The 54,696-nt window shown below is 39.9% G+C and overlaps 1 protein-coding gene across 2 annotated transcripts; it reads left to right on the plus strand.

Moving 5' to 3' along the window:
- Positions 1-3,087: 3,087 nt before the first annotated feature.
- Positions 3,088-54,325, plus strand: tll1 (tolloid-like 1). 2 transcript variants are annotated; one of them, XM_062429134.1, is made up of 21 exons: positions 3,088-3,268; positions 22,984-23,106; positions 23,286-23,395; positions 24,597-24,702; positions 24,802-24,919; positions 26,912-27,090; positions 28,874-28,979; positions 30,163-30,287; positions 31,927-32,042; positions 32,312-32,414; positions 33,433-33,549; positions 34,211-34,356; positions 35,672-35,867; positions 35,993-36,118; positions 37,378-37,538; positions 37,644-37,824; positions 43,047-43,172; positions 47,220-47,347; positions 51,719-51,932; positions 52,353-52,603; positions 53,926-54,325. In XM_062429134.1, exons 1-21 carry the CDS (start codon positions 3,088-3,090, stop codon positions 54,058-54,060), a joined length of 3,048 nt encoding a protein of 1,015 aa, XP_062285118.1. In that variant the 3' UTR covers positions 54,061-54,325. The 2 variants fall into 2 exon arrangements, with proteins under 2 accessions (XP_062285118.1, XP_062285110.1); XM_062429126.1 differs by having other exon boundaries at positions 23,286-23,366; positions 24,526-24,702.
- The last annotated feature ends 371 nt before the right edge of the window (positions 54,326-54,696 follow it).

Consider the following 54,696-nt stretch of genomic DNA (forward strand, 5'->3'; position numbering starts at 1 on the left):
GAAGTTGTGATAGGTTACACATGTGAGGCTCTTTGTATAGGAATGCAGTCCTGCTGTGGCATTAAACAAGGAACAACTCTCCTGAGAGTGAAAATTAGTTGTTGGAGCTGTTTCCAAACAAACGACTGTAACCAAATTTGCCTTCAGTGTGAAGGAACATGTCACCCAGTGCAACTCTGTGGCTCATCGACATGTTTTAGTATTTTTTGGATAACAACGGTGCTCTATGGCACAGAGGAATAAATGAGGTTTTAGTACACACACACACACACACACACACACACACACACACACACACACACACACACACACACACACACACACACACACACACACACACACACTATACTTGTAAGTGGGGTGAGATTTATGATAATAGGAAAAAATATAACTTGTCAGAAATATCCTTTAAAACATGTGTAGAGGGGATCCTTAAGGTTCAGGCCGTCACCTGTTTTCAGGACAAAAATCAGGAGTGAGTTGTTCGAAACTAAATGAATTCCGTGTGTGTGTGTGCTGCCTCCAGGGGATTGTGTCCATGCCTCGGGGCGTGTATAGTGGACAGCTTGTGGCTGGATTGATAGAGTGACGTCAGCGCGGCGCTACCTCTCCCCGAGGGCAGGATTAGTCGGGAGCAGTAGAGACAGCGCTCCGGTAATCTCCCGGTAATAAATGGGGGGAGACGGGCACGTTCGGAACTGCCGGGACCGAGTGATACCGGAGGCCCCCTGAGACTCCTGAGAGGATCCCTGCATTTGAAGCATCATGGGTCGCTTTGTGACGCCGCAGCAAACCGACGTGCACCGGACAGGTAAACGGAGCAGGTAAGCTGTGGAGACGCAGGGTGAACTTGTCTCAGGAGGATTTACCTTGGCAAGGTGTTCACAGGCTGCACCGCTCGTCTGTCAACAACTGCTGCAGTTTTATTTTTACTGCTGGTGTCTGTCGTGTGTGTTTGTGTGCATGTGCGCGCATGTGCATGCGCGCGTGTGTGTGCTGCACTTGAGAGATTATAGGTGGTTGTTGACAACTTTACAGTTCGTGCAAAATTAGGGACAAGACTGATTTACAGACTGTAAATGTTGTGTTCTTTGAAATAAAACCTTCTGTGGTTTCGCACACATACACACAGAGGTTCATTCACTGTAGTTCTGGGTGCCAGGGATGCAGTGGAGGATAAACCTACATGAACTCAGTTCACTCATCTGTTGTTGACCGACCTTTATGACAGATTAGAGAAGACATCATAGGTGAAAGACTGGTGCAGCACCACATTAAGCTCTGTCTGTCTGTCTGTCTGTCTGTCTGTCTGTCTGTCTCTCTCTCTCTCTCTCTCTCTCTCTCTCTCTCTCTCTCTCTCTCTCTGTCTCTCTCTCTCTCTCTCTCTCTCTCTCTCTCTCTCTCTCTCTCTCTCTCTCTCTCTGTCTGTCTGTATCTATCTGTCTGTCTATCTGTGTGTCTGCCTGTGCATCTTAGAAAAGAAAACAAAGGGTTCAATTTTCAAACTTATTTCCAAACTGCTTAATTTACAATCAAATAAATAAACAAATACTGATAAATAACTTGCTGGCTTTAAATAATTGTTTACATTTTCTGTGATTTATGATCATTTTAACCAGATTCTCAAACATTTGTGTTATTATAAATGTGATCATATTTTGCCTTGCGTTGATCATCTTATTTTAGACATTATTTCTGTACCACCTTATGCTGCATGTTAGGTTACTGCCTATATCCAGATCGATACTGCCAGGTCGATGGTGTCCTGCATGCTGGAGCCTAGAAGGCGCTTCTCTTTTTACGCACAAAGCCCAATTAAGTTTCTTAAGTATTTTAATAACATTTAATGCACTGTAGGTCTTTAACTTAGACATTCCTCCATTTTCTCCTTCTGACGCAGCGAGTGAGGAGAGGAGATGCAATAGGCAGTAAGAACTGACTTGTCATGAATATAAAAGCATCCTCTATACAGCTACCTCTGTGCGTTTTATGGTTTGGTTGTCACCTAATTAGCACCTGCCTCTTAATAACCAGATAACAATCATTATGCAGCACGTCTAAAAGGTGATGGATACTGAAACCCACAGGCCAATTTGTAGCCTCTGTGTTACTTTTACCGCTACCGGTTTTTACTATAAGTTCAGGAAAGGTCCAATAAGCTGAAATGATCAGTGCGCGCTTCCTCTACTGTCACCGCACTGAGATCAGAGTGGAGCCTCTGATGTTTTCTTGTTATCCGACCGTGTGTGTGTGTGTGTGTGTGTGTGTGTGTGTGTGTGTGTGTGTGTGTGTGTGTGTGTGTGTGTGTGTGTGTGTGTGTGTGTGTGTGTGTAAAAGAAGGGATCTGCACATGAAAACGGCTGCAAAGGCTGAGTGATTAGAGACAATAGAAGACAAAAAAAAGTTTCGGTTTTGCACCACTTGGGTCGAACAGTGCAGGTATGTGGCGGTGTGTGTGTGTGTGTGTGTGTGTGTGTGTGTGTGTGTGTGTGTGTGTGTGTGTGTGTGTGTGTGTGTGTGTGTGTGTGTGTGTGTGTGTGTGTGTAGGCGGTGCGCTGACTCTCGGGTTGAGAGACAGAGAGACAGAGAGAGAGAGAGAGAGAGAGAGAGAGAGAGAGAGAGAGAGAGAGAGAGAGAGAGAGAGAGAGAGAGAGAGAGACAACAGTGCTGGCTGGTTACATGCGAGGCGGATGTTTCTTATGTGAGCAGCAGACACACCATCGCGCGTCTTTGCGCTCAGAGACCATCCAGTCCTGATCCCCACACTGCTTCTCTCTCTTGTTTGTCCCACAGCAGCCTCACCTGCGAAGCCACCACCGAAGACAGCAGAGCTCCTCAGTTTGCTGACTGACAGACACCGGGACGCACCGACAGATTCTTCCGTGCACTTTTACCATGGAGGAGAACCGGGCAGAGTAACTCCCAGCAAGCTATAGTGTCCACAACCAGACTGTCAGAGAGGAGACGGTTCTTCACAATGACCCGTTAAATTCCTGCTGCCGATGCTTTCTTTGGAGAGTGGATTGACCATCTCCTAACAGCAGAGGAGACGAGTAGAGGCCTTTATTCGTTTATTTCATTTTTCAGATGGACCGAGTGCCCTCGGCACTGGCCGCTAAGATGCGCTGGATCACGCTGGTGCTCGCCGGCTTGACTTTCTGGGGCAAAGTGACTATTTGTAACTGTTTCGACTACGAGGAGCCAGACTATGATTATTATGAAGAGGAGAGAGCGGAGACCATTGACTACAAAGACCCCTGCAAAGCTGGTGAGTCCTGAATACACTCTATTTGAGTTTTTTTTCATTATGAAATTAGATTTTTTTTTTTTGCGCGCGTCTGCTCACAGTGATTCTACCCTCTTACCGAGCGCGCGGGCTCTGATGTGGCACGTGTATGTGTGTATGAGAGATGGCAGCTTGTGTGTGTGTGTTTGTGTGTGTGTGTGTGTGTGTGTGTGTACACTGGTCCAGATGCCGCTCTTTCCTCCCCACCCTTCATAGCGGATAAATCGGCTCCGTATCCTTTGGATGGATGCACGTGCAGCCCGTCTCTTCCTCGAGCTCCACTTTTCCCCTCAGCGCGTGCATCACCTGTGGGCAGATTTCTGGTCTCGACAGTGGCCGAAATGTTGGTGCATGTGAGAACAAACTGTGCGCGTGTGTGTACGCACGCGCGTGTCAGTCTGTGTATGTGCGCGTGTGTTGCAGATGTTAAATCAACCATCAACGAAGATGAGAAACAGCTGGACTCAACTGTACCAAAACATGCGCAGAATGCACGCTTGCTCCCTTGCGCTCACACACACACACACACACACACACACACACACACACACACACACACACACACACACACACAAACATACACACACACACACACACACACACACACACACACACACACACACACACACACACAAACTGTGATAAAAAATTTCGTTAGACATTTAATGACAGTCTGGGAGCTGCTGTGGAACAACAGTTTAACCACGTTTGGTCTCATAAGATGTACTGTGTGTGTGTGTGTGTGTGTGTGTGTGTGTGTGTGTGCGTGCGTGCGTGCGTGCGTGTGTATGTGAGAGGCAACATATCCATTTGTGTGTCATTGATTTGAATTGCTGTTTAAACATACAAATGTAGTTTTTTTCTTGAGTACATTATATTATACTGTAAGTTTTCTTTATAGGTGTGTGTGTGTGTTTGTGTGTGTGTGTGTGTGTGTGTGTGTCATGTCTTTGTGCGCTCCACCCAAATGAACTCATGTTTTCATCACAAAGTCTGGAGATTCACTTAAGATTTTACACAATCCTCGTATTAGTTACGTTTTTTGTCATTCTTGCGTTTAGTGCATCTTTTATGTCGTGTATGTGTTGGCATCTTCATCTACTGTACTTCTGCTTAGTGCTGGGTTTATTTCAATGTTTTCAGTACATGGTGCCAGTGCATGAGTTTCAATATCTTAGATTTCTTTCCCTAGTTTGAGGAGTATATTCATGTTTTCTAAAAAAAAAAAACAAAACACTATTTTTTATTTAACTCAACATGCCAATATTGTGATTTAGATAAGAAAATATCTGATTAAGAAACAAGTAAAAAAGAGGAAGAATACTGGACAGTTTTCACATGTAAAGTTTCGAACACAGTTTGATTGGTGCTAAAAGGTCTGCCTTTGTCACTTGGGGCAATTTATGAGTTTTTGTGTGTTCAGGTGAACAAACATGTTTCAGTGTTCGTTTGATGTCCAAAATGCTAATTTTATTGTTGCAATCACCACTTTTTGTTCATATGTCCACACAATTGAACTATTACAGTGCCAGCATCGTTGCTCAAGAGCAGGTGGAGGAATCTGAACCTCTCCTCTGCTCTCCTCTCCTTTCCTCTCCTGTCCTCTCCTCTGCTCTCTTCTCCTCTCTTCTCTCCACCACATCATATCCTGCTGTTTTTTGCAAAGTTGCAAGAAATGTATTATTGTGCTGTAAGACGAGTAAGCATCTTCTTAAGTCAGTATTTTAGTTTTGATGACACCCTGCCTGTGTGCATATGTGCTTACGGACACGTATGTGCATGTCCATGTGTGTTTACAGTAATGGCACTTTGCAGACTTCATGTTGTCTGTGATGACACGTTGGACTGATAAGAGCTCCACCCAGAACACTGAGTGTCCACAAGCTGGCCGACACACATTCCTCACATACCAAATACACAAACCTGACAACCTTGGACACTGGCCAGCGTGTGTGTGTGTGCGTGTGTTTGTTCATGTGCGTGTTACACTGATCTCTGTGTGGGTGATTTTATGTTGATACAGCAATCCCATGACTCTGTGGTTTTTAGTAATGCTAAGAACTTACTGTGTGTGTGTGTGTGTGTGTGTGTGTGTGTGTGTGTGTGTGTGTTTGGATGGAAGCCCGGCAGGTTACAGGGAGACAGTCAGTCTACATATGTTTGAGTAACTGAGCGACTCTTGTAGGTTAAAATAACTGAGTGTGAAAACATTGGTAATGTATTCATTTGGTGGAAATATCAGTGAACATAAAGCATGTATTTATACTCACACACTTACATTCCTCGCAGCAAATGCATGCACACATGCGCACACACGTTTTTCAGCGCTCTACACAATTATTACCTGTTTCTGTTTTTTCCACGTTTGTTTCATAAATTTTCTTGTGTGTACACGTCTCTCAGTATTTTTCTTAAACTTAAAACATTCTTTTGCCCCTTATCTGATAGGTGAAAGTTTGGAGCAGTATGGTTAGGTTGGGTCTGATGGAGGTGAGGGTGTGGGTAAAGGTCCTTGTCAAATTGCTGCTTCGGTTAATTTGTGCTAGCTTGACAGCTGGATTTCAGCCCATCTATCTACAGATAACTAAGGGACATGTATACTTACTCAATGCAAAGACATTTTCTGCAGCTAACGAAAAAAATGCACGTGTGTGAGACAGATTTCAGGACTTACAGACTCGCGACCTCCAGTTGTTTTTATTGTGGCCACCTGTTTGTGTCCTTCCACAGTTTTGCTTTGATGTCCATCGTAAATGAAAAGTTTGACGTTTTTGGAAATACGCTTATTTGCTTTGTTGCTGATGAAAAGATTGATACCACTCTCGTATCTGTCCAATATATCTGTCCAAAATATGAAGGTAGAAGTCAGGAAATGGATAGCTTAGCCGACTCCGGGAAGCCTTTGAACCTGGCCAAGAAATAGTTGGACACAAATCCCCTTCAAACCGCAACTTGTTATTTTTACAATTTGGTTTTGATACGGATTGAACAAACAAAGCCATAATGTGCTAATTAGAGACCTTTAGAGGTGCTGGTGGATATTTTCTCACCTAGGCACTGTACTGTTATGTAGCTTAATATTTAACAGACAGAGACTGATATTGTTTGTCTCATCTTACTCTTGGCAAGAAAGTGAATAAATGTATTTCCCAAAATGTCAATCCTTCCTTGTAGACCACTTGGCCCTCACAATGCATATATGTATAACTAATATACTTAAAACAAATACAAAACGACTATAAACATTTTACCACATAATAAAACTTCATTCATATAGCACATAATATACAAGATGAAATTAAATGTGCCGTTCATTCTTTTCTTTACACCCTCTCATACCACGCCAGCTCCTGAATGAGGTCTACATGTGGAACTGTTTCTGAACAAACCGCCATTGCCTTCAGGGCGAAGGAACAGTGCAGTGGTGTGGCTCACTGACCTGTTTTTAATACTTTTTGGACAACATTGGAGCTCTGCGGCAGAGAGGAATAAGATAAATCAGGCTTTAGATACACACACAATACTTGTAAGCTGGCTTGCTTCATTGTTGGTTTGGCTCTGCACATGAGATTTGATGACAGTAAGAATTATATATAAAACCACCACCTTATCTGTTCAAGAAGTAATAGCTGGACAATTACATGACTAATATCCAACACGTTTAGCTAAAGAATTTCCTTTTAGAAATAAACATATTGAATGTTTCAGCACCTTTGATTTCTTCACTTCATCTTCTAATGTGTAAAGCTGATGAAAGGACCATCTACAATTAGGGTTGGCTATCGTTAAAATATGATACCAAATATGATACAAAAACCAAAACCAGTATCTTTTAAAGTGATACTGATACCATTAGTGTATAGTTCCTACTTCATTTGATACCCATCATGTGAATAGAAGCCTTCAGTTGTGTAAAATGCCACCAGTCCTCCCGATCCAAATGATTTTTACACAAATACATTAAAATAATTCAGATAATAAATAATAAATATTTATGAATTAACTGTACAGAACGGTACAATGAAGTATTATCACCACAGACATTTACTGGTTTGTAGCTGCTGCAGAAGTGGGCCTATCAAACATTACATTAAAATGAAGAAAGCTTGATTAGCTGCGCGCAAAACCATACAAATAGTCATTTTTTTCTTGATCTGTGTATGAAAAAAGATTGAATGCTTGTATCGTTTGACTGTAAATTTCAATACTACTTGGTTAATTTGGTCAATACCTTAAATGTATTTAGTACTTATACCCAGCCCTATCCACAATCCTCATAACATAGAGACATTAAAGTATTCTCTGTCATACATTTACCTGATGTGCTGTATCTTATATACTTTCTGTTAAAACTTGCATCCATAATTCCTTTAAATGTATAAATGTTAACTTTTACTTAATCTTCACACTGCTGGACTCCTGGGTGCAAACTGAGGACACCCTGATGATAAATAGACTCATTCCCATCACAATGTCTGGCCAAACTCATGACCTCCTGGAGAGGAATCACAGTGTTACAGTAATGTGATTATGTGAATGTGTGCAAAGTTAATAGTGTTTTTTAATCAATTAGCCAATTAATCATTTGGGTTTTAGGTAACTGTTGGCAGGACAATAGCAAATTAAATTAACCTGTGGGAACTTGTGACTGGAAGTTTCTTTTTTTAGATTTATTTTCCACCAATATAGTAACAGAGTTCACATGTAGATACACAGTTCAGTATATACATATTGAAAAACTGTATACATGATACTATAAATACAAATCAAATCATTCCTTTGCCATCTTATGCTTCATTCCCCATTTACACAACCACAAAACATCCCACTTAACCCCACTCCCAACAGGCAATGATAATAATACTAAACATGCATCTTACCAGCATCTACATGTACACCACAGACACAAACCTTTAATACCTAAATTATCCTCTGACATGCATGATTGCAACACACATGCACACGACACACGACTGGCGTTTTGACTATTTTCCGAGATAGAGTAATTAGAAAAATAATCAACAGGTGAATCAATAATGAAAATAGTCATTAGTTGCAACCCTAGCAACTCCTTTTCATTGTGTAAAGAGTCGATGTGTGTGCCTTTCTGTGTGTAACTCTCGTAAGAAGTGGAAGCCCGGCTCATTCCAGGTTTGACCCTGTGGCATCGGTCTGAGTGGTTGGTATTCCGCCTCCTGTTTTTGCTGGGAAAACACGAGGGGAATATTTGGCTGTCTGCTTATCTCCTCCGAGTCCCGCACTGGTAGACAGGAGAACACACACTTCCAGGCCTTTGTGAAGTGATTTCCCTACGCGAACACACACATGCACACACACGCACACACTTGATACACACACATGCAGAGCTCCCTCCATTCACCCGCGCTTATCTCTTCCTGGTTGTCTGCATCCTGCTACTCAGCTGGAGATGACACACACACGTGCACGCACGCACACACACATGAATGCATGCACACGCTCCTACGCTCACTCAAGAGTCATTCATGCTTCCTTCCAAATCACTGTTCTCATAAAATGCTCACACACACAGAGTGAAAGCTAAACAAACCACGGTGTCCGCATGAAGCTGCGGGTCATTACTTCAGGAGTGACCCAAGAGACCCACTGCCTGCTCTCTTCTTCAAATACAATAGTTGTGCAGAGTAACACTATAGAACAATACATTCTGTACATTTTCTCATCCACACACGTCTATAAGCTCACGTTTTACAACACAAGATTCACAATAAGGGTTTATTATGCAGCAAAGGTGCGCAAAGATGTTTTTTTGCACAGTTGGCAACAATTGGTTAAAAAAAAATATCTCTGATGATTTTAAAGACAAGAGTAGTGGTTTATTCTGTTCATCATGTAGAACCTGAGCTCTTCTTTTAAGAAGCAATAATTAATTTGTAACATGACTGCAATAAATTATCCCCAAATACTAAAGCAAGAAATTCTTGTTTTCCCATCTTTACTCAGGGATCGGAGGACAGAGTCAGGATTTATACCAAGATTTATTTGCATGAATGTGACTGCTTGGGTGTTTTTGCAATCCAAGTTTGCTCACCACAGAGCCGAGCTGTCATTGAAAGCTCAGACTTTGACTGATCTCAAATTGGAAAGTTCCGTTTTTTGTTCCGTTCCTCTGAGCCTCTTTCTGCTTTTACTACTTCTTTTTTTTATTTCCATGAAGTGGACTCATGAGCTTTAATTTTTCTCTCAAGTTCAGAGCTGCAACCATTAGTCAAATAAATCAATTAGATATTTAGCAGAAAATGAATCAGCAACTAGACTGATGATAAAATAATCATTTTTGTCAATGTTTTTTAAACGAAAATGATGAAAACTTTGCTGGTCGCAGCTTCTCAGATATGAGAAATTTCTCAGTCATACATACAGACAGATTTTGAAATATTGATCAGATAAAACAAGAACAATACAAGAAATTATAACTTTTTTCACAATTTTCTGTAGACAAAGTGATTAATCGAGAAAATAATAAGCAGATTAATCTACTGAAGAGCCAGATCTACGAAGAATTGACCAGCTGTGATCACAGCCCAATGCATGCTGGTTCGATTTGTGTCCAACTTGATCCTGACTTGCTCTGACGACATGCACATGTGGGCAACGATAACATCACAAGATCAAAGCAGCCATAGTTTTTAGAGCCAGATTCCGCAGCTGATGCCACCGACTACCAGACCCAGGGCATGATGGGAAACGCCTGGCTCTTGCCTGATCAAAGAGCTGATTGGTTCAGGTGTTGGATCAACAACATGATGTTTTATCTCCATGTTTTGTTTAAATGTAAACATTCAGATTTTAGTAGTCTGATCCTGTATTCACAAAACATTCACCAACCAAATATTAAAGATAGATAGAATATGAACATTACTTAATTATTTAATAATAGCATTATGAACTGAAATAACACAAAACTTTTAGAAATGAGTGTGATGTGAAGATTATTCTCCTCTGTCCAGATGTGAAACCTTGATAGTCCAAATTCATCAAGGGATATTAAGTCTTTTTCTGCTTTTCCTCTCCTCTTGCATTTTAAGTAGATTTGTGTTTAAAAAAAAAAAATCTATTTACTTGTTTGTGCATTATAAAATAAGTTTTTTAATACAATATTTAAAAATGTGACATGTACACAGTTCACATATAGATAAAAAAACAAACAACTATACATTCATTTAAAGTAAAGAAACATTTGTGTCGGAGAGGTAGGAAGTTAAAAGTTCATACAAAGACCTTGAGATAAATTACATAGAAAAAAAGAATAATTTTGTTTTATTGCAGGAATGAGATGTGAATGAGTTTGACAAGTCAACTGATTTATGGTTGGCATGTTAGCCTGCAGGTAGGTTGGTCCGCTTGCTACAGTGGTTAAATTTCTATGTAACACGATGTAATAGCCTAATATTTGAGATAACAGAATACATGCTGTTTTGGATACAGCAAGCTACCAGGTCATTTTTTAAAAGGCTGCAGTGTATAACATACTTAAAACAATAGTAGTGGTTTAGCAGCTACAAGCTTGAATAGATTGATCTGATAACATTTTATTAAACTGGGATTATCTAACAGGATGTTACTATTTCTGTGATTTCCTGTATATATTCTTAGAAGGCCACCGGTAACTGTCCGAAACTGTCCTTTTGCTGCTGCTGTTGCAGCCTGATCCCACCCAGTTTTCCAGGCGAGGTGCAGTTAATCTTGAATGAGCCTATTATCACTTCACATGCCAATTGCCACAGTTTGATGCCTCAAGAGCAAATATGTGTTTTTTGTGTTTACGTATTCATTTACTTTGCTGTTGCAACACATTTTCACTACGAGTTACTTTGCGTCCTGTCTGAACACACATTAATAAGTTAAAAGGAAAGTAAAAAATACATCCTCAAAAAAAAAATAAAAAAATTGGAGTGCCCTGGCAGCCAAATGGTTACAGTGCCTGCCATATATTCGCATTGTCCTTGGTTCGAATCCATCAAAGGACCTTTGTGGCATGTTGTACCCTCTTCTCTCTCCCCTTGTTTCCTGTCAACCTCTTTGCCACTAACTTAATAATAAAGGCAAAAATACCCCCCATCGGTCTAAAATTCAGGCTGGCAAAGAAGACCTATAGTTACATTTCTGCCGTCTAGCAACTCTCGTAATGCACTGCAGCTTTTCCAAAACCGTTATATAATATATCTGTTAACTAATAATTGTGCTTCATGGTGTGACAACTCTGTGGTTGAGATCTGGTTAGATTAAGATAATGGTTCAGGTTAAAATGATCACTTGAAACATGGTTTATACTTACTTTAAGTTACACACCGTTTATTGTCTTGGCAACAGTAATCACCATGAGAAGTGAACATTTGAAGACATCTCCTGCAGCAAAGACCACTATCCATCCAGCAGGCCATCCACCTAATTAGCCTCCTCATAATAAGACAAATTCACCTTATCAAGTCATCTCATATCGCCGTCATTTGAACTGCGTCACTTTCCCGGGTTATAATTACTGCTAAATGGCAAAAAGTAACTATAGGTCGCTTTTGCCAGCCTGAATCTTAGACGCATACTATAATTTTTCTTGTGAGGACGGGCTGAATTAAAAGTACATTCAGAATCTGAACTATATGCTTAAAGAATTACTGATACTAAGATGATTACTAAGATATTGTGTTATAACACGATATGGGGGTGACATTTGCTGGTCGTCCATTCAATTTTGAACTCACTGTGGTGTTTGAAGCAGAAGAGGAAGTGAAGGAAAGCTCCAGAAAAACAACACATATTCAGTAATTTTGTATTTTCTGGATTTGTGGGTCATTTCAGTGACTCTCAATTGATCATGTAGCTATTTTGATACGTTTAACTCACACTTTGGTATTTTGTCAGTGGACAAAGTATCTTTAACATGTGTATGTGCGTGTATGCCCATGCCCACATATACATTATGTGGGCTTTCAGCTTTTCAGTCAGAGAGTGAAGCCCACCATGTCGTGACAGTGAGCTGCAGCTACTGTTCACCCCTTCCCCCAATCCTCAGTAGGAAGGAAACTAGAGCAATGTGTGTATGTGTGTGTGTTTGACACCATGGCTGCGTTGTGTGTGTATGTGTGTGAGTGAGAGAACGAGCGGTCTCACTCATATTATATTAAACAGGATTTTCCCGAGCAGAGTGCTCCTGCCACTGAGCTTCCGAAGTCTTCCTCAGGATTCCCGCCTCAGCACAAACTCTCCAGCCGTGCTGAGAGCCGACTGTTTGTTTTGGAGTGTCATTGTTCCGGAGCCGGAGAAGCCATGAGTCAGCACCGCTGTCACTCCGCCCACCTGCCACGCATTGCTCAATTATTAAATGTCTGGGTGCTTTTATATCACCTAGCTTTTCCTGGCGGTATTTATAGCTGCAAAAATCATTCTTATAGACCTATTATTGGCTGAGGAAAAGCCTCCTTCTCCTTAAAGTCTTCTTTTTTTTTTAGCTATATCATTGTAGGAACCCAACTGTCGTCCCAGATACAGCCTCACCACACTCCAGGACAGATAGCTACACACCCCAAGCAGGTGCTAATATTTTTGCTCCTACACAGAACCAAACCAACATTGAATCGTTCCTGCTAAAGAGTATTGGGTGTGTATTCAAAGCCTGATAGATCTTATTCCTCTCTGCCGTAGATCTCCATTGTTGTCCAAAAATGATTAAAACACGTCACTGAGCCACTCCGTTGCATGGGTGACACACTCACCACGAAGGGTGAGCTTCATTTACTTGTTGTGCTCTTGACCTTGTGTGACATCATACATTTCTCAAAGAGCGTCAGTAAAAAGTCAAAATGTTGTGACATGTTGCACAACAAGCTAGCAAAGCTCTGTAATCAGAACCACGTTCCTTCATGTGTGCAGTGGTGTCTGCTTTACAAGGAACTACTCTCCGGAGACTGAAAATGTGATTGCAGTTATTGCTCTAAGGAGCCGTTTCTCAAAAAACTCATTTGATGATTAGTAGTAGAGAGGATTAAGATATATCAGGATTTGGATACACAAACAGTACTTTTACATAGGATCAGTTAATTGTTGGTTTGGTTTTCCACAAGATATTTGTTGACAATAAGAAAAATGTAGATAATCACTACTGAGTAATTATGTGAATTATATCTTACATGTTTAGCGAAAGAATCCCCTTTTAGAAGCAAACTTAAAGCAAGTTATCAGTTAGTCACAGCATCCAGACTGTTCAAAGCTGATATTTTACAGTAATGTTGTGTGGGTGCCAATGTAGTCGGGTGTAAGTTACAATATGGCTGTGGAAATGAGTCTTCTAATAAGTAAAGCTGTGTAGTCACACCTGATGAAAGGACTGTCCACAATCGCCATAACTTAAAGCCCCCCTACATTAAAACATTAGTTTTTCTCTTGTTCCTACAATCGAGCCTCACTGTTCAGAATGATGTATGTGTAGAGTTAGACACTAGAAAACGGTTTCCATATCCATCTGCTGAACTTGGAAATTTTCTCTGTGCTCATCCGAAATTCCGATTTTAAGGGGTGGGCGTACGTGCACTCTAACTTACACAAGTGTGATGTGGAAACTTGAAGCCTCCAGTGAACAAACACTGACAAAGACCCAATTACACACCTCTGCACTGACACATCACAGTGTTTTGCTCCAGCACAGTGTGTTTGTCTACAGACTAGCGAAGTAGGAGACATCTTTTACCCAGCAGTTAAACTTCTGAAATAACATCTGTTTGTATATTCATAGATTCAGGGATTTTCAAAAAGGGAGAAGGAGGAGATGTCAGTTTAAGGAGGAAAAAACACATTATTGCTCCAAGCATAGAGTAAGAGCAAGAGTATTTTATATGTCTTAATACCTGCCTGAATGGGATATTTAATTATGTACTATATGTTATGTATCTTTTGCCAAAACTTGCAACCATAATCTTTTTAAATGTACAAATGTTAATTTTTACTTGATCTTCACACTGCTGGGCCCCTTGGGGCACTACCAGGACACCCTGATGGTAAATCGAGCCACGGTCGTGTCCCGTCATAATGTCTGGCCAAACCCATGACCTGCTGGAGAGGAATCTCAGTGTCACAGTTATGTGATTAGGAGGTTACACCAGCTCTGCGTGTGTGTCATATGATATTATGTTATTCTGTCTCATACCGAACATTTCTTTGCCTGTTATCCTCTTCGGTTTATGTGGCGGAGTGCTCTTCAAGTGTGCAGTCATTTAAAGTCACTGATCTGTCACTGTTCCTTCTACTTTGCCTTAAATATTATAATTATCTATATTTTAAATTCAGATACAGTCTAAAAAAAACAGGAACTGTGTTTGCAAAGTAACTGAATAACTTTAGAAAGATATTTTGGTACGTTCTTCATCCCTGGCAAAACATGTTTCTCTTTTGTTTTTGGTCTGAAGTGCTGTTGTCAAGACGCAGAGATCTAACTAGAGCATGCACAGTTGAGTTCACGCTGATTTATGTTTCAAAAATAAAAGTTCAACTCGGGAAGTGATGACAACCTGACAGTATTTTCCTGTTAATTGGATTTGTTGGTCTGGGCTTTATCTCAGATGTCCAGTTGGAAGGAATTTTGCCCGTCCAAGTCTGTAGACAAACACTGCGATGTGTCAGTGCAGAGGTGTGTAATTGGGTCTTTGTCAGTGTCTGGGGCTGTGTTTAAGCCAGCAGAAATCTATAATTATGTGTGTGTTTCAGGGTTTGTGGAACCAAGACATTGCCTTAACTCTGCAGATCCACACTAAACATCTGTTAATGATAAATTGTGGTAAAAAAAAAGTTTGCCTGTGCTGATGCTGATATGGCTTCAATTCAGTTGTTTTTCTTCAATCCTTCATGATCACTCACATAAACACTGTTGTTCATGATATTTCACCTTATGTCACTGAAGTTGAGATGATCATCTTTCTCTGATACACACATACTTGCAGGAGGGTGGGGTGTGGATTTTTTGAGTTTAGACTATGCATTACTACATTTTTCATTTTTTTCCTCTGAAAGCACATTTTTGACTCATGACATTAACAAATGCAGCCTCTCCTCACATTCCAACACCTACCAAAGACATGTGGTGCATCATAATCCCATATTAAATACTGACATAGAAAACCATAAACAGTAATCTTGTTTGAAGTGCTACTTAAAGTGATACTTTTCTCCACAATGGACAATGGAGGCTGTGGTCAGCTTGGTTTCAATTTTCAATTTTTTTATCAATTCAATTTTATTTATGTAACCCCAAATCATAACAGAAGTTATCTCAAGGCACTTGTTACATAGAGCAGGTCTAGACTGTACTCTTTAATTTACAAACACCCAACATTCCTCCATGAGCAAGTACTTGGCGACAGCAGCAAGAAAAAAAACTAACAGAAAAAAACCTCAAGCAGAATCGGTCTAAAGTAGAGAGACGCACAGAGAAGCAGAGCAACAACAACAATAATAATAACAATGATAATAATGATGTAAGTATGATTGATAATTGGATTGCTGGTGTGAGTGTTAAGCAGTACCATGGTGCCATGGTCCATGGAAGCCCGCGATCCATTACCAAGGAGTCCATGATCCTGATTCAGAGGAACCTGTGAGACGAGAAAGCACAAAAACTCTGGGGAAGAAGCCAGGAGAGTGGGAGGAAGAGAGAGGAGTTCAGTACATCATGGGCTGTCAAGGCCGATATCAGCATAACTAGGGGCTGGTCCAAGGCAAGACTGGGCCAGCCATAACTATAATGTTAATCAAAAAGGAACGTTTTAAGACTACTCTTAAACTTAAACAGAGAGTCTGCCTCTGGGACCGAAACTGGAAGTAAGCCTGCATTCTGGGAGCGCTCTGTTCCAGTTATGTGGTGATGGATTATGATAGGGATGAGTATCAAACATTTATAAAAACTACTCATGTAATATAATCCATCCTAGTATGCCTAGAAATTACACCCATATTTGACAATTCAGCAAAATTAATGTCCACTGCCAACATTCATCACCAATGCAGAGAGTAGTACAGAGTGAAAGTGAAACCAGAACGTCCAAAGAACTTAATTGAAAATCCTCATGCATGACTCCGTCGACCCTGCACCTGTTTGTTTGGACCAGCAACCTGCTATTCCTGCTCTGATTGACTCTTTACTGTGAGGCTGTTACTACTACTATTACTATAGACAAAACAAAGTATGGCGGAGTAGAAGTTTAATGCAAGTTTACTGTCATACACATAGTGAAGATAAACAGGTGAATGAAGGTGAATATTTTGTCTTTAGAGAAAGAAACTGTAGCTGAGTGCAGTATAATGATAATTGAGCTAAGGGCAGGTTCATCAGGCCAGTGAGTGATCTAGGAAATAGCAGTTCTGACCAATGGCAAAACAAACCAATGGACAAGACTACTCAAGAGCTGGACCAGGTCACGTAGGTGTATGTTTAAACATATTCTAGTGAAAATAACCCTGTTTGGAACATATATGCATTAGAGGAGATTTGGAAAGTTTCTGGGGGAATTGTAAAACATGATTTCCAAAGTTATTGGAAACTATTGGAATCAGTTATAAAACTGTGATATAAAGGCTTTTTCACACCTGGACTTTTTAGTCCAGTCGAATGTTCATACTGCTTGGTAGTATTCGTTTGGGCAGGTCTGAACCGAATAATTTCACTCAGGGGCGGACCAAAACAGCGACACCAAGACCCTTTAGAGGAGGTGGTCACGGTCCAGTCTGACCTGGCTCTTACCCAACTACTAAGATTCTCTGCAAGTTTGAGCAAAATTGCTCCCATAGCCTGGTGTGCACACCGGGATTCAGATGAGCCAATTTTACAGTTGCTAACAGGTGGAGAATGAATTGAGTTTGGACCTAGACATGTTGTATTTGGCCAGTGGACCTTCTTCGAGACCTTCTTCCTGCGTTTATGTCCTCACTCCCGCTCCAGACCCATCTGACCAGTGAGTGGAGTGAACGTGCTCATGTTACTTGCAGTGATGCATTTTGGTTCACTCAGATTTTTCTCACCAAGTTTACCAACTCATCCTCTGATTTGTAACAAACAAAATATAGGTTTGAAAAGTGCCGTAGCTGACTAAAATCTTCAATGCAAGCTACAGAGTTTTAAGAGCCAACTCTCCAGTTTACAGGATTGACTGAATCATTGATATTTTGGGTGGAAGAGCTTTTGGGTTGGCATTTTTGTAACCTTGCCTCATCATGTGAGACATTCATCACTGTCAGCAACTGCAAGTGTATTTGAACTGCAGCACCTGCTGTTGCTCACAAAGGGTTAATATGAATCAAGCAGCTTGCACAGTGATTACTTTTGGAGAAAATCCTCAAACAGGGCCGAGATAATCTCTTTTTAATATTACAGTACGTTCACAGTCACAGTTATATACAATATAACAATAATAATAACAACGCACAAGTGGAACGGCTAATACACATGCACATGTTCACACACACACACACACGCACGCACGCACACACGCACACACGCACACGCACACACACACACACACACACACACACACACACACACACACACACACACACACACACACACACACACAAACACACACATCTTAGCCCACCTACAGTGTGACCTTATATTTGCTTAATGAGGAGCTTAGTGAGATGTGTGTGTGTGTGTGTGTGTTTGTGTTAGATACACCCCAGTGAGTACAGCATGGTGCATAACTCAGCAGTGCATAATCATCTACTGCATTGTACCGTAGTGTCTGTAAAATGTCAAAAGAAACAGAAAAAAAGGTTTATAGTAACAAATAAATATATCCTGAAAAGATTACAGAACAAAAGTATTAACATGAAAGAGGAAGACAAATTAATTGTGTCATTGAATGTGTGAAATAACAAGATGTAATATCATTAATAATGCATTGAAAAAAATGTTTTCGCTGATTTATTAATCAAACCAAACAATAATGAAAGTGAATTATTATTTAGCACATTTAAGCTTATTTTTGCATTATTTAACTTTTTCCACATCTTTTAATTGATTTAAGTAACCAACTTAGAAATTATTATATTAACTAAAACTAAAAAAATTGAACACTGAAAAAGTTTATAATCAGGCTCTTTTGTACTCAATCTATGATGAGGTGCTACTACAAATTTTAGCAATACTAATACACTTTTCTGTGAAGTAAAGCATTGTATGTGTCAGTGGACATTATTGCAGGATGACAAATGTGATCACATGTCCGAAATATTCAGAAAGTCGACGTTATACTCGTCTGCCTGAAAACCTGATCAGTACATCACAAACCGGTCTGCTTGTTCTCCAAAGTTCCAACATTACAGGAGGTGCTGGATGCATGTAAGGGAGTTCCGCCTCTCGGTTTGTGTTTGGTGCATTACTCCTGTCTGTGTGTGTGTGTGTGTGCGTGTGTGTGTTTGTGTGTGTGTGTGTGTGTGTGTGTGTGTGTGTGTGTGTGTGTGTGTGTGTGTGTGTCTGCTGCAGTGCCCCTGCTGAAGGGCGAACAGTAAGGCCATGGTCAGCATGATGTAGGTCTCCCGGGACATCCTAGGGTTTTTGGATCAATACCTTCCCTCTTGCATCTCCCTGCCTCACTGTCCTCACCCCTCCTCACCTACTGCCTTGACTTTGGGCTATTTATGGTATCTCTGTGGATTAACAAGACCCCAACAATCAATGGGCCAAACTTACTATCACTGTACTTTCCCTGCTCCTTTCGCTTTGTATCTCTGCTTGTGTCAGCTCCTTTTCTCTGGAAAACTTTTAGTCCTTGTAGTTTCCCTTGTTGTCCTGAAATATCTGAAGCTACCGGGAGTGTAATGTCACAAAAACACTGCCCCAAAAATAGAAACAAAAGCCATGGGGAATATCATTTCTAATGCAGGTGCAACGTGATACAGGCTACCTTTACAACGGTTGTACACGGATAATGACCTTTCGCTGATGAAGTGGCTTTGTCTTTAGGTGTAAGAGGACTTTTTTTGCACCCATTTGGTAGTTTTTGTGGCTCACTGTGATGCCACTTGGGAAGAGGGGAGTGTCAGTACAAATTGTGTGGCACAGAGCAACTTGGTGTCAAAAATAACAATTGTAGTGGCACCTGCTCAGACCACATCTGAGTATAAGTGCTGCAGTAATTTTGTTGTTTTTGAGGTATTATATGGAAAAGTCACCCACATCAACTCCTCCAGAATTAAATAAAACTCTTTAATGCAGCAAATTATGTTGGATTGTTCTACTTTATGTAAAATAAGAGCAGCTGGTTTCATTGGTTGTTATTGATACCAGCTACAACATCACCAAATGATAGCTGGTTCTCTCTAAATCTCCACCACTGGTGCTTCAGCTGTGTGGTGATGTACCTGCCCAGGAAATGACCAAAGACCTTTTCATCATGGCTGAGTATTCCTGCAGCATCAAACTGTGCCAGCACTTATACTTACTGCATATACTTCTTATCCCATGGTTCAGAAAAAAGGGGCTCTGAACAAACAGTACAGTGTAATTAACTAAGAATCATGAACTGATGAAATTAGATCAGCTGATTGATTGAAACTATAAACTTTACATCTGTGACCTTTATATGATGTCTTTTTTAGAACTGGCGTTTACAAAGGATGAACTATTTAAAACAAAGACATTAAGTAAAACAGGTAAAAAAAACGATCAACATATCAGTACAATAAGTATGAATATGGAGGAAACAACAAGCCTACCAACATCATAAATGTTTTCATTTTGGCACATATTTCTCAGTTGTAATAAAGTTTTACATTTTAAATTACACACACATAATTTCTTCAAGCTTTTAGAGTAAACCCTTAAGTGTTATATTTAAGTATCTTATCTACATAAGTGTTGTATATTATCTACATAATATATAATGATATATACAGTATGATGAGGATAATAATAACTACTTTAAAGCAGCCCTACGCCCTAGATCAGACACTATTCTCATATCTAAGAAATACATCATAGGCCACCATTCAACAGCACACACTCCCAGTCTGTATCTGATATCATGATTTGTAAACCATCTGTGGTCATTGTGGTTTTCTCCTCACTGCAACAATAGCATGGAGCCGAGCACAATGGCACCCTGACCCTCTGTTTCCTTTAGTGGCAATCCTGATTAGCTAAATGACAAGCTTCTACCATACCATTGTTAATGTATTGGTGTCTTGAGTCCCTGTGGAGGCCAATAGCTCTGCTAATCATTTAGTGATGGTTATCATTTAGTTGTTCATTGTCGGAGGGTCGGAGATTTACTGTAGATATGAAGGGACAGGGGAATATTAAGAGCATGGGTGAACAAGGGATCCAAGATGTGCTTTGTCTGATGCTGAGAGGTGTGTAATCGAAACACAGCCACACACACACGCTACAGTTTGTTGTGCTGTAATGTATATGACACAGAAAAAGGATGCGGATGGGGATTGAAACAGGATAAAAGTTTTTATTTCAGTAAATGATGGATAGAGGCAGCCAGATGAAGCATGCTTTAAGACTGTGGGAACAAGAGTGATTGCAAGGTTGAAAGAAAGGGTTCATGTCCAGTGCATGCTTTTTGCACTCATCTATGTGCTCTTGTGCAAGCTATCTCAATCTTTAAATTGAAATGTGTTTTATTTGATAGGGAAGTTACAATTTCACATATTTCCAATACAGAGCATGGAACTGATGTGCTGCACGAAGAGTTTAAAGTTATTAGTAATTTTCAACTCTTGTCCCTACTTTGGCTTTACTTGAACAGCATAATTAATGTTCAGCTTTCATTATCATAAAACCACAATACACTAAAGATATAAAATATACACATACTGAAATACAATGATTATGATGAACAGTTTGTTTCTGAAACATTTTTTTACATCCTGCCTGTAGACCTGAAACCTTCCTCTCAAAAACTACTTTTGTGGTCACTGTTGTGCCGACTGCAGTAGTTTCTTGTTGATGATTGGTGACCAACATTTCTAATCAGCCTGCGATCACAGAACACACTGTTGACAGATCCATACACTGTAGTCACCAAAACATCTATGTATCATAAAACAAGATGGTTTACACTCCTCTTAATTCATCAAAAGACTTATTTTCTTCAGCATGAGAGAAAGGTTAACAGATAAGAAGCACACCGCCTCAATTTTCTGACCTAACTGGCATACAACAGGAGGAAATATGAAATGAACTAAATATTCATTTAACTTCTCACCTCCTGGCACGCCTACAATAGATGTAGCAAAGAACCTCTGCTACCACAATCATGCCATCATAGGTCGATAAAACCTTCCTCAAGTGTGTAGATATACAGTAGATGTGATATGAGCTCTGCACAAAATGGACCTGATCATCAAATTACTGTATCTGCTTCTCAATGCATGACAGTGCAGATATCCACTACAGAAAACTTGCAAAACAAACGTCCAGGTTAAACTGTGATAATAATGTCTCATTACTCTTTTTCTAAAAATACCATGCTGTCGAAATAAAGACAATTGGTCATGAACATTGCAATTTGTTTAACCAGCAACAAATGCATACAAAGCCTGGTTTTACATCACGGCTTTCCAGTGTTCTAGTTATGGATTTATCCCAAGCTCAGTTTTGGAGTGCAGTGGCAACTCTCATAAGGATAAGAGCGCAGCAGCCAGCCTGAATGTAAAAAGGAAGGATGTGAGGAAGGGGAACGGTACAAGTAGGCAGAGAGAGAGGAGCAGTAGAGGGGACAGTGGTGAAAAGCTTGTACATGACCTGATATCAAACCACTGGAGGATAGTGACTCTCAGTGTGTGTGCGCGTGCGTGTGTGTGTGTGTGTGTGTGTGTGTGCTAGAGAGAGTGAAAGGTGTTCTCTCTGATATCAAACACAAGTTTCTACTTCATCGGGTGGAGTTTCAGATGCGTGATTAGAGTGAGTGAAACTATAATGACTCTGTTATGTGGTATGACGGTGTTGCTACAACACAGACAATCCATAAACAGAGTACAAAAAAACACTTGAGCAACTTCCTGGTGAGTGAAACGTGCCGTTACACCATGACTGTACTGGTGTGACATCTAACCTACTGCCCGCACAACAAGTGCACATTGTATTTCCTTAATGAGATGCTCTTACAGCTTTGCACCGGAGGTCTTAGCAAGTCGCACAGTTTGTACCTGAACTGAAGTTGGAAACAACTGAATCTAAGCCTGAACAGCCTTAAAAACAGGACATCATTATGAAAAAGACCTGGTTGCCTTGATTTGGTTTTGTTAAGGTCCAGTGGTCCAGAGGCGAAACAATCAACCATGAGAGAACATTGACTCAAAAGAGAACTAGACACAAGTTTTTTAAATTTTTAATTAAAGAAACTGTACGTGTGTGTGTGTGTGTGTGTGTGTGTTTGTGTGTGTGTGTGTGTGTGTGTGTGTGTGTGTGTGTGTGTGTGTGTGTTTATATTCAATATATATGTGAGTTTATATGTCTGTGCCACTCTATGTAATGCCACTCACCCACTGATTGGTGAGGGACTGGGGGAAGGTGTGAAGATGTTTCACCTTTTTGATAAACTTTTGGATAAACACATTTCGGTTTGGTCAAAAACTCCAGCCTAAGTGAGTAAGTGAACTTTGAGTTGAGATTGTTTTATCAGCTCACAATGATGATAACTGAGAATCGTTTTTCTTACTTGCAGCTGTTTTCTGGGGCGACATCGCTTTAGACGAAGAAGACCTGCGCATGTTCCAGATTGACAGGACGATAGACCTGACGCAGCACACACACATGCACACACATTCCCGACAGGGGCACACATCTGGTGAGTGAACTCAGCATCTCACTCCATAACCACCATGTAATGCTCTCTCACGTTTCATCTCTTCTCAGCTGCAGAGTGAAGCTGCTTGAGTAGTAAGGAACTAGACAGAGGCCACCTGAGGATATCAGGATTTACGGTGCATTGTTTGTGTGTTGATTCTTGGCTTTCATGTATGTCAGGTGGCCTGGAGGAACACGAAGTCGCAAAAAAGAGAGGATCGCTATATCTACTGCTGGAAAGAATACGTAGATTTGGTTTCGGTAAGGACCTCACCACCACTCTGATATTTGTTAATAAATACATTGTTTAAAGGACCATACTGGTGGTTTTGCATATTGTAGCCACTTATATTAAAATATGCATTATGCCATAATATATAGTATATTTTTATGGTTCTTTCAGGAAGTCATTGGTTTCCATTCATTTCAGCAATGTATAAAAATGTACTTTTCTGCAAAGATTTGATGCTTTGATTAGATTCCACTGATCTGTCTGAGCAACTTGGAAACATCATAGTAGTAGTCTACTGAGCTTCCATAGGAATTCAAACCCAACTCTTTGCACACTTGATTGGTTAGTGAGTATGTATTGGTAACAGTGGCAGACACTATGGCCTTTGGAGTTGAAGGTAATTGTTTGAAGGCATGTTCAAAGTATTGTGGAAAAACAGAAGCAAAGTATCAGCTTTTAAATTCAGCTAAAACACTTATCCAGCAGTTATCCAGCTGCTGCCAGTGTAAAAACGTTCATATCATAGCGTCCTCATGTAGTTCCAACTTGTTATAAAAATGGTAAAACTAAAAATAAAGCTAGTATTTGCAAATTGCTATTTATAATAAACCACATACCACATACCACTGGTCCTGTCAGGCATCATTTTATCACAAAGTGAGACATCTCCAAAGCACCCTGTTTCAAATGTGTCAGTATTGTAATGAAGTTGTTTTCAGTACCACAAGTGATGTTAGTTACAGCTGGTGAAGTTGTGCTACTGAAGCCGAATCAGATCCAGAGCTGCAGAATGTTTGAGTTGCCACTTCTTAATGCAATTCAACTTATCAAGTATACGTAATGAACTTTTCAATCAAATATTTAATAAAAGCGTATATTGCTCTGCCAGAGCTATTTATGTGTGAGTTTTATTACTGTCTAATCTGAGAAGAAACTCTGGAATGTCAAGTATAATAAGTAGAGTAATCCAATAGTCTCTGAGCACATTTATGAACTGATATTTATAATAACAGCCCAGTAATTTACTCTGTTCAAACACACACACACACACACACACACACACACACACACACACACACACACACACACACACACACACACACACACACACACACACACACACACACACACACACACAGCCTGATCAAGATAGATTAGACTGTGGTTTCTCTCTCCTCACTTTGATAGATTATCTCCCTAAGAACTTCAGTAAGGGAGCTGACATTCCCAAGCCGAGCCAAACTGGTAAAGGTGGGAAGACTGGGAACGTAGCAAAGATCCGTATTCCCCGAGCGGCCACATCCCGAGCTGAGAGGATATGGCCTGGAGGAGTCATTCCCTACGTCATAGGAGGAAACTTCACTGGTAAGCAACTCCACTGGACCGCTGCCCGTACTGCTTACAATAAAGTACACACCGACGTGTGATTGTGTAAAAGTAGGATGTAAAATGTGTGTGTTTCAGGTAGTCAGAGGGCCATGTTTAAGCAGGCAATGCGTCACTGGGAGAAACAGACATGCGTAACTTTCATTGAGAAGACAGACGAGGAAAGCTACATTGTGTTCACCTACCGACCCTGCGGGTGAGTTTGGAAGATCTCTTTGTGTGTGTGTGTGTGTTCGTATGTGTATGTGTGTGTGTGTGTATACCTAGAGTTCAGTAGTGACCTTGTCACAGCGAGAGACGATACGGTCACTCAACAATGGCTCTACTTTCCTTCCTGTCCTGCTCCTGTTTCCCCATCCCACCAATCACACTGCTCCGTCTAAGTGTTTGTATGTTCGTGCAGTTTTTTTGTTCATACTCTGCAGAAGTGCATTGTTCTGCAGAGTGGCAGCACGGTGGGGTCAGAGTGTGTTTGTACAGTGGTGGCACTTCACCGACTGGTAGTGAGTTCGAAGGTTTTAGAGTGGCTGAGATAAGGACGTTTGGGTTTAGCTCTCCAAGCCATTGTTGTGCACATGGTTGAAAGAGTAGGAAATCTAGCTGTATCTGTGGAATTGTAGCATATATCAGCACAACATTAACTAACTGATCAATCGTTTAACTCGTTTATCATGCCAAAGTTGCCAGATAATCACTATTTTCAGCTTCCAAAATCAGAACTTTTGCTACTTTTTTGAGCAAATGTGAAAGGATTGTCAGAACTGTTGGATGTTAACCAAACAACAAATTAAAAGAAGAAGAAGAAGTCACCTTGGGCTCTGGGAACTTATATTTTGCCAGAAGAAATAACTTTTTACTGTCCACTGTCCTGCTAATAGGACACAAACACTATGATATTAAGAGTCACATGAAAACAAACATGTAATTAATTTATTGATAGATTGTTAATAGGCTTTTTGGTTATTGTAGTGCACTAAAAACACCTTTTTGTAAAAATAATCCAGGTACAATGCAAGGCACAACATACATTTGAAACCTTTACCTTTCTGCTTTCAAAGGATTTCTAACAGTACACCAATATAAAAGTGTCTAATGATCAGAAATAGCTGATTTGCTCTATCAATCAATCAATCTATCTATCTATCTATCTATCTATCTATCTATCTATCTATCTATCTATCTATCTATCTATCTATCTATCTATCTATCTATCTATCTATCTATCTATCTATCTATCTATCTATCTATCTATCTATCTATCTATCTATCTATCTATCTATCTATCTATCTATCATATATTATGTGAATTGAGCAGTGATACTCACACTACAGTTCACAACGATGGGATTAATGATGTTAATACTTGCGGGCATTTGGAAGAGCTGAAGATCTGTGTGTTAACTGATGATGCCAGTTGTCTCGTGTTCTGTGATAGGTTGGCTGCATCAGAGATTAGAGACACTTTAATCTGATGTATAAATACCCCGTTGCTTGGATGTGTGTGACAGAAAGAGAGACAGAGAAAGAAGAAAACCAAGAAAGGACTGATGGCTTATAACAAAAACCAAAGAACATTTTTTGGCACCTGTTGTATGTGTGAAATAGTTTCTCTGATCAAGCTGCATTTGCCACAAGAAAAGACTCTATCTACTCCAGTGACTCCTGATCCTTCTCCTGCAATCAGCTCGCTGGATAACTTTAATCAGATTTGTTAGCCTGGCACGGATGTCTCAGCTACCCAGAAAAAGAGAATGAGTGTGTGTGTGTGTGTGTGTGTGTGTGTGTGTGTGTGTGTGTGTGTGTGTGTGTGTGTGTGTGTGTGTGTGTGTGTGTGTGTGTGTGTGTGTGTGTGTGTGTGTGTTCTATGAGCGGCAATATGTGAATTCTCACAGCTTATTCACTTTGGATTATGAAACTTCAGCCTTATCGGAGTGTTGTATGTAAATAAATCCTGGCTCTTTTCCTCTGCTGGATGTAGTACAGGGCAGGAAATCCTGAAAGGACTAAGTGTATTTGTATGTGTGCATATTGTGTGTGTTTGTATGTATATGTGTGTGTGTGTGTGTGTGTGTGTGTGTGTGTGTATTTGTGTTCATAAAGCACTACTTATGCTCTTTCCACTACCAAATGTGTAGTAAATATCGTCCGCCTATCTCCCTGCTATCAACTTCCTACTAATCCTTATTAGGTGTTGTTCCTATGTGGGTCGTCGTGGCAACGGTCCCCAGGCTATCTCCATAGGCAAGAACTGTGACAAGTTTGGCATCGTGGTGCATGAACTGGGCCACGTCATTGGCTTCTGGCATGAACACACGCGGCCTGATCGTGATGATCATGTGACCATCATCCGGGATAACATCCAACCAGGTGAGGATCATTACCAAGGATGCACCTGGGTCTCTGTTTAGGATCATTCAGGGGGGGGTTTTCTAGCTGGAGGCAAGTGAGGACGTTTACTGACAACTTGTGTACCCGTTTTCATATTCACACTCATGCACTGCTATGTGTGAGTGTGAATGCTGCTTGTAGTGACTGTGAAGTCACCTAGACCCTCAGACTGTCAGTGTGTTTCCTCCCACACGCTCCTCTGCACCGCGAGGCATTCACAGTCTGACGGATGTTAAATCAAATGACTTACCAGTGTATCAGAACTGACCCATGTTTTTATTTAGAAATACATCAGAGCTCTTTACTACACCACTCCGCCAGGCTTCAGAGTGGTGTGTGAATAAATCAAATCCCTAACCTATTAAAGCTTATAATACGTTTATGTATGTATTTTAAATGTGCTGAGGGCCAGATTTACTATGAAAATGGCATTGCACAAATTAGATTTTAAATACAAATCATTTAATGTTTAAAACATTTAATGAGAAAAACTCTCAATGTTGGTCAAAATATGCTATTACTCATCAAACTGCAGTATATTATAATTATTAATACATTAGAAAGGAAATAAATAAAGATAAAGTGATATCATAAGACAAATCAAATATATAAATATTCATAAACCACCACAGCTGGTGGAGAGAGAGATGGAGCAGCAGAGGCTCAGAATGGAGCAGGTGGAGGCAGAGACGGTGTTGATATGGATGTTAATCATGAGTTAAATGCATCCAAACACACACTGAAATACCTCAACAAAAAGAAAAGAAAATATATTATAGTTCCCTGATGGTCAGGTTTGATGAAAGTCCATCAAAATGAAAACACGTTGCACAACTCAGTACACAGTAAAGTGTTTTATTCACCAAATTTTCTTCATCAGGGCGGTGTCTGAGGCTGCTTTTGTTTTCCCTCAAGTATATATTTCACAGATTCATCATGTGAGCAATAAATCACTACGAATAAGAAAAACTTCACAATCAATCACTTTTTAAATACACAAAAGTACAATAATTTTAATGTTGGTAGCCATACAACCAGTACACATCTTTTCACAATATCATCCAGAAAATGTACTCATGTCATCTCAATCCATCAATCAGTAAAAAAGTTAATTATTCGGATGAGTTTTTCGAAACACAGCGCATTTACATAATTTCCATTATTTAATGTCTATGAATAATCCTTACCAATTCATTTTTCATTTATGCACAAATATGACCCAGTAAAAAATTGCTTTGACAAACATTTGATGAACACATGAAAAACAAAAGTTTGCATTAGAGGGAATACTGCTCATTACTAACTTTCATATAATCAGGTTTTAGTTATATATAAGCCCATATTTAATGGCCGTTTCTCTACCCCACTACTACCTTCCTTGCAGTTCGTGTACAGCTAATCTGTGTTATGTTTACACCTGGTTTTCAGAGTCTGAGTATCGTACCCACAACTCCTGTTAACATCTTATTATTTGTGCAATCCTCCCCTAAATGCACATGTAATGAGGAGAGGGGAGCACCACCAGCCTTTTGTGTCCATTTGACAAATAAACAGCATGTGTTTGGTGTAGAATACATCACATCTGTGCCTAAAAAACAGGCGCAAAAGCTGTAGTAAAACTGGTAATATTACATTAATTTTGTTGCTGTGTGATAAAACTGAACCTTCTAATGCTGCTGTCTCTGCATGTGTGCAAATGTGTGTGTGTGTGTGTGTGTGTGTGTTTTTGTGCGCGCGCATTTGTTCATTGCATGGTTCCCAGGCCAGGAGTATAACTTTCTGAAGATGGAGCCAGGGGAGGTCAACTCTCTTGGGGAGCCATATGATTTTGATAGCATCATGCACTATGCCAGGAACACCTTCTCACGGTAAACAGCGGCCAACATCATATCTGTGGGACTTTGCTTTTGAATTTACAAAACAGATCAGATCCTTGATCGGCTGAAACTGGTCTTTCTCAACCTTGAAGTGTGCCGAAGTGTGCTCTGTAATTGTGTGAAACAGTGACCTACTTTGATCGTTTTTTGAATGATTCTGTATGTTGTGATTTATTCATGTGGGGTGGAGCAGATACCCAGTGCAAGTAAAGGCTTGGTGCAAAATGACAAAGTGAATATAGAAAGAACACAACTCATGTTGGATTTTCTAGATCTTGGGTGTTTACAGTATACTCAACATTTTTAGTGCATACAGAATGTGTTGCAGTTCAGAGGTGTATAAACCGCATAATATTATAATTCGTAACTGGAATACAGCAAAAAAAAAATCGGACTAACTGGTTTTCACTGTAGGTCACCGTTTAAAACAAACCATTGTCTAATTGTGACACCAGTCACCAGTTGGATATGTTTTTCCCGTTGTCACCAGTTCAACGAAATGTTATTTAAATACTTTTTTTGTCATCCGCAGAAGTAACATGATGCAATAAATAATAAAAAGGCTAACATTTGAGGAAAATCTGAATATATATATATATTTTTAAATTTTCAATCATCTCATGACCCACCAGATGTATCCTTCAACCCCCTTGTGGAAGTCTTGACCCCCAGGTTGGAAACCACTGGCTTAGATGATCTATTTAAATTAGATTATGTTAGCATTTATAGCAGTCCAAGACTGCACACAGAAATTGAAAATGGGCACTTACCAGTACAGATGAAAAGTTTTCCTTCTTATTTTATGATATCCCCAACGTCTGAAATCAGCCAGTTTTTGTTTGGCAGTGAGAGCGGTCAGGGGTTAACCTAATATGCTTTCCGTGAGTGAGGATGCTTTTAAATCTTTGCCATATCCACTCCTATAACCTCTCCTATTCCCCATTCAGCTCTAATTTACTGATAAGAGGAAACTTTTTAAAAATACAACAATTTGTGGGGAAATCTATTTGCATGGAGGTCATTGTTTTTGGAAAATACTGATTGTTCTTTGAACTTAGGAAGTTATATTATACTGTTTTGGAAATGAATGCATGCGTGTTGTAATTTTTGAATTGAATATCTCTGGAATCAAACAGGATGTGTTCGGTAACTCTCTCTTTTGTTCACTCTAAAGGGGGATGTTCCTTGACACCATCCTTCCATCCAGAGATGAAAACGGGGTCCGGCCTGCTATTGGCCAGCGGACCAGACTCAGTAAAGGAGACATTGCACAGGCAAGGAAGCTGTATAGATGTCCAGGTACTGATATATTTACTATGAGACCACAATGTGTACATGTGCATGTGTGTAGCTAAGGAAGAATAAAAAGATGATGCCTGTGTATCACTGGCGTAAAATTGGCCCGCCTCTTTAGTCTCAAAGGCACAAGAGGTCAGGTTAAGTAATCTGTTTTTCCATGTGACGCTTCCCTCTGTTTTTTTTTCGGGGCTAAACACATACACATCATACACAGTTTTTCTGTCATTTCTTGCACACACCCCTGCTGCTCTGGCGTCCCTCTGGTCCCTGGTGAGCTGCTCTGACGTGATCTGGATCTGCTCTCAGACTGAGCTCTGCAGTCATGTTGCAAAGGTTTACAATCTCAAATGTTGCCATCTCTGTTTGGCCCACCCACACTCACTCACACCCCATGAGGAGTTCACACTTTAGGTCATCATGTGCGTATGATGAAATGAATGAAACAAACATGTTCAACAAAAATATTTACAAGTTGTGTCACAATCCTCTCACAATAAATCTTTTGAATATTGTTATTCATTGTTTGGTTTTTGTTTTCTATCATTCATCTTAAACTTAAAAAAAATACTGTATATGTAGAATATTTTTATTTTACGTTTTTACTTCTCTGTGTTTAGACAAATGATTCACATAAATAAGTTAAATTATATATGTAATTTATAAAAAGCCTTTTTTGATACTGGGATGAGAGAGTGAGTGTGTGTTAGCATGTCCCAGCTGGAAATAGATACAACATCAACCTTATAAGGTCACATTTGAGTGATACCATATTCACTGACAGATGAACAGAGCCCCAGGGCATTGTGGGGGGAAAACAGCATGCATGATGGGATAGGAGGGGCACATTTGGCTAACCTCCTTTTGAGGGGGAGTGACAGCATTAAACTCAGAATGAGGGATATAGAGAGCAATATAGTCTGATATTTTCTTTGTTTTTTTATATGAATATCCATCCAGATGTAATGGTTAGGGTTATTTTTGTATTATTTGTCTTTATTATGAATTAAACATCTGTCACTCCAGTTCACTTACAGTAAATGACTCTTCTACAGGGCAATGTTTTAATTCTGCTAAATGGTGATGGGGCTTAATGACTGTGGTCAGACCTCACATGCACATTCATACACAAAGGAATACAAATGCGCACACTGTAGCCTCCCACAAGCAAAACTGAAACAGGCCAAAAGCAACATGAAACATGAGTTTGTTTGGGAGAGTAATTTTAATTCCTTTACTGTTTTCCGAATCAGAAACGCAGTTCTAACAGTTTCCATATGGACAGATAAGATATAATGGACATAAACTCAGGCACAAAAACACAGTGCGTGAGGCAGTTTTGACAAAATGTCTGTAGTATATTTATTTTGGTAAATTGGCAGTAAAAAGATGAATTTTGTACAGATTGAGAATAATAATAGATATGAGAGCCATGTTTATTTTAGTAATGTACCAATCATAAGTATCAGCACTCATCTGAAAGGATTAAGCACAACAGCATGACTTACCACAAATATGTAACTCCATCTGTGTGTGTGTGTGTGTGTGTGTGTGTGTGTGTGTGCGTGTGTGTGTGTGCGTGTGCGTGTGTGTGTGTGTGTGTGTGTGTGTGTGCGTGTGCGTGTGCGTGTGTGTGTTGCAGCATGTGGAGAGACACTCCAAGAGTCAACGGGCAACTTCTCGTCTCCTGGTTACCCCAACGGATACCCTTCATACACACATTGTGTCTGGAGAATATCTGTTACACCTGGAGAAAAGGTGCGCACACAGTCACACACACACACCTACACACACACACACACACACACACACACACACACACACATACACGCACCTACACACACACACACACACACACACACACACAGTAGCATCAATAAGAGACTGCTGACAGAATGACTATATTGATTAAGTCCTAACACTACAGGTACCACCCTATTCCTCTGTTCTGCCTCCTCTTGTCCGGCCTCTGAAGTGCAAATATCAGTATTAAATATCTTTCTTTCTTGTTTTTTTCATTTCTCCAGATTGTTCTCAACTTCACCACCATGGATCTATATAAAAGCAGTCTGTGTTGGTATGACTACATTGAGGTTCGGGATGGATACTGGAGGAAAGCTCCACTGCTTGGTAAGAGCCAGAGACAGACGGCCAAGGGCTTAGGTGATGGGCGAGCTACTGTTTTTCATCATCAACTATTTTATTCGGCTTCACATACTGTAATCACCTTAATGATGAAGACTGGCCTGAATGTAAGGCAGCATTCATACTGACAGTAGTGCTATCTAAAAAAGAAACACAAGGGGCTGCACTGATATTAAGTGTGTTGGTACAGATACAGGTGAGACAATTAAATGCAACCCAGAAAAATTACTTTTTGGGTTGGTGAGTGAGAATTTTTTGCCCATGGTCAGCATTCTTAACTCCTAGGTCACTTCCAGGAGGCCAGTAAGTCCAGTTTGATGGATAATAAGAGGCTACGATGCTGCACAGCTGTTTACGCTTCTTTGAGGCAGGACATACAACTCTGAACAGTTATGATGACCGTAATCATTTCTTCACCTATCTTGAACAAACCCCAGGATCAGGACTATGAGGTGATTTTGATGTAGTGACCACAGTCAGTATTACAGGGCAGGTGATGCACAAACTGCCCAAAGATACAGCTGTGAAATGATTTTCTGAGCATTGCAAACACCCTGAAATATCTCTTTGTGTTATAAGAATTTAGGGGAATTCTGAACACATTTCCAGCATTCTTTATGTATCTGGTGATCCGTTCTATTTGGAATGAGGGGGGTGCCATCTTGAAACATGATATCTAGTTGCTTACATGTGTTTACATGTCATTGCATTGCACTGCAGCAAAACATCAACCACAATCAACTTTTTTGCCAATAACCCTGCATATTTTAGTCAGTCTTCTGTGGTCTTCAGCACTGCAGCTTTGCCAAGACTGTAGTCTTATTGAACTGAATGAGGAGGCTGTATTTTCTAATGCAGGGCGGTTATCATCCTGAATTCAGACTCTCCACAGGACGAACGCTCAAGTGTTGTCATGTTTCAATTTTTTGAAATACTTCACATTACAGTGCATAGTTTACTTTTCACACTTTCTTAACAAGGTCTGTGTGTTTGTGTTCTACAGGCAGGTTTTGTGGAGATAAAGTTCCTGATGTCTTGATCTCTACTGACAGCAGAATGTGGATTGAGTTTCGTAGCAGCAGCAACTGGGTGGGAAAAGGGTTTGCTGCCATTTATGAAGGTAACTTTTCTACATCAAAAGCAAACAAATATTCAAACAAATAAATAAATACACAAATATATAAAAATACACAGATCGTAAACCCTCTTTACATGAGGGCTGGATTCAAATTTGATGTCTGATAGTATCTTTTGTGAGAAGATGTTACAAATTAGGGTTGAAGGGTTTCCCATGATTTAAAAATCATAACTTAAAGAACGAACAATTGCATGAAATGTATTTAATATGATGTTCATTTAAATTTTGGGATGTTTTTCTTCTATATTTAATAGTTTATGTGGTTGTATACAAAAAAGCAGACAATAGGTAGATTGCAGAGAAAAAAACGCATCAATCATCAGATTTTTTGCTTGAAACAACAAAGTTGTTGAAGATGCCCTCAATCCTGAGGGCATCTTCTTTGTTACAACAGTTACTTGGTAGTGTTAATGAAGTTTTGAGGAGGCGTCTTTGTTTTCAATAGACAGGCAAACACGTGCCAAACATCCTGCAGGTATTTTTCCCAGGAAAGGGGAGCAGATTTTGGCAAGAAATACTGAGAAATCATGGGATCTCAATTCCCGGCATTCAGCCTTAATACACAAGTTTCAGGTGGTGTTGGTTAGTGCAATCGATGCTAATCCATCCTGTTTTTCACCCACTTTCTCTCTCTCATGTGCAGCGATCTGTGGAGGGGAGATCACGAAGGACTCTGGGCAGATTCAGTCTCCCAACTATCCCGATGACTACAGACCCTCCAAAGAGTGTGTGTGGAGGATCACTGTATCTGAGGGATACAACGTCGGGCTCAGCTTCCAGGCCTTTGAGGTGATTCCTTCTCTGTGTTTGTTTGTGTGGTGTGTGTGTGAGAGAGTTGTTTTTCCATCTCCTTGTCCGTGTGTGTGCACACTTAAGAATGTCTGGGTCAAATTTCACGCATTTATAGCAGCAAGGAAGTTAAGAAAGGTGGTGAATGTGTGTGGGTGAGTGTACAGAGACACAGAGCAGGCAGCTGAGGACTGGTGTTGTAGTTTTTACGCAATAAAAATGTCAGTGTGCTAAATGACTCAATCTGTTCCCACACTGACTTTACACGCGCTAGGTCAAAAGTTGCCTTTTCACACAGAGCCTGTTGCATTGGTCTCAGACACTTTCTATTCTATTCTATTCTATTCTATTCCGTTCTGTTGTGTTGTGTTGTGTTGTGTTGTGTTGTGTTGTGTTGTGTTGTGTTGTGTTGTGTTGTGTTGTGTTGTGTTGTGTTCTATTCTATTCTATTCTATTCTATTCTATCAAGCTGTGCCAGAGGGTACAGTTAAATGTCTGTAACCACACTGTGTGCTTAGTCTTAGTCAACAACATAATTGTTTGTGGAAATTGGCTTAATGCTGTGCCTGCTGTTTGTGTCTGAGCCTGTCTTGTCTATTTCCCTTTTCATTTTATGTGTTTGAGACTTCTTCTGTTTAACAAAAAAAAAAGCAAAAAAAAAAAAGCAAAATGTGAGCAAATTACTTGATGGAATTTGGTTCATAGTTGGTTCATCAGTTTATCACTGATGAATGCACCACGGTAAAAGTCACAGCTGTGACAGTAACACCAATGAGTTGAATTAGAAAATAAATAAATAAACTATAGAACTCACAGAAATGTCTACAGTAGCTGAATTTTTCTCAATCTGTAGCAGTTCAGTCTGTGAGATCCTGTCAGTGTCGGATGCTGCAGGCTCACTGATTGTGTTAAAGAAAGATTGTTTACAACCTGGGCCTTCACTTAGTAATTTTGGCCAATCAAGAGCTCAAACAATGTGTCAGTACTTCAATTAGTTGACTGAAATATAATCTGCAACTATTTTGATAATTTATTATTCAGATAGAACAAGTAGAAGATTTTCTAGTTTTAGCATCTCAAATGAGAATATTTGCTGGTTTTCTTCTGTGTCTGTGTCTCCTGTGATAATAAGTTGAATGTCTCTGGATTTTAGACTGTTGACGAAGCAAAAAATCTCCAAAGAAAGAAGAAATTTAAAGCTGTATTTAACATTTTACCAGTGACTAACAACTAACCTGTGACAGCAATGTGAAGTGAAGATGTTGAGTTTTGAATCTAACTGTGTTTCTGCTTACACACCTCAATTTTTGTGTAGATTGAGAGACATGACAGCTGTGCGTATGACTACCTGGAAGTTCGAGATGGCCCTCTGGAGACAAGCCCCCTGATTGGCCGATTCTGTGGCTACGACAAACCCGAGGATGTGCGCTCTACCTCACACACACTCTGGATGAAGTTTGTCTCCGACGGGACTGTTAACAAGGCCGGCTTTGCTGCTAACTTTTTCAAAGGTGTGTGTATGACTGAGAAAAACTATGTGTGTGTGTGTTCAACTAAGTGTATTTTCTCACTTGACTTTTAAGCCATAGCATTCTTTAAATGTCTGAAAACGGGCTCTGACGTTTGTGTTTTTCAGAGGAGGATGAGTGTGCCAAGCCAGACAATGGTGGATGTGAACAGAGGTGTGTAAACACTCTCGGCAGCTTCAAGTGTGCCTGTGATCCAGGCTATGAACTAGCCCCTGACAAGAAGAGCTGTGAAGGTAACTGTGTGTGTGTGTGTGTGTGTGTGTGTGTGTGTGTGTGTGTGTGTGTGTGTGTGTGTCATGAATGCTGAATTTGTGTTTGTATGTGCATTCTTTTGTATGACGCTGTGTGTTTCTGTAGGATATGAGTCTCAACTCAGAAAAAAACATCCTAACAGCCTCCATCAACAGGAAAAAACATCTTTCTGACGCAAAGCCACATTGCTGTTGTTCCAATGCCACACATGCTGCAAAGGTCCTTTAATCCCACAAAATAGATTAACTACCCGTAATGACCCACATACTGAAACGACTGAATAAACCACTTCTGAAGCAGAGAGAGAGAGAGAGAGAGAGAAAAAGCTATGCTAGTAAAATATCCAAATCGTGGTTTTGCTATATATCCTTGAAGAGCTTTTGACATCCCCACTGAATCAGTGTGTGGGAAAATTGTGCAGAAAGTGGATTTTCTCTTCTAAAAAAGTCCATAAATATAATTACATTGACATTTTGCCAAATTTTTGTAAGGATGTTTACAATGCCCAACTCAAAACAGTCACACTAGGGAGAGACTTAAACAAGTTCATGCTCAACAATAATGAATATGGTTCAAAATATGAGTTTTAACACCGCTGAGGTTTTGGATTAATTGGGTCAGGGGAAATCACAGGGCATGGTGAGCAGGCATGAATTACCAACATCCCCCCACAAACATTAGCAAAGGCTTTTCACATTTCCTTTGAGATTTGTGGTTCTGTGACAGATATTCCTGCTACCGTCAGTAGAAGCAGAGGCAGCAGTCGACAACAGACCTGTTTATCTTCCACATTCCACAATTAATGTCATCACATCAGAAATACAACCCTCCTGACTAAAATTACACATTAAAAATACGCAGCTGTGGTCTTCATCAAAAATGTGGCAGTAAAATCCTCAAGCATGAAAACTCTATTCACTTATGAGTTTTGTGGACTTGACAGGCAGGGAAAATATTAAAAATGCTGAATTTGAAATTTAAACCGTAAAAACCCCCCAACTGATTTAAGCATTGACCAGATTCACACTCACCAACAACTGCTCAGTGGGTTTTGGAAGAGTTAGGGAAATCCCACTCCTTAATGTGACACAAAACACGGGGAAAAAATTCTCTCTTTTCCTTGCAGTTCTATAAAACATAAAACTAATAAAATATGTAAACATGTAACCATGTACTGAATTATATTTCCCCCTAAGCGTTTGTGTGTACGTCTGATTTGTTTGTATTTGGGTGTTTACAGCGGCCTGTGGCGGTCTTCTCTCAAAGCTCAACGGGACCATCAGCACTCCTGGCTGGCCTAAAGAGTATCCACCCAACAAGAACTGTGTGTGGCAGGTAGTCGCTCCCACTCAGTACCGCATCTCAATGCAGTTTGAGGCTTTCGAGCTGGAGGGCAACGAGGTGAGTGCGTCTGCGTGTTTTGTGTTAATTAGAGCAAGAGAAAGTTGCTAGACATAGTAGCCATTTTGTGGATGTGTGTTATAAGAGCTTTATTTGTGTTTTTAGGTGTGTAAATACGACTATGTGGAGGTGCGCAGCGGCCTGTCACCCGACTCTAAGCTGCATGGTAAATACTGCGGCACAGAGGTCCCTGAAGTCATCACCTCTCAATACAACAATATGAGGATTGAGTTCAAGTCTGACAATACGGTCTCCAAGAAAGGCTTCAAGGCTCACTTCTTCTCAGGTAAGACGCACGCGCGTGTGTGTTTGTCAGGGGTGGGCTGAGCGGTGTATCAAGCTGTATCTTTCTCAAAATGTGAGTTTTTGGAACACACTGAACAAACAGATGAACAGGGGATAAGTAGATTATGGTGCAGCTGTGGTTTTGAGAATGGGTCACCACTGGAATCCAATTTAAATGACATAACCAGCAGACTGTCTGTATTTTGAGTGTTTGATACCCAATAAACACATTTTGTTTGCTACTCTCAATATGAGATGCATATGCAGGAGAAATGATTGTTATAGTAGTTTTCTCAGTGCTTTGGTGGTGTTAAACATTCAGCCACAGCATCTTTAATTAGTTTTAATGGGAGAATCAGTTTGTAGTGCTTAAGTACATCACCTGCATGCCACATTTCAGATTCTACAAAACCTCCCAATGCAAACATTTTGTAAATTTTTTGACAATATTATGTTAAAATTTTAAACTGGAATTTTAAAAAATGTGAGTGCCAACATGAATATCACACTATGTCCTGAATAAACACTCAAAGCACTGATGGTGAAGGGCGTGCTGCAGATTGGTGCAATCACAGTATAATTCCTGAGAGAGTGGGCTGAATATTTCACATTGTTGAATTTAAGTTGTGTTAGCTTTAACAATACAGCCCTGAAGGAGTAGAAAGTGTCCTCTGCCCTCCTCTGCTGTGTGTTAGTGTGTTGCTTGCATTTGTGCAAGTATTTACATGCAGTTGTTGTTTTCCTGTGTGTGTACATGTGCTGTGTCTGTCATGCTTTGTGTGCTGAGCCTCCTGCGCTCTGCCCTCTCTCCCTCAGACAGGCTGGCACTGTGTCAAGAACGTATGTTTGTGTTTGAGTCATGCCAGGACATAAAGCGCGGCCGCTCTTCCACTCGTGGCCGCACCAACAACAAGCTGGCAATCTCATCCCAGGTCAGAGGTAACATGACCTCTCAATCGGCATCTCTGATTGGCTTTTGGTCTAGTGTGTGATATGGAGAAATGGATGGATCCTGTTTTAACGGTGTGGATCATTTCATTATCCATTCTCCTCTTGAAGGAATCATGTGCTCTGTCCCAAGTCCATACTACAGTACACACAAGCTGGACAATCATTCAGTATTTAACATTTATTGACTTTTCAGTAGAATGATTATGTTATTTCTGTTATCCAAATTTATGATTCTGAGCAAGTTGTAATTAAAGTGTAACAAAAATTTGTCACAAGCTTTTGTTTTACACACATGAAGAGTTTGTTCTCACATCAGCTTGATTTTATATGTTATTTTGCCTACATTTTCCACATTGTGATCTTAAAATATCCTCATTTATTTACTTGTTTTATAGCAGTTGGAAATAGATTAACTATAATCTTTTACAGTAAAAAATAATAATATATGATGTGCACCAATACATGTCAATTAAACTGAGAATTTGGGAAGCTACAGCCAGTTTCAAATTTAAAAGTGTTTTTTTTTTAATTTGCAGAATGTAATATTTTTTTTATTGTCTGCATTGTCATCATAAACACTGCTTTCAAGCTGTGGGTAACTCCTTCATTTCTATGTGCAGTGCAATTTGGGACAATAGTGTCCATTAACAACAACTCTAAAAAAATCAGCAACTTCAGAAATCATCCTTTTTATCTTTGAGTACATTTCATTTTCTTAGTTTCTCACTGTGACCACACCATAAACAGAAACACTCAGGGGTTAGCATGTAGTATGAAAATGGGACACAGCTATGATTCCCTAGTAAAAAAAACACAACAAATATCCCCTCCTCGCTGTTGCAGGGATGAATTTGTTGGATGTTAACACTGCATAATAACAATTCTGGGAAGCTGAAGAAAAGATCTAGATTTCTCTTTTCTTACGCTAACTTTAACAGTAACTAAAAGGTCAAAAGTAACTTCAATTTAGCATTTAGGTTCATCTTCCTGCTTCAGGGGGAGTACAGCTGTCAACTGGATGAGCTCGTCAAAATTCAACCACCTGCAGAACACCTGGGACACGCAGTTAAACTGCTCAGTAGAGCATGGTTGCACAGATAAATTACTTCCTCAGATACAGATAATGTGTGTGTGTGTGTGTATTTGTGTATGTGTGTGCATTTGTTAAATGTTGCTGTGTGAGTGGCTCCGCTATTGTCAGAAGCTTCCAGGGATAGCTTTTGGTTGGCGAGGAGCCAGCAGCTTTAGGGAGGTCCCTTCGGCCTCCCACACACTACTAATCCATGTGAGTGTGCATGATTGTGTGCACGTGTGTGTGTGTGGACATTGTGTGCTTGACCCGAAGAAAGCTACAATGAGCACTGTGTAGCATCAACCGCAAAGCTTCTTAGCCTGTGATAGGGTGAGACTGAGCCCACAATAGCACCGTAATACCACATCAGACACACACACTCACGCACTCACGCACATACACACACACACACACACACACACACACAGGGTAAGAGAGAGGAGGATTTAGTGGTTTCATTAAAAGCAGATCTACTTTGATTCACAAGCTCTTGCGTTGAGGTGAGACTCGGCGTCTGTGTCTAATCTCACATCTCTTTATAGGAATCTGTCTCTCGCCCACACTCACAAACTCACTACACACTCCCTTTATGACTCCTGTCTTCCTGTGCAGTCATCTGTACATCTCCACCTCCCTGTTTCTGTCCGTGACACCATCACTTTTGTGATTTTGAGGCAGCCCCATACACACAGAGCCAGTCCTCTCCTCTTCTTCCTCTTCCACCCTGTATTCCGCTCTGTTATCCACACGTTCAGCTTCAGCAAAAAAGGGCTTTGTCATCACCCTGCCACTCTGAGAAGGAGCTGTTTGGTTAGAAAATGCCACAAATTAAAGGGTGAGAAAGAGAAAATGAGTGAGGGGCGAGAAAACACCTCAGTTGTTCCCCCCTTAATAAGCAGCAGCCTGCCAGTGGGTTGGTCATTATAAACTCATGCTGCTCAGCCAAACATTATTCAAATCCACAAAACCTTTGTTTGGATTCTAGTTGAGATTGCAAAGTTTCCAAAGATATCAAATATGTAAGGCTAAATCTAGGGAAATTTGTATGAAATGACACACAAAACATCTGGAACATATCCACTGGATGGTAATTGTGCAGCCATAAAAAAACATCCTTAGTTTGAATGTTTTACTGAGTGTAAACATCATACAGCTTCAATTAAGAGCTGGAACAAGCTGGTTCTAAATAAATATATACTGATACTGATGTCAGAGGGTATGGGATAAACATTAGCTGCCTTTAAGCTACTAAAGGAGAAACAAAAGAGAAAAACAATTAGTTAAGTACAATATACACATGACTGAATGATTTTGGCTGATTAGTGAAAAGCCTGTTAAATCCTCACCATTACTGTATCAAAATGTAACCAGTTATGCTAATGAGGAAATTAATCAAGCCAATAAAGGTGTTAATTTGTCATTTTAGCTTATCTCACATAGCACAACTAATTTATAGCTGAAAGCAGCAAAGCGTTGTTATAGTTTCAAGTAAATCAGTCCTCCTTGTTAGTATGCAAATTTATGGAGCAAAGTGCTCCAAAATCTAATCAGTTTATTTATAGGGGGAATTGGTGGTCCACATTTAGGCGTCACCATGACAACTTAATGTTCCACATATCCACCCATGTACTGTGGTGGTGGATCATAAAAAATTACAATTAATATGTAGGTCCCCTGTATCTTCCCATCGTATTTATGACTTAACGGGGTCCAAACGTGAAGACAGAAGCTCCTCACATTTTATAGTTTCCCTGCAGTCAGCTGTGTGAACACAGAAGGCTGATATACTGCAGAAGTTGCGGTTTGGCCCAAGGAGAGTACAGCTGATCTGAAAACAGCTGTTACGGTCAGAGGAGTTTCAGAGCAAAGGTTCAAGTTTGACCGCAGAGCAGTCATCATAACCATGATGACCCGAAGGAGCAGCACAAAGACAGTTTTACAGTCCAGCCACCTACTTACACACACTAACTAGCTTAACCCTTTGTAGCATCTGTAGTTGGGAGCTCTCATCGTCTATTAAGAATAACTTTTGTTAGTATCACACTCTTTCCTCTAACTTCTCTTTTTATAAATCTTTAGTGTTGAATGGTAACAATTTGGGCTGCAGACAGCATTTAAAGCTGTGATGCTTCTATGTTGTTGATCATCTTGCTTCAACTCTCAGCCATGTAATAAATACTTTAAAGGATAGGTTCACAATATTTCAAGTGGTCTCTTAAAACAACAGTCAGAAGCCCAAATGAACACTGAACCATGTTTCACAATCTGTAATTATTCCTCCTGTTCATGCTGACCATTAGAAGATCCATTCATGATGCATTTACAATGTAAGTGATGGGGAACAAACTCCATGGTCCTCGTTTTGAGCAAAAAGTGTATTGAAAAGTGTATCTTAAGTTTAGATGAGGGTTAAGCAGACTGAATTAGTCAAACAAAGTGGACATCTACCACAGTTACAGTCTTTTTAATAAAAAAAATCCCCCTTTGTGTCTCGACGGACAGTGTTTTCCTGTTCAGCTGCAGTGGAAAGATCGTATAGAGAGGGGCTTTGTTACTAAAAAGACAAGATATCAGCTGAAGCTTTGTATTATCTTTAAATACACTTTTAAACACATTTTTTGCATAAAAAGCAGGACTGTGGATTTTGTCCCTGTTTATTTATATTGAAAGTACACAATGAAGGGATGTCTTAATGGTCAGTATGAACAGGAGGAATGATTACAGCAGGAAAAACACGTATCAGTGTTCATTTGAGCACCTGACTTTTGTTTTAAAGCAGACTTGATAAATTGTGAACCCTATCGTTTAACATTAAGACAGCTGAAATGCTGAAGCTGTACATCTTGCAGTCTTCTTCTGTTAGTTAGTGGAGCAGCACTGCAGGATGTTTTTGCTCAGGTTTTTCTTTATTTATTCATTTGTCACCTTGTCTTATTTGTACTGTAGCTTTTTTCTTTGTTGACCTTCCTAGTTCGATTTCCTTCTGGTCTTCTCTCTTCATATCTCTGTTTGCCTTTTCCCTGTTCTGTGTCCCTCCCTTATTTTCTTATCACTTCCTTTTCTTTTTCAAAAACCCTACTCCCTTTCCTTAAGGTCTCATCCTTCCCCTCCTCTCCTCTGCTTGACCTCATCCCAGCCCCCCACCCGTCTCCTACTGATGATTCTCCATGAGTGATGTGTTGCATGTGTATCTCTCACAGACAAAGATGAGTGCAGCAAGGACAACGGCGGCTGCCAGCACGAGTGCATCAACACAGTGGGCTCGTACGTTTGTCAGTGTCGCCATGGCTTTGTACTGCATGAGAACAAACATGACTGTAAGGAAGGTGGGTTTCACGTACATTCACATGTGCACACACACTGGCATAAAAACATGGGAGCGCACATTCATGCGCTCACACATCCACACAAGCATGTGCTCATTCATAAAAGCAGCCATCGTCCATCATACAGCCCCTATTCTGTCTACGATCATCAGAGTCCACATGACAACAGACTGGTCCTTTCCATTTGAAGCGAGGTTGTTTTTTTTAAACACACATTACATGTATATATATATATTTCTACGCTGTATGTGTCATTCCACCTGCAAGCAGAGTTGTTGACTCAATGCTTTACTGACTTGGACTTCAGTCACAAACATTAGGCTTGAGTGCTCAAGACTTCCTAAAGACTCGACTTGAGACATGAAAGCAAAAACATTTAAGTCTCAAGGTTTGACCTGGTGAAATCCTGAGATCCTGAGATCAGCCAGGCTTTGCAACATGCCTTAAATCATTATTTTTTAGGCCTGTGCATTGATATGACAATTATGCATCATTCCTATTCACACAGCTTTGAAGGAAACCATTTCCTTTTGACGGTCAACGTTCAAAGACCTGACACTCTTGAAACTTGACTTCCAACTGGCCTATGACCTGTGACTTGTCCTGGAATTGCACCGAACGGTTTAACAAGAGAGGTTAACTTAACAGCAGGTCTGCCATAGATACTTATGGTGCAGATTTTGATTCATAGTATTAGCACTGCTGCAACACCAGACAGATGTATTATACTATAATTATGTAGCCCACACAAATTCTTTCATTTAACTCTGTGATATTGAACATTAGTTATGCCCATACTTGCAGAACTTGTAGTTACATTTAGGAAACTTGTATTTGTGAACTTGTGTGATCAGTTGATAGGAGACTACTGCTGTGCACCTTCTTTCATTTATCTGTGATAAAGAGCTGTGATCATGAGGATAAAAAAAGATTTGCAGTAGTGATACTGAATATCAGTAGATTACTGAATCTTTCCTTAAACTTCCTAAATGTTGTGTTCACTCTCAACTATCTCCACCAGCATCGGAATTTATCCCATGTGGTATCTATATAGTCCAAGTGTGTAGTTACACAACCACTTAACTCAAAACTATAGATCAAAGTTTACACTAAAAGGCACTAAACTTGAGATTTACTTTTAGACTTTAATTGTATTACCTTTGGCAATGTTGGCATTGTTTATTGACAACGTTGTTGATTGATGGCCAATGAGGGGCTGATTACATCATGGACTGATGACTGACTTTAGTTTAAAATCAGATTCATGTTGCTGTGGATTTGACAGGAAGTGATGAAAAAACTATTACACAGCTTGTTTTGCCACAAATCAAATGCTGTGTGCCCAGTACCTGTCCCTGGCTCAGGAGTTGTTAACTAAGGTCCCGAGACAGAATCTGAAAGGTTTAATACTGGACGTGAACTTGCCCTAAATGACTTAAAACAGCTCTGCCTGCAAGTCACTGAAGCTGTGTTCACTGTGATGTGTGTTTGTATTTGTGTGTGACACTCAGAAAGGGGAAAAGCTTTCAGGTTGACAGAAAACATTATTTATTAAAAGCTATTAGCACATTCCCATGTACACACACACACACACACACACACACACACACACAATAACTGTTGAATTGACATATTATACTCAGCTCTTTGAAGTTGAACTTTTGAACGTACACACACACACACACACAGACACAGACACAGACACAGACAACACATCAATACACACATACACACCTCACTAAAGGCTCCCTGTGCTGCTCATAAAAAGACTCATGTTTCAAACATCTGGTTGCTTGAAAGCATGAAGCGCTGCCTTCCTGTGTGTGTGTGTGTGTGTGTGTGTGTGTGTGTGTGTGTGTGTGTGTGTGTGTGTGTGTGTGTGTGTGTGTGGGTTATGTGTGCATCACACCAGCTTGACCCAGTAACCTTGCAGAGTCATGCAAAACCATATTCCCATCACAGAGCTTGTTTTCATGTGTGGTTCTGTACTTACATACATGTGTGAGTGTGAAAATGTTAACATGTGGAGATGGATGTTTGGACAGTGTGACATGTGCTGTTAACATGATGGACTGATAGACACATCACCTTTAAGTGACAGTGTGTAACACTATGAACTCTCTTCACTATGAACTCTCTTCATAGGACAAATTATTTACTCTTTATGGTCTCAGGGATCGACTTCATTCCTTTTCGTTATAGGAAGACATGTTAAACTTGAAATTGTTGAATTATTTACTTAATTACTGTAAATACTGTGATGCTGTGGCATTGTAAACAATTACATTTTCTGTCACTGTTAATGTCTGTATATAAAACTTTTCATGTTAGTCAACTTTCTTTTACATTTATACATTGTTCTTGTAAACTCATCCATCTCGTTCTGAATAAAAACTGTCTCTCTGGAACACATCTTGTTTGTCTTGTGCATGCCTCATGCCTCCCATCTCCTTCATGGTGCTGTGGCATCATCATCTCTTAATTTACATACACATTCCTTCAGCCTCTGTTTCTGAAAGCTCTTACGCAAAGCTCTTGGTGCATTTTTTAAACTGATGCAAAGTCTTCCCAGCTGAAGTTATCATTAAGTGCAGTAAGTTATTTTGAACTGACTGAAATTGGAAGTTGGTTTCTTTTGATTTAATGGACATGACATTTAATGGATTGAACAAGTGAAAGTTTGTGTTTGATCTATAATATAACTCTTATTGCTTCAATTTATTTCAAGATGATTGAATTGATGAAGAATGAAAAATTGATTGATTAATTGTGTTTTCCCCAATATTTTGTTGTGTCATTTTATAGCGAGTGTAGCAAGCAGTACAGGTTTTCTCATCCATTTATTAATGTCTATATTTAAAGTGACAGGTTTAGATCCATGATTATTATCTTGTCTGGTACCCCATTGGGATTTTGAATATTTGGATAAATATACGCTACATTACTTTTAGTTTTTCATTTGCCCATCAATAACAACTGAAGCCAAGCTGCTGCTGTATGTTGCAAGGTGTAATTATTATTGATAGATTCAGTTGGTTGACTCTTTTGAGCCTGTAAGGACCAGTGTGTGAGCCTTTCCTCGAAGATAAATCAAAAGATGCATTTATTGCTAGTAACAGAGCAGTAGTTTCTGTAAAATAACAGAGCAGTGATGCAGGTCCCCAAAGTTTTCACAGAAACATATTTTGGTGTCAAAATCAGAGACACAGTATAGTTAGTACTCGTGTCTTTGTTATCAGAAACAAAACCCAGTAACTAATTAAAGACAAATAATGACACAAAATATCATAATAAGATAAGATAAGGTGCTACAAGTCAGAGCAAACAAGTTAAACTCTCCCACAGCATCTGCATTTGTTGTTTATCCACTTATTTATTCATGTTTTTCCATGTTTTTTGTCACCTGTCTGTATTTCCTTAACTCATCCAGAATAGATCCTGAATCAAAATCAAACAAAATGTTAAGTTTGATGCTTTAATGTTTATCATAGGTTCCCATACTACACTTGAAGTGCGTTTAGGATCCATTTTCTAAATATCCAATCATAGAGGAGTTGTGTTTTCATAGCTGTGTTTGCAATGAAGACTGTATTTCATAGAAACTGTTAACAACTAACATTTCCTCTGTGCTGGGTGCAGATTTTGTTGTTTTTGTCTCAACAATTAACATTCAAGATTCAAATAAAATCCAGAACAATGGCATTAAAATCAAATATTGTAGGTAATGGCTGACTTGTATTACTAATACAGATATTTGTCTTTGTATTTTTTGTGTGTGCAGATATTTTGCCATAATACTCAATTAGTGCACAGTACAGAAGACCTACTATAGGTTTTTTCTTTTAAAGCATGCGTGCATACATTCATGTGAAATTCACACTGAACTTGTCACCAGGATGTGTTTCTTTGAAATCTTTTCTCTCTCTTTCAGTTCTCTCGTTTCTCTCCTTCCTGTTCCCTTTCCATTTCCTCTGACCTTTTCCTGTGCAGCCATGATTTTAACTTCCTCTGTGTGTGTGTGTGCTTGTGTGCTTTCTGTGTGTTCAGCTGAGTGTGAGCATAAGATCCACAGCCCCAGCGGGACCCTGAGCAGCCCTAACTGGCCGGACAAGTATCCCAGCCGTAAGGAGTGCACCTGGGACATCACAGCCACGCCGGGACACCGAGTCAAGATAGTAAGTGTGCTTAAAAATCAAGCAGACTACGAATGTTTCTGGGCTTGTAAAGGTTTACATTTTCTCTATCTCTCTTCAGACCCTTGTCTTACACATTTCTTTCTTGCCTCCCTTCTGCATAACAATGCATTATTCTGGCTGTGAGGTCATATCGTATGTAAAAGCCCCAGGCTGCCATCCCCTCCCTTCTCCCCCGATGATCTCTCTTTCCCATGTTCCACTTATGAAACCCAAATGTGAATGGAGAGAAAGTGCACGTTTGTATATTCGGGCTAACTGCAAGCGTGTGCTCATGCGTTAGAAAGAGGCCTTTGGCAGTGGCCATCTGTGTCATTGTGTCTTTCTGTGTGTGTGTTTGTGTGTGTGTGTGTGTGTGTGTGTGTGTGTTTGTGTGTGTGTGTGTGTGTGTGTGTGTCAGTGTGTGTGTGCGCGTGCATGAGTGCGTGCGTGCGTGCATGCATGCGTGTGTGTGTGTTAAGCCTGCAAGTCTGCACACATGCATCCATTTGTGCATGGAAGAATTTATGTGTCAACTCCCTGATAGTCGTCTCGACAATTTCAGAGTTACTGCAGATACACGTATTCATGAAGAAACCGACATCATCAGAAAAACAGTTTTAATTGAGGAATTGATTAACTGAACTGAACTACCAGGGAAACTGTGAAACAACAGCATTTCCTAATCTCTCTGTAGAGAAGATGCAATGTCATGAGCATTATGGATAAAAGATAATCCAGGGAGAAATTTTCAAGTCAGATTTTTGTCGTTATTTATCAGGGCAACTACCCTAAAACCAAATCTTATTGCTCAAACAAAACAAGTGAGGAGCAGACATAATAGGTGTAAGGCTCATAATATTCTAGCATGTGCGCACAGATTTGTACACGTGTGTAGACCGGACGGATTAAAAAGTGTATTCACCAGGGGAGAGATCAGATCACAGCTGAATCATCTTTGGCGGATACCAACATGTCTTTCTCAAGAACTTTTGATTTTACACAATTTGAGCTTAACTAATCATGGTGACATTTGAGGACATTACAACATCATTAATATCAAGATTATGGCAGAAAAAAATAGAAGCAGTGACAAGTTGTATTAGTTTCTCTTCGAAATGTTCTTCCCTTGCTCTTGTCATTCGTAACTTAAAACCCACAAATTGTGTGTTGACATGCAATGTTAATTTGTGAGAATGCATGCAAGCAATGCTCTGTAAGAAGGCAGGACGTGTGTCGTAAAAGCACTGGAGCTACAACTAACGATTTATTCTTTTTTAAAATAATCTTCAGATTTTTTTAAATGGATTCATTGTTGGTCGTAAAATTATTGGAAAATCAGGGGAAAGCCCATCATTATTCCCCAAAGCCCAAAGCTACGTCTTCAGATTTCCAATATGTCAGACCAAGAGTCCAAAACCATAAAATATTTTTTTTAATATCACACAAGACAAAGAAAAGCGGCAAATTACTCACTATTAAAAAGCTTGAACAAAAGACCAATTGAGCAATTAATCAGATATCAATGTAATTGCCGATTTATTTTCTGTGAAACGTTTCAGCTCTAAAAAGCATTTATATCTGGAGCTTAAAACTCAAATTGATCCTCACAAAGATACAAGTACAGGGGCACACACACTGTGCTTCAGATAATCCTCCCAAAGTCCACTCATGTTCGTTCCCGGGCAAGTAGTGTCACATTCACAAACACTGTGCAAAATATACAATATGCACACACACTCAGGGCGTAGACAAACACACACACACTCACAATACAATCTGTAGTCCTGCAAAATATTACGATTTGGCTTTTCACCTTACTTCCAATCTGCAGCCACATGCTGAGCTCGCTGCATGGTATCAAAATTGTCATCAACTGTAATTTAGTTTTTGATAATCTCTTATCACTGCTTACGTAACTAAAAAACACATTATGTCATCAGCAATCGGGTCACGTTTGCCAAATTTTTGCACCTGTTCTGAATGTGCAACTACATGTGATGTTTTTGAGTGTGACTTTCTGTTACACACACTTAAAAATGTGTGTGTGTGCTTTTGTGTGTGTGTGGGTTTTTGTGTGTGTGTGTGTGTGTGTGTGTGTGTGTGTGTGTTGAGATTAGCAGGGGTGCTCTCTATATCGTCGGTAATGACATCACAGTGGGATAAATTTAATACCAGAAATCTCAGCGTGGACATGAAGGTCATTCTGTTACTGCTTCTTCACTCTGTCTGTGTCTCTCTGTCGCTCACACACACACACACACACACACACACACACACACACACACACACACACACACACACACACACACACACACACACACACACACACACACACACTCACTCACTCACTCACTCACTCACTCACTCACTCACTCACTCACTCACTCACACACTCACACACGCACAAACTTGATTCTCTCGGGAGTAGTAAACAGATCTGCGGCTACAGTTTGAAAAACATCTGGAAGCCATCACATCCCCAGAATCAAACGCTTCCCCTCTCCGTAATGACATGCTTATTTTTTCTCCTTCCGCCTGGTTGGTAAAAATCAGTGCGTTGTGGTGTTTGTGGCGGAGTGATGAAGCAGCGCTCAGGAGACAATCAGGAGACATGTGTGAGAGTGTGTGTGTGTGTGTGTGAGACAGGCCTTTAAGGTGTTATGACTCACTGTTGTCTGCTTCAGAAACACAGTGACTTGATTAAATTATGAATCGTGACACTGTGTACATGCGTGTCAACGGGCAGGGCAGGGGTTCTGCTTTCTGCTCTGAAGTTGAGAAGTAAATATTCTTAATTTGATTTAGTGAAAATATGTCAACCCAGTGTGAAGGTGGACAACACTCACAGAACAGCTTGAGTTTAAATATCATCTAGTTGCGCAAGTTCCAATTAAACAAATGAAATAAAAAATAACGATGGAAAATGATTTCAGTCTAGAGCTTCAACATTAGTTGACCGACAGAAAAATTAATTGCAGATTATTTTGATAATTGAATAATCATTTTGGGTAATTTTTTGAAGAATTGCAAAAATCCTCTGGTTTCAGTTTCTTAAATGTGAATATTTTTCAGTTTTCTTTAGTCCTCTCTGATAGCAAGCTGAATATCTTCGGGTTGTGGAATGTTGGTCGGGACAAAATGGGACATTTTGCTTTGCATCTTGGGCTTCAGGAAATGGTGATGGACATTTTTCACCATTTGAACAGCTCACTGATTAATAAATGAATTGAGAAAAAATAATCAACCGATTAATTGATCATTAAAATAATTAGTTGCAGCCTTATTTCATTTATTTTTAAACCTGCTCTACACTGTACTGTACTATGAAGAAGATAAAGAGCTCCATCGTACTTCATACATACTCAGTCATTGTCTAACTAGCAGGAGTAAATGTCAGCATGATTAAGTTACTGGTGATAGGATTAAAATATCTTTTGGTTAATTAAAAGCTATATTTGTCTGCACAGTAATATTTTCTACCTCCTCCATATGCTGCATTAGCACTCTCCTCATTAGTCGTCCCTTTGTATCTCTTTCTTCCTCTCTCTATTCCTTATACTGTATCTGATTTTACAACTTTTCTCTCTCTTTCTCTTTTAGAATATATTATGCACACATACATACAGTATAATCTGTACATTTGTGACTTTTATGTTACCCTTTAACAAATTAGTACATCACTAAGAAGACTGGCAGCCCTCTACAAGCTGCTACACTGCTCTTACTTTGTTCACTAAAGTTACCTGCTTTATTGCACAAGACAGGGAACTGACTGGTATTATTTCAGTGTATTTAGAGCCAAACCTGTCAGAGTTTCCCCACAATTATGAATGTATAGAGTAAGACAAGACAATACAACAGGAAAAAGAAGTGCAAACAGTAATACCTATATAAGATAAAGGGCATTATTTGTGTTGATTAAAATTCTACATTTTACAATGACAAACCAAGATGAAATGGTTTAATAATCATGCATGAATGCTACATCTGCTGTCTTAGGTTTAAAGGATCAATTCACCCAAATTACAAAGAAAGAACAGATTTTCAAATTTTTATTACTTTCCAGATAGTCTTTTTAGTTTAATCTGCAGTGATTTTAAGGTATCATTTTCTGCTGTTGACCCAAACCTATGGAGGTGAATGCAGTTTAATTTGCGGTGCTCAAAGCATTGACAAATAACATTTAAAAAAACTCAACAGCAGTGTGTCTGCCAGGGACAATGATCGGCTTAATCTGTATAATCAACACCTTCAACAGTTTTCACTTTAGCTACTTTCTATCAAATAAATAACCATGTGAAAAGTCGTCAGCAATGTCAACTTATCACATCTCACTAACTAACCTCTGTCTCCATCTCTCTGCCCCTCCAGACCTTCAATGAGTTTGAGATCGAGCAGCATCAGGAATGTGCGTATGACCATCTCGAGGCCTTTGACGGAGACAGCGACACTGCAACTATCTTGGGTCGACTGTGCGGCAGTAAAATCCCAGAGGCCCTCGTCTCCACCAGCAACAAGATGTACCTCCGCTTCATCTCTGATGCCTCAGTACAAAGGAAGGGCTTCCAGGCTACACACACCACAGGTAGATGTGTGTGTGTGTGTGTGTGTGTGTGTGTGTGTGTGTGTTTGTGTGTGTGTGTGTGTGTGTGTGTGTGTGTGTGTGTGTGTGTGTGCGTGCCTGCATGCGTGCGTGTGTGTGTGTGTAGGACTATTTTCATTTTATACCTGACTTTATGTTTCTTCAACTCTGTGTGTGAGTTTATGTGTGTTAAGAGCATCACTCACTGTCACCTGCTTGGATTTCCCAACTCTGAGTAGTTTTTTAAGATCATTGTCTCCCTCTAGTGGTTCACAACATGCATCACATTCAGGATCTAAATTATTTATAAAACCCAGTCTGACACCAAATCTACCAAATGCCTAATTTTTCAGGTCAAAATGTATTATTATTTATTAATTGTGTAACCATCTGATGATCATTCCTCCATCTGTGTGTCTGCAGAGTGTGGAGGTCGTCTGAAGGCAGAGGCCCGCCAGAAAAACCTCTACTCCCACTCACAGTTTGGGGACAATAACTACCCGGGTCACACTGACTGTGAGTGGCTGCTGACAGCCGAACAGGGCTACGGCATCGAGCTGAGCTTCATCACGTTTGAGGTGGAGGAGGAGGCTGACTGTGGTTATGATTACATTGAGCTGTACAACGGGTACGATGCCAACTCACATAGACTCGGTCGCTTCTGTGGTTCAGGGGTAAGCCATGATTTTATTAAAATGATTTTAATCTTTGGCTCGTAAATTTAGTCAGGATTAGGGGACTATAGCAGCTTTTTGCATGTTTTAGTCCCTTACCCACAAATCATGTATGCTTTTCATATTCAATAATATTTTTTTTTATGTTTTAGCTGTTTGGATGTATTTTTACAACTGTTCGAGGCAGCCATTGATTTACATGTGTCTTAATTTGATTTCTGAAGGATATTATGGTGAATATTCTATCAATTTATTTTTGTCAACAAATTTCTTGAAAAGACCAAAACCAACAATAAATTGATCCTACTACCAATTGTCAATGAGCTACACTGTTACACTGTATTACTATGCACATGGGCCCTGTTATTTATTTAGAGACAACTTCCTGCTGCCTAAAATCCTCACTAGAGCACCAAATGTGTATTAATCTGCAGCTGGAAATAGTCCCAACAAATACGCAGTTTATTCCTGTTTGAATAACATTTGTGTAGGAGTCATATCCGTCTCTGTCTCCCCTTGTTTCCTGTTTGCATCTTCACTGCCCAATGTCCAATAAAGACTAAATTTAAAAGAAAAAAAAACCTACAGTGCAAAGCTGTTTAAGGAAATTACTTTCTTTCTTAGGAATGTAACGATATTTTTGGGAATGAATGGACCTCAGACAGGTCGTGACAGTTGAAGTTTTGATGGACCAACTGATGCATTCTTGGTTTTTTAGTCTTTAATGGTATTTGTTGACAATAAGAAAAATATAGATTAACATCAGCCTACAAAACATGTAGACTTTACATTTTTCCAATGTACCTATTTTTTCTTTAAAAAATTACTCAATTATTTTACTATCAAAATAGTTGCTGATTAATATTCTGTCTTTCGACTAATCAAATAATTGTCTAGTCTTTAGGTTCTAATCACAAAGTACAGCTGAGGCTTATGGGAGGCGCATTGGTTTTGCAGGTATATTGTAGGTCATTTATTAACAGATACCTGCAAAACCAATGGCACTCCCATAAGCCTTCTGAAAGTAGTTATTACCTCATAATGCAACTAGACGAAAAGTTTTTACAATTCATCTTTAGGTGAACATTAATGTCTGTACCAAACTTCATGTCAATCCATCCAATAGTTGTTCAGACATTTATCACTAAACCATATATATGAACCTTACAGCGTCACTAGAGGGAACTTCAGGGATTAAAACCTGGAAGCACACCTGAGCTATGATATAAAATATGATATGATTTGTGAAGATAAAACTACTCCTATGGACTTTTAAATCTCTGACAACCACATCACATATCTCTCTGTCTTCCCTCCCATAGCCCAGGGAGGAGATTTACTCGCCTGGAGATGCTATGCTGATCCGTTTCCATAGCGACGACACTATCAGCAAGAAGGGCTTCCACATCCGCTACACAAGCACCAAGTTCCAGGAGAGCCTTCACACCAGGAAATGACCTCACACGCAGCCCATGACCTCTGACCTCTGTGCAGCCCCGCCACTGTTACCCTGACCTTCACCATGGCAACGAGAAAAAGTACAGCCTGTCCCCCCTCTTCACGGACCCACACAGACAAATGTGGACGTTGTGGATGTTTGCCAGCCACCAGAGGAAGACGACTCTCATATGAACATTTGTCTCCCTACTGTGGCTCTGGCGGTCATCGCGCTCTGAGATGAAACAGGAAAAACAATAAGATATCAGTTTGAGTTTCAACAAATGTGGGGAAGTACGCTGACGAGATTCTTGATCTGAGTGAGCCATTTTTGTGGAGGAGATGGATTTCATTACTGCACATCAAGCTGCTCTCGTTAAATGTGGGAAGAGAGTTTAAAGACGCTCAAACAAGTACACACACTAGATTCATGTTCAGAATGATAAACTATGGATGCTTAAGGAACTAAAGAGCTTTAACCCGAGTAAAAAATGCATCTGACAAAGGAGTTTTGACTCCCTGATTCTTGAACTGTGCGACTTACTGTGATCAGACGGCTGCTTATCACCCACAGTAACTGAGAAGAAATAAACAGATGTTTTTATTGCCTTTGATGCCTGGGAACTGGACTCCACAGCCCAGCTCAGAACGGCTGC

This window comes from Scomber scombrus, chromosome 2 (genome assembly GCF_963691925.1).
Source record: "Scomber scombrus chromosome 2, fScoSco1.1, whole genome shotgun sequence".
Classification (NCBI taxonomy): Eukaryota; Metazoa; Chordata; class Actinopteri; order Scombriformes; family Scombridae; genus Scomber; species Scomber scombrus.

Bases quoted from the DNA above. Each gene is read 5' to 3' on its own strand.
- tll1 (XM_062429126.1), top strand. From the start codon at position 3,088: ATGGACCGAGTGCCCTCGGCACTGGCCGCTAAGATGCGCTGGATCACG. The intron at 24,703-24,801 runs GTAAGCAACTCC...TGTGTGTTTCAG, and splicing joins CATAGGAGGAAACTTCACTG to GTAGTCAGAGGGCCATGTTT. The intron at 27,091-28,873 runs GTGAGGATCATT...CATGGTTCCCAG, and splicing joins CCGGGATAACATCCAACCAG to GCCAGGAGTATAACTTTCTG.